This window comes from Salvelinus namaycush, chromosome 5 (assembly GCF_016432855.1).
Source record: "Salvelinus namaycush isolate Seneca chromosome 5, SaNama_1.0, whole genome shotgun sequence".
In the NCBI taxonomy this organism is placed as follows: domain Eukaryota; kingdom Metazoa; phylum Chordata; class Actinopteri; order Salmoniformes; family Salmonidae; genus Salvelinus; species Salvelinus namaycush.
In genome coordinates, this window is record NC_052311.1 from 49771661 (window position 1) to 49834164 (window position 62504).

The 62504-nt window shown below is 42.1% G+C and overlaps 6 protein-coding genes across 9 annotated transcripts in view; 4 read left to right on the forward strand and 2 right to left on the reverse strand.

Annotated features, from left to right (window-relative positions):
- LOC120048403 (transmembrane protein 176A-like) overlaps positions 1-1272 on the reverse strand; it is an 11378-nt gene extending 10106 nt beyond the window's left edge. Inside the window, exons 1-2 of one of the 4 annotated variants that reach the window (XM_038994354.1) lie at positions 1101-1270; positions 408-457 (exon numbers count right to left, since the gene is read on the reverse strand). The gene's annotated coding sequence lies outside the window, so the exon portion shown is untranslated. Of the gene's footprint in view, positions 1-407; positions 458-665; positions 910-1100 lie in introns of those variants that run through there. The other 3 variants (XM_038994352.1, XM_038994353.1, XM_038994356.1) reach the window with 3 other exon arrangements.
- Positions 1273-4348: 3076 nt separating this feature from the next.
- Positions 4349-9917, forward strand: LOC120048401 (ubiquilin-4-like). Its single transcript, XM_038994350.1, has 11 exons — positions 4349-4706; positions 5722-5873; positions 5979-6130; positions 6264-6526; positions 6836-6994; positions 7091-7316; positions 7481-7620; positions 7749-7832; positions 7978-8093; positions 8197-8377; positions 8607-9917. The coding sequence occupies exons 1-11, from the start codon at positions 4560-4562 to the stop codon at positions 8763-8765; spliced, it is 1779 nt and encodes a 592-aa protein (XP_038850278.1). The 5' UTR covers positions 4349-4559; the 3' UTR covers positions 8766-9917.
- Positions 9918-11125: 1208 nt separating this feature from the next.
- On the forward strand, positions 11126-14308 carry LOC120047624 (ragulator complex protein LAMTOR2). Its single transcript, XM_038993166.1, has 4 exons — positions 11126-11318; positions 11487-11649; positions 13517-13606; positions 13793-14308. Exons 1-4 carry the CDS (start codon positions 11251-11253, stop codon positions 13847-13849), a joined length of 378 nt encoding a protein of 125 aa, XP_038849094.1. The 5' UTR covers positions 11126-11250; the 3' UTR covers positions 13850-14308.
- A 151-nt stretch (positions 14309-14459) lies between these two features.
- LOC120047623 (ras-related protein Rab-25-like) lies at positions 14460-20499 on the forward strand. Its single transcript, XM_038993165.1, has 5 exons — positions 14460-15119; positions 18236-18431; positions 19149-19342; positions 19816-19896; positions 20177-20499. The coding sequence occupies exons 1-5, from the start codon at positions 15083-15085 to the stop codon at positions 20302-20304; spliced, it is 636 nt and encodes a 211-aa protein (XP_038849093.1). The 5' UTR covers positions 14460-15082; the 3' UTR covers positions 20305-20499.
- A 1651-nt stretch (positions 20500-22150) lies between these two features.
- LOC120048407 (ras-related protein Rab-11A-like) lies at positions 22151-31014 on the forward strand. Its single transcript, XM_038994359.1, has 5 exons — positions 22151-22491; positions 25633-25828; positions 26308-26501; positions 27477-27557; positions 29299-31014. Exons 1-5 carry the CDS (start codon positions 22452-22454, stop codon positions 29436-29438), a joined length of 651 nt encoding a protein of 216 aa, XP_038850287.1. The 5' UTR covers positions 22151-22451; the 3' UTR covers positions 29439-31014.
- Positions 31015-39002: 7988 nt separating this feature from the next.
- Positions 39003-44294, reverse strand: mex3a (mex-3 RNA binding family member A). The gene is made up of 2 exons (XM_038992694.1): positions 43871-44294; positions 39003-40178 (listed from the first exon to the last, which is right to left on the reverse strand). The coding sequence occupies exons 1-2, from the start codon at positions 44292-44294 to the stop codon at positions 39049-39051; spliced, it is 1554 nt and encodes a 517-aa protein (XP_038848622.1). The 3' UTR covers positions 39003-39048.
- Positions 44295-62504: the final 18210 nt, after the last annotated feature.

Consider the following 62504-nt stretch of genomic DNA (forward strand, 5'->3'; position numbering starts at 1 on the left):
AACTTTTTTTTTAAAGGACCAACTATCCTTTCCGTTAGAGAATGTATTGCATTGTACAGCACTCTGAATATGACCTAAATAAGGGCTCTCTTGTTGTCACTGCTACAGTGTGTATTGGGTCATAGTGACTAACAGGTTCCATCCCATGTGGACAACATTAAAGTGAATCTACCCATTATTTTGTTGCTTTGCTTTCCTTCATTGCGGTAATCTCTTGCCTCATTGAAAGATGATAGGAGATAGGGCATGTCATAAAGTGTGGTGATGAGTGGGTGTAGAGCCTATGCTACACATGAGCAGGAAGTGCACAACATAAAACCCCCTCTTCTGGAAAATTACTTGAAACAGGGGAAACTCACATAATCCACTTCAAATGTATAGCACCCATCTGGGTGATTTTATTTTACCTTTAACCAGGTAGGGTAGTTGAGAACAAGTTCTCATTTACAACTGCGACCTGACCAAGAAAAGGAGATATACACATACAACAACACAGAGTTACACATGGAATAAACAAACATACAGTCAATAATACAGTAGAAAAAAAACACCAATGGCAGCCATTTTGAATTAGAAAGCACTCCACCCATTTTGTACCAAATAGGCTACAGGTATTTACAAATAGTGTTTAATTATTTTTAGTTAGCAGCAGAAAGTACACATACCATATAATGTCCCAGTAAACCAGATTAAACAGTACTGTAAAATACAGTACTATCCAGGAGTTACACATCCGTCTGTCAGTGGTGGAGTTCGTTTTGCATGTCCCGGTGCCCCGGGTGTGTAGAGATTTCACTTAAGGACCAATGGAATGGTTTAAAATAAGCAAACTCTGCCCACCAGGCCATGCAAAACAAACTCAACCATTGGGTGTTCCAAAACACTCAAATCCCTCCCCCTGACTCACAAAAGAATGTAAACCACGACAAATGTTTGCATAGATTATAACTGCTGAACTTTGCAGTGTGAATTGTTTAATATCATCTATTTATTTACTATTGTAATTACATCATTTCTTTTTGAGAGCATGAAACAACTACACACAGATTTAAATTCACTCAAAACGTATTATTCAAAATATATTTTAGAGAAAAGCTCACCCGTTCCTGCAATTGAGATGGACACCTCTACAGGTCCTGTTCAATCACAGTGGCAGACCAGTCTGCTTGTTGCGCAGTTTGGTTTCCTTACAGGGAAGTAGCTGGTAGGGAGGGCTCAGCCAGTCTCAGCTAGTTCCCAACAGGCCCTCCTCCTCACTTTAAAGAGATCCTGAGAGGTTAACCCTTCCCTCACTGAAAAATAAACATATAATGGATTCCTGTCATTTCCTGCCCATACTGAGGAACCCCCCCCCTCCTCCCCTCCTCCTCCCCACAAAGACGTGTAGTGCCAATTCTTCATTATTGTTGTTTAAGAGCACATGCCAATACTAGTTACAATCACTAAATTCTTTACTTGGTCATAGTCTTCTTTCTCGCTCCCTTTCAATATGAGCACAATCAAGTATAGTATGTATTGTTGCTGGACTTAATCTAATGGTGTTAACTAACATTTCAGACAGCAATATAATTATGACTTCCATGGGTGAACACTTCACCAATCATTGATCTTAATGACTGTTTGAATGAGGTCGATACCAGGAAAGTCCATGGCAATCACCCCGAAACATGCACTGCTGTGGTCACTGGAGAACTGTCTCAGATACTGATCGAGCCATGGGTCAATCTTTTCAGCCACCTTCTTGGGAGTTAGAAACATGCCCAACAGTGTGCCAATGCCAGTGGAGTAGCTCAGAACGATATAATCCCCACCACAATCACCTGAAGCTTGTGTCAAGTGTTTCACAATTTTGTTCTCCTTGTCTGCAATATGAGTAACTTCATAGTCACTGGGTAGTCTGTTTCCAAGAGAGGAATGCCCAGCTTAAAGCTGGATTTCTGTACAAATATCATCTTTCCTCTTGCCTCAGCCATAGTTGGCATGTCAGACTTCACCCATACATCTGTATCATCAATAATCATTTTTCCAACCAGCTCCTCAACATTCTCTTTATCAAACAAATCAGGCTTTACTCTAATGAGAACCGCCTCACTTCTGAATTCGGGCAAAAATGCTCTGATCGTGTCAAGGACCTCATAGAACGACTTGTGTTGGTAGACAACCCAGTGCATGACAGAGTTTGTTTTCAAAGGTGAATATCGTGACGTCCAGATAGCGTATGCCGGCCCTCAGCTGATCCCCCAAATCCCAGGCCTGACACTCTGCCGCTGGGCCTCCATAGAAAGCCATGATGTCATGGTTACCAGGTATGGTGATATCAGAGATTATTTTGTCGTCATCAATGGCCTCCATCCAGCCAATCTTGTAGGATTCTGGGAGTAGGAGTCCTTTGTCATTGTCCTTGGCAAAAACCTCAAAGTAAATCATACAACAAAGGATTGACTCATCATTTGTTTGTAATCGAAATATTGGTGTTTGAGGGTTATGAATGGTGTATAAACTCACAGTCTAAAAAGACATTGGTGTCAGAGAAAGATAAGCAAACTTTTTTTTTTAAATCAAATAGTACATTCTCAGCCTTGACCTGCGATCACCAATGTGAGACGAGCCTCGTTAATAACGTCTATAGCTAGGTTTCCAGCCAATTGGCAACAGATTTTCATATGAATATTCTCAAATACACATAAAGAAAAATATACACATTTTCCCACCAGTGGTGTTTCCACCAAACATGCTTGTTGTGGATAAAAGTCCATGCGTGAGGATGTAGTGCACACAAAATGTACTTTTTCGCTTAAAGCTGCAATATGTAACTTGTTACTGTCATTCCCATTGAAAGCAAGTGTAAGATGTTTTACATGTTAGTCATTTCGCAAACGCTCTTATCCAGAGCCACTTACAGTAGTGAGTGAATTCTTTTTCCTACTAAGAAGCGGTAGAACAGTTTTATGTGGGCTATGGCTCCCAGTTTTAAGGTTAGTTTTGCGTCTTTTACTTTCGGTTTTGTAGGCTACACTAGCTTCAAACAGCTGAAAATTCTATATTTTTGCTTACGGAAAATGTATTTCACGGCAGTTTAGATCACGTGTCAAACTCATTCCACGGAGAGCCGAGCGTTCGCTCCACCCTTGTACTTGATTGACTAATTAAGGTTAGTAATTAGTATGAAACGCCCCTCACCTGGTTGTCTAGGTCTTCATTGAAAGGAAAAAACAAATATCCGCAGACACTCTGCCCTCCATGGAATGAGTTTGACACCCCTGGTTTAGATAGTATGCCTACAATCATTATCTACACCAGTGGATCCCAAAACGTTTTCACTCGGGACCCCCTTCCCCCTGCGCGCGCGCCACATCCAAATGTACTTTCATAAGATAATTATTATATCAAATCAATATTTGCGCATAAAGGCGTTTCCACCGCCATTTCTCGCGTAATTAATTTTACCGACACAAAAAGATCCCACCATGTCCAATGAACAAATTATCTGTTGGCATTTATAAAATTGAAGCCTACCGAAACTCCCTGTTTCCATCACAGCTTTCATAAATCATTTTTTTTTTTACAAGATATGACTTTAGGTCAAATGCATTAGGGTCGTGCAGTGCTCTGATTTAGTTATTAGGCCTAATAGGCTGTTATTCACCTTCTAAACCTAAAATGTATGTAGCAACTACAGATTGCCCCTTAAAATATAATATATAAAGTATTTGCCCACTTTTTTTCTCAGCATTACAATTTTAGATTTGACAGTATAGGACCAATGATTTACATCTGTGTTTATATACATAATTGAGTAGCACACATACATTTTGGTCAAATGCAATGACACCCCCACACCACTAGACTTCAACGTTGCAAAAACCTCAGGTAATACTGCTTTCATCTCAGCTTGAGAATCTTGTTAGCTAGTTTTGTGATGTAGCAAAGATTGTTTATTATATTGACAAGATAGTAAAGTGACCGCTATAACAATGGAAATACATGTCCTCAAAGATGGAAGGCGGGCGATTTGAGAGCAGGTGGGAACATTCTAGCCAATGAGAGGGCCGAAACGAGTGGCCCTAGAGATAGATAGAGGACTCATCTTTGTATGTGCGATTATAGTGTCTGTGACAGCGCCTTTGAGGCTATCTCCATTTTAAAGTTGTAAATTATCTTCTTCTTCATCGGCTAAGTGCTCCCAACTCATAGGAATCCCCACCTAGTTGACGGCTTTAATGGTAGAAGCCCTCAATGGCAATGTCCATGCTTGAACGTGTTATATGATGAGTCCTCTATCTATCTCTATGACAACAGGCACAACTCCGATATGAAGTCGTGTTTTTCAAAGTTGCCGAAATGCCACGTCCGTACACCATTACGAAACTTCTATTGATAAAATGATCCTCCACATAGCAAATAAAATATACAACATTTTGTCATTGAGTGTCGAACCAAATTCGACACTCAATGACCATACAAACAAATCGTATTTTCGTTGACAGATTTTGGGCTGAGTAAAACCTCTCGCTTCACCTCTTCCTCTCTGGATGTAGTGAATTTGAAGAGGAGTAAAGATGGCGGAGAACAGCGGCACAGATCCCACTGTGGATTCCAACGTTGTTGAAAATGCTGCCTCAGACGGGACTATGATCGTGGTCACGGTAAAAACTCCGAAAGATAAAGAGGAGATAGCGATCTCGGAGGATTCTTCTGTCGCACAGGTATTTGCATTTATTTACACAGTCAGTTATGCAAGTCATGCTGTGGCTAACAAGCATACATCGAAGTTAGCTAGCCAACTATTACCTAGCTAGTTTACGATGTTAAGTGGGAAGAATTATCCCAATTTCCCGACTAGTAATCTTTCTTTTCACCTTGTCCATTTCCTTAAATCGGTTCCTAATAGTAGTTTGATTGTGCAAAACACGAATCGGCACTGTATAAAGACATATATAGCAAGCATGAGCTAGCTAACTACGTAACTAGCTAACGTTAGCTTGTGAGCAAGCTAGCCAGCTACGTTTTGTCGCTGTCAGGCTCATCTAGCTAGCTAATTTGAGCTGCGATCAGGCTAGCTGATAACCGGCTAGCCAACGGAGGCTCCGGCCATTGCGAAAGCCAATTGGGAAACGGATTGGTATAATTGTGGAACGTTCCAACAGGAATCTGTTCAAAAAACTTAGTAAAGTACAACGTTGCCAACAAACAACGCATACAGTAGCATGATCCATTTAACTAGCTGCCGAATAGGCATCAACTCACCACGTAGCTTATTCTTAGTGTTTGTCCACCAGAGTGAGGACAGACCAGGAGTAAATCTGGTGAGTGAAAAATTTAGTAAAATAGCTCACACCCTACCCGGTATCTTATTCTGCCGATATACAACTTTATATGCGTTGTTTGTTGGCAACCTTGTTATGGAACATATTCATGTTGGAACGTTCCACAAATTATACCCACCCTCGGGAAACTGATCGTAATCTTACGCCTTGCGACATGGTTAATGCTGTATTTGGTGACTTCCTAAACCATTAACATTTGACCTCATGGTTCTTATAAAACTAAAAGCGACAGCTAGCAGATTCACATAGTTAGCTAGCTAACGTTAGATTTCGAGATAGCTAAGCCAATATAACTTTTCTTTTTTTTACCAACACTGAATGATTTTGGTGTGTACCTATCGTCTTTATTCCCATTTGTCTTCACCGGCCACTTCATTCTGTCTCTTGCATACAGTTTAAAGAGGAGATATCCAAAAGGTTTAATGCCAAGCAGGACCAGCTGGTGTTGATTTTTGCTGGCAAAATCTTAAAAGATGGAGACACACTGAACCAACACGGCATCAAGGACGGACTCACTGTTCACCTTGTCATCAAGACTGCTCCCAAGTAAGAATATTTTCTTGTCCACTATTCTAGTAACATCATTGTGTACATAATGGGTGATACATAATGGGAACATTTAGGTTGTTAATGACCTCGCATTTTCTCCAGGGCCACAGTTGGTGGCACATCCCAGTCCTCTGCATCCAGCTCTGGGACCCCCCAGGCCAACAGCAGCATCAACCCCAGCGCGGTGCCCAATACCAGCACAACACCAGGCACTGGGCCTACCCCAGCCTCCACACAGCCACCCAACTTACTGAGTTAGTGACCCAGTCCCCACTAAACCATCTCACAGAAAGACGACTATATCGCCTTACAACTACTCAACATCCACACAACTAGGCATTAACCTATATCCTTCCAGTAATCCACCGCCCCCTTGTGTCTGCATAGGTGGGTTTGGTGACCTATCTAGCCTGTCAGGCATGGGCATGGGCTCGGCCAACTTCATGGAGATGCAGCAGCAGATGCAGAGACAGCTGATGTCCAACCCGGAGATGCTGTCTCAGATCATGGACAACCCTCTGGTGCAGAACATGATGTCCAACCCAGACCTGATGAGGCAGATGATTGTGACCAACCCTCAGATGCAGCAGCTGATGGAGCGCAACCCTGAGATCTCCCACATGCTCAACAACCCTGAACTTATGAGACAGGTCAGGTCTGGTGCTCAGATGGGTCCTTTGCCCAAGGTGTCATAGACTTGATTTTGGGGAATCATTGTGTGTCTTGTCTTTATTTGAATCCCTCTAAAGAACCGACGCTTGAAGAGCATATTACTCAAACCATTTTGCTTGTTTATGTAGTTAGCTTGCAATGTAGTTTAAGTGTAAAAAGGTGTCTATGTAACATTGCAAATGTACATAGGCTTAAACTAGACTGCACCACTCTCAAAACGGTGGGAGGAATGGATGTGAGGTGGCTCATGCGCAGATGCATAATGTTAACTCCCTTCCTCTCTTCAGACCATGGAGTTGGCAAGGAACCCAGCCATGATGCAAGAGATGATGCGTAACCAGGACCGGGCGCTTAGCAACCTGGAGAGCATCCCTGGGGGATACAACGCCCTCCGGAGGATGTACACAGACATCCAGGAGCCTATGTTTAGTGCCGCTAGAGAGCAGGTAGCTATTATTCCTGTGAATACCATATGTAGACAATTGTCTTGAATCAAATCCGGTTGTGTGACTTAGTCCACTTTTCTTTTCTTTTTTTCATAGTTTGGAAACAATCCCTTCTCTGCTTTGGGAGGCAACTTAGACTCTGGCGTGCAGCCCTCCAGAACAGAGAACAGGGAACCCTTACCAAACCCCTGGGGACCCCCTGGAACGACCCCCTCAGAGAGCAGGGGGACTGGCGCCTCCACGACAACAACCTCCTCCACTGGCGGGACTGCACCCAGTGCCTCCAACCCCCTGGGCATCAACGCCTCTGGGCTGGGCAACGGTAAGACCACTACCTCAGAAGAAGCACTTTCACCTTTTAGTCAATCTGCAAAACTATATTTCCCCTTACACCTGTATTAACATACCACCCTTGAGTATAACCCATGTTTTGCTGCTTAGCTGATCCGTCTGTTTCTTACATTCCACTCCCTATAATCTGTCCAGGTGTGTTCGGTAGCCCTGGCATGCAGAGTCTGATGCAGCAGATCTCTGAGAACCCCCAGCTCATGCAGAACATGCTGTCTGCGCCCTACATGCGCAGTATGATGCAGTCGCTGGCGCAGAACCCTGACCTCGCCTCGCAGGTCTGCACAACTTTATCCCTCTCTGCAGTAGGATTCAGAAGTCCTGAATCCTACTGATAAGATGAATATTCTAGGCTATTTTGTGTGACAAGTAGAATCATTGCTTAATCCTATACTATTTTCCTCAGGCAATGCTGAACAACCCCCTCTTTGCCGGAAACCCCCAGTTACAGGAACAGTTGAGACATCAGATGCCGGTCTTTCTCCAACAGGTCAGATTTCTGTCTCCAGTTATGCACTTTAGTTCCACATAGTGACAAAAAGAAAGACGACAGAGTGTTATGGAAGGCATTGAGTTTCTAACTGTGACTAAATGGAACATCATTTGGATTGACCAAATGGATGGTTATTTTACAGATGCAGAATCCTGAGTCACTGTCCGTGATGACTAACCCCCGGGCCATGCAAGCTCTCATGCAGATCCAGCAGGGCCTGCAGACCCTACAGACGGAAGCCCCCGGGCTCATGCCCAGGTACTGTACCAACTGTTATCCAGTAGATGTTTACTGGAGAGACTCGTGCTTTATACATTTGATTTTCTTGATGATGCCACTTTAACTATGATTCTTCTCCTAGTTTGGCTCCTGGTGAGATCCCAGTGATTCCTCCAACCACAGGAGGCAGTGTGGCCCCAGAAACCCTTCCTCCCCCAACACAGGGCTCGAATCCCACCGCTGCCACTAACCCATCCCAGCAACAGCAGCAGCTCATGCAGCAGATGTTACAGATGTTTGCTGGGGGAGGAGGCGGCTCATCGGTATGTCATTGAGCTGTAAACACAATTTCTGACTTTCTACTTGGTAACTATACTTTGCTATTGTCCAGTGGGTTAGCATTAGCTTTGTGTTTCTACTGGCTTCATTGACCTAAAACCAATTAATACTGGCACTGAGACTTGTCTCCTAACAGTCACTCAAATAGGACCCCAGCACCATTTTCCACGCAGGCTCATATAAAAAGGACTTTGGCTATGCTCCCTTTCACAGACCCAGACCGGAACCCCGGAGGTGCGGTTTCAGCAGCAGCTGGACCAGCTCAGCGCCATGGGCTTCATCAACCGCGAGGCCAACTTGCAGGCCCTCATCGCTACTGGGGGAGACATCAATGCTGCCATTGAGAGACTGCTGGGTTCCCAGCCATCCTAACTCCCTTAGCCCCCTGAGATTACCGGGAGAGAAGGGTTAGGGGGGGGGGGGCTGGAGTGGGAGATTACAAATGAACACAATCCATCACAGTCTGACAAGCCCCTCAGATAGACTCAATTGAATTCCAATTACTATTCATCTCTTTGGCTGATCTGTGAATCGTAGGAAAGATATGGGGGCAGGAAGTGGGTGTTCAGATTCAAGTTTCTATTGGAGAGACCTCATATCAACCCTGTGGAATGATGACATCGCTGCAAAATGACGCCACCACTAACATGACTACTTCCTCTGTTGACTATGGGAGACTATTTCTGAAATGACTGTGCCCATTTGCTGGAAATGCATGAGGTTGCCAACTTAACCCATCTTAATGGATTGTGTTTAGCCGGTAACAAGTTGAAATTTGGAGGAATATGAGTGTTGAAATCATAGGTCAGAGGAATCCCTCATTCTTTCATTTTCATGAGAGCCTGCTTGTTTTTACTTAATTTCACTCTATCATGCCTGATTGGCTAGTATTTATTACAGGGGCTGTAGAAGTTACCTTCTCTTTTCTTTACCACTCACCTTCAGTTTACCTTCTGCTTTAAGAATTTCTTGACATTTTGATGTGTTCCTTCAAAACTGATACAGGCTGTTGGATTCTCTGTTTGAGCACTATAGCGCCCCTGGTTCAGCTGTTTGCTTACACTTTCAGCTTTTTTGGAAGGGATGATTTTCAGATTGGAAGGTCAAGCAAGGTAGCTTGGTGAGCTCTGTAGTTAATGCTACATTGAGTCAATGAATGCTATTGAGTGTAAATTCTTCAACAGTTTAGGCTCTGATTATGGGTTAAGTGATCAGACCTCAATGGTTTTAATCTGAGCAATGATAAAAATGCAGACACCATTTACGTTAACCATTTTGTCTATTTTCATACAAGCAGTGATGTAGTGCCTGATAAAAATGTATGTATTGTTTTCAGCAATATATTCCAAAATAATTTGAGTCTATAATGAAAAAGTGTACTAATGGCATAGAGAATTATTTTTCTTAAACCCATACATATTAGTTGCAGTACCTACATTTAAAGAAAATCTGTTCAGCTCTGCCTTTTTCTCCGAGTCCCTTCACTCTGTTATCTATTCTAATAATAACTTTCAAGAAATGTGATCAAGTGTGTGGTGGTGATTCATTTAGTTCAAAAGCATGGTCTACACCAGTAGTCTTCACTCCTGATCCTGGAGGGATGTACCCTATGTCCTATGCTGAATTCAGATTATCAATCCTTCTCAAAATGCACACTTGTTCATCACACCTCAGATTTAAAAGCACTGGACTGGACTGCAGTGAGAAATGTGGTGGAAACTCCATTTAGCCCAAGCTTACGCCAATCCGCACCCTTTTGGCAGAGTAAAATTGGAATTGAGTATAAGCCCAGCACAAGCACATCTGATTCAGCTTTTCATGATCTTGATGAGTAGGTAGTGTTGTAGACTTAGCCTGTTCACACTGACTGCAACCCTCTAGGACCAGGTGTGATTAACACTAGTCTACATTGTCTATGTTATGGAATTACATGAACTTGATATGGATGATTTGTTCAACTTGTACGGGAATTGTTGTGTGTAGTCTGAGGGGTGGGAAAGTTAGTGGTGACCATGCATATTTGGTAGCTCATTAAAGGACCAAGCTTGAAAATATAAATTGTGAACTGTAATAAACATTGAAGTATCTTAATGGCGATTAAGCTGTTTTAACATTCACCAGAGTGGAGCTTGGATTCGTTTATGTTCCTCCATGATGACCAAATGAATAATAAGCATGGATATCTTAGATCTTCAATTTATGATAATTTCATATAACTTTGAAGATCCTAGTCTAAAATGGTGGCTAAAGGAAAGCTGTGTAAATTATAAACAAATGACTAGGGCTAGTTCAGTCTCATCAATTATGCTTGGGCTGTGACGTTGAAAGCAATGCAAGTGTTAGACTCATCCGGCGTCTCTGCAAAGAGATTACTCGGGGTAGCTATTAAGATTTTTTAACTGATTGGAATCCCATGTCTGAAAATATGATGGGGATATATGCCATTTTGTGCCCTTGATATACCATCTTGTGCCTTTCAATAATGGCAATTAGCCACAGTCAGGATACTGCAGTTAACTATGTTCTTCTAATACAGATTCCCCCCCAGTCCCCTTACTCAGACAAGTGTTAAACATCTCAGGAGCAACATGAAAAGGATATCAATTCTATAATTGGGGCAGATCTGAGCTGAATAAGTGCACTTTGAATATATTATTCCAGTGACCGGTTTCAATCGTCTGGAACGCACCCAGTGCCATTCCCATAATGCATTACGATTTGTATCAGGAAGTTGAAGGAGTCAGCTGACTGGATTGTGTTTGCGTTGTTGTTGAAGTCACTGAACTGGATGATAAAATACACTTCATAATTTCGCCTAAATTAATTGAGTTGCTGCAAAGTATTGCTCACTCCAACCATGTTGCGGCCAAAAGCATTGACGCAAGTTCTCAGCCAGGCAAATACAAGCGGAGTACAAAGCACACTGTAAGTACTGAGTGGCAGAGGTGCGTGAATATAGCGTTATTTTCTTCTAACTAGCTAAATCGGTTAATTATTTGTTCTTAAGATGACTTGTAACGACAGCTACCTACATGTAGGTAAGTCTTAGCTAACACTCTCCATGGCTAACTTATTTACATGTTCTCCCCGCAGATTGTTAAATAATGAAGGGTCTCTTTTGGCTTACTCTGGCTATGGGGACACTGACGCTCGAGTGACCGCTGCCATCGCAAGTAACATCTGGTCGGCCTATGACAAGAATGGGCATCAAGCTTTTAACGAAGATAAACTGAAATTCATTCTGATGGATTGCATGGTTAGTTTGAACTAAATGGTCTAGTTATTATGCATGAACCAAATGTTTGTTACATAATTCTGCCTTGCGTTGGTTATCCATTGAGTATCAGAGTCAGAGGCTCCAGAGAAAGTATGCTGTATGCCCTATAACGTTAGTTAAATAGTGGTAGAAAAGGATGACCTAGGCTAGTTGGCAGCTTGGGAGGTAGTATCACCAAAGGTCAATTGAAATTCAATGTACAGTGGGCTCCAAAATTACTGGCACCCCTGACTGGCAATGCACAAACAATACTTTAAAAAATATAAACAATATAATTATAGAGATAAACTCAAAATACCAACATGTGAATAATACTGTGCTTTATTAATGTTTCAATGGAACCCACCAAAATAATTTATTGATTTAATTAAAAGTCAATGTCCTCCAAATCAAGGTTTCACAATTAATGGCACCCTTAAATATTATTGTAAATAACATCTACCAAAATTAAACCAGGAATTATATTCCACTTATTTAAGTTTATCTAAGTGTTAAGGAACTATATTGAGCCATTACATCACTTCCTTTTTCACTAGGGTATAAAAATGAGGTAACACACATGCAATATCCCTTTGTCATCCAACACCATGAAGAATAGAAAAGAACTGGCAGTTCAAAAGGGGCAGATGGTCGTAGACCTTCATAAATCTGGTAATGGCTACAAGAAGATCCACAAACGATTGAATATATGACTGAGCACTGTCAGGGCAATTACTAAAACATTCAAAAGATATGGAACAGTTGAAATCCTCACAGGTAGAGGACGCAAATGCATTTTGCCCCCCAGGATAGGGAGGAGGATCGTGAGAGAAGTAACAAAATTCCCAAGAATCACTGTGAAAGAATTCCAGGCCTTGGTGGCGTCTTGGGGTCACCAGGTTTTAAAAAGCACCATCAGACGCCACCTCCACAACCACAGGCTCTTTGGAAGGATTGCCAGAAGAAAGCCCTTAATGACCCCAAGACACAGACGCAAGCGCTTGGAGTTTGCCAAACGTCATTTAAATTATGATTGGAAGAAGGTGCTCTGGTCAGATGAGACCAAAATTGAACGTTTTGGTCACATACAGCATCGGCATGTTTGGCGTTGAAACAGAGATGCATACAAGGAGAGGCACCTCATACCCACGGTGAAATATGGTGGTGGGTCAGTGATGTTTTGGGGCTGTTTTAATTCCAGATGTCCAGAGGCACTAGTTAAGATTGATGGCATAATGAATTCCACCAAGTATCAGGCAATTCTGGCTGACAATCTGGTTGCCTCTGCCAGAAGTCTGGGACTTGGCCGTATGTGGACTTTGCAACAAGACAATGACCCAAAACAGACCTCAAGATCCACACAGAAATGGTTCTGTGACAACAAAATCAATGTTCTGCCATGGCCATCTCAGTCACCGGTCCTCAATCCAATCGAAAACCTGTGGGCTGAGTTGAAGAGGGCAGTTGATAAGCGCAAACCCAAGAATGTGAAGGATCTTGAAAGGATCTGCATAGAGGAATGGTCCAAAATCCCTCCAAATGTGTTCCTTAACCTTGTCAAACATTACAGGAAAAGACCATGCTGTTGTCCTTGCCAGAGGTGGTGGCACTAAGTACTAAATGAGGAGTTCCAATAATTATGAAACCTTGATTTTGGTGAAATGTATTTTGTATTAAATAATTGTATGATTTTGGTGGGTTCCATTGAAACATTAAAGTACTGTATTTCTCACATGTTGGTATTTTGAGTTTCTCTAGAATTATATTGTTTATTTTAAGTATTGTTTGTGCATTGCCAGTCAGGGGTGCCAGTAATTTTGGAGCCCACTGCATTTTTATCTATTCCTTTCTTATCTTATCTTTGCAGGAAGGCAGGGTGGCCATCACACGGGTAGCTAACCTACTGCTGTGCATGTATGCCAAAGAGACAGTGGGCTTTGGAATGCTTAAAGCCAAGGTGAGGAAGAATACTTTGAGTGTGGATGACATTGGTGTGCAAATTGTGTTGTATTTGAAAGGACAAAACACCAATGACTATTTCCTGAAGAGAACAAGTATGTATGTCATTTTAAAGAGCCATGAGCACAGACCATGTCTGCATACCATACTAAGCATATATCTCCTGTCTGTATGGTATTTTTAGGCTGAAGCGCTGGTACTGTACCTGGAGGAACCTTTAACCCAAGTTGCTGCATCATAGGGGAAGTCTGGCTGGAGCGTTGTCTTCAATTTTGTCTCCCGTGATAATACATGAACACTTGTTGCTTATGTGAATGCTTCACCTGGTCTTCATGAACCACCGCAGTCTGTGTATGAATGAACTGAGTATTTGTCTTCTGATTACTGTATTTATACTCCGTGTGCTCTAACTTAATGCTTGAGTTTAGTAATTTGGCCATTTGTGGCATGCAGTTCAAATGTCAAGTTCACACATTGTGTAAGGCTAGCTATGTAAATCTTCAATGAATTTCACTGCCTGCAAGAGGACTCCTTTCCCAGCTGCTGAAAATGCTGACACATTAACTTTAAGGCATTCACTGTTCACCCTAGTCAGAATATTACATTTGTCTGTTGTTGCCACGCAATACCATTTGTGATATCCTTTTGTAACAGGCTATCCATAAACTGTATTTTTTTTCAATTAAAAATCTATACTTTTTTTGTCTTCAAAGATATGAAATACATAAAACCATTTATTTGATTCATACATTAGATTTTTAGTTCTAGTGGTACCAAGGAGTTTTTTGCAGAACTGACATTACAGGTTTGCTGAACAGAACTAAGATTGCATTACCTTGTCAGTTGTTTGACAGTATTCTTCTTACTGATATATATTTGTGTTTGACAATTCAGACCTTTATCAACACTGTTTCTAGGTCCCTTTTACTGTTGCTTTGTGTTCCTGGTAACAGAACCAGGGGTTTATTCATTAGTTGCATACCGTAGCAAAACGTTTGCAATAAATTAGGTTCTATTTGACAGGTAGGTCCCTCCCTGTTTCGTTTGCTTCCGTTTGGTTCGTAGTGAATACACCTCAGAGGAAGCAATGATTGTCTCTCGCCATGTAAAAGGGCAAGGGAAACAGTAATTTCATGAAGACAATCATTTGGTTTGTCCAGCAGGTGGCATGTAGCTATTTTTTTTTCATACAGTTGCTCATGTAGTTGTCCTACCTGTTCAACCTGCCATAGACTTACACCAAGCCACTCCCCCAACCCCCATCATTCCTCAGCAGAACTACCTGATGACACAGTGGAGCAAGTTCCTTGTAAACAATCTAGGTTTCTATTAAACGTAGAGGGGGACAGGTGACTTGCAAAGTGTTTGTGCGGCTCTTTTAAATCTGAAGATTAGGGTGAGTGGCTTCTGGGGAAGTGTCATCTTTCCTTTCTCCCCTCACACTCTGAGAGCTGGACCACTGAAGGTGTACCTCATGGGTTCAGATGAGGCCTACAACTTTGTCTTTAAGGGTGAGTCCTTGTTCTTTCACATTTAACAGATTGATTTCTGAAATCTGTTAAATTCAGTAGTGATTGCATACATTTTCAGACTTTTTTGCTTACTGGTCTTTTATGGGAATTGAAATCACAACCTTGGTGTTGCAAGTGCCATGCTCTACTAACTGAGCCACCATTATGATATAGTGTATATGTCAACAGAGTGACTCTGAAACCTACTTTTTCTGTAGTTAGAGCTAGTGCAGTGTTGCTCAGTACAGACAACCATTGGATTCTCTCACTTGGTGTGTGTATGCTAAGGCTAGAAGCTAAGTGCCAGCACAGTATCAAAAGCACACAGTAGATTGTTAGTAACACATCTGCCACACAGATAGGATGCAGGTCACTCCCACCTGTGTTGAAATTACAGAAAAAGTCTAGGGTGTGTCCTGGAACAGGACACCCCCTGTTTCAGAAGCAAGTTGCCTTGCATAGTGCATACACTCAAGAAATATTGGCAATTATGTTTACGCCAGTCCTGTAGTACAGGGCGTCTCAGAGTAGGAGTACTGATCTAGGATCAGTTTAGCATGTTAGGTCATGATGAATATGACTGTATGAACAGATCCTGATCAGCACTCCCACTCTGAGATGCTTTGTGGATACGAGCCCAGGTCTAGGAGTTTTATCCAGTACTTTTAAGAATGCATCTAACCTTGAGGTTCATTAATAAGCTACTGTTGGTATTTTACAAGTCAAGACAGTGCTATTTCAAGAATGTTGCTATTTCTATGAACTTGAATGCAATTTCTCTGTAACTGAATACATTCTCGACCTCCAACTGTTATTGTGGTGAGTTTCACAAGCTTGTCAATATCATTCCATGAAAACACACATTCCTGAATATTTGATCCTATCACTCTTTCCATTATGTCTATAGTCACACCAGAGAAGCATGTGTGCTGTTTCACTACATGACTTACTAAGTCCTATATGCTACAGGCATGGAAGAGGAGGTGATGTTGTGCATGATGAGGTGAAGTGATTTGTCGATTAGGGAAACAAGAAAACCCGGTTAGTTGGACCAGGGGATGTTGATGAAGTCAAATTTTGTGTTTTCACTGAACCACATCGAAGTTTCTGCCATTCATTCTGGAACGAAGAACTAGGCTTAATTCTACTATAGCTTTATTTTTTAAACCATCCAGACATCATAAAGTAAAATCGAAATGATTCCCTGCTTTGATTGTCTAAAAGTAAATGCAGCTTTTATATGTAAATAAGTTGAGGGAACTGCTCAGTCATAAATCAATTCAAGTAAATCTGATGAGTTTTTCCCGCAACTTACAACTTATTACTTATACCCTTTTGCCTCAGAACAAAGTCAAACCAGGCCAGTAGAGTGCTTCAAGGCCTCTTATCCTATTTGCCATGGAAACCAGGGATATTGTTTGCATAAGAGGTTACTGAGTATGGGAGGGGAAATGGCAACATTTTCATCTCACCTAATAAAAACCAAAAGCAGAACAATGATCTGCCAATGGAGTGAACAATTACCCAAAACAAACCAAAGTAGAACATCTCATAAACATTCTTTCCTGCTGCCTGTTTTACACCTCAGGTTAAATCTTAACTGGGTTCGGAGACCAGAAACTGGATAGTTGCTTTAGAATGTAAGTCTGGGAACATGAACAGGCATGATCCCAACATTTTTGCTTTTGACAAATATCTTATCGCCTGTTAAAAGCTCTACAGCATAAATCAGCATGCAGGGAAGATAATCAATACTTGCATATCTTATCCCCACTAGTGTTTTGGAGGGCAATAAATAGAATATGTATTAGGTGACCATACTGAATAAACATGTCACTCTTTTTTTTTAACCTTCTGCACACTGCCGTTTATCACATTCTTGGTTTCCTGGGTACTTACTTCTTAGATCTTTCTTGCTGGTGTGCCATTGGAACTTGGATGCCTATCTTGGTTCAGCTCACATTCTCATGGTTGAGATTAAAGCAGAAATTGGTGTTTGGCTCAGCTCAGTCGGCTGTGTTGAAATCACGGTGTCATTGTGACATGTGGTCAAATTTTCCTATATGTTTGTCAAGTAGGCCAAGGCTGGCTTTCTGAGTCAGCTGCTCACACTAGAAGCAAACACATGAGTCACTGAAACATACAGGGGGGCTTCATTGTTCCTTGTACCTCATCTGTTTGGACTCAGTATTGCTCACAGCAAGATAGAGTATCAGTGTAAACTGTACCACCTGATTTTATTAGTTGCTTCCTCTTTTGAAGGCCTGTTTCATTACAGGAAATTCCCCAAGAGCAATGCAATAAATCCCCCCCCCCCCCCTCGCTGGTTCTCCTTTGGTTCTCTTCAACAACTGACCCCTCATCACTGTATATACTACATATCTCTTATCTCTTAACCTACACAGCATAATAATAACATATTAGCTCCCATTTCCTAGATGATAATTAACACGAACAAGCATGATAATTCATTTTAAAGACACCTGAGCCATGATTTTGATGCTACTTCTCAGATGGTTTGTGCTACATTCCTCACTTAACATAATTATCCCAGTAACTATTTGCACGGGTGTGGTGCTGTTTCTGTCATAGAACACCGTTGTGAAGAGAGTCCTAATGATATAATGGGAATAATGCACAGCAGACTAAGACTGAGGGTTTACTGAGGGTTTAGGGTAGGGTTAGTGATATTGAGTGGGCTGTTTGATGACACACCGAGGCCTCACCTAAGAGTTACGCTATGTGCAGGAAGTTCAGGGAGCAGCCTTATTGTAGTTATGAGTTGGTGTTAATCAATGGGATGACATGAGTGAGATTATTACAGTAAAGAAAGAGATACATTGAAGAATCATAGTTTTTGTGTGAAAAAAACATGGCTTACTCTCATTATTGTAATTCCATATGTGTTGTGGCCTGAAATGGCACCTTGAGGCTCTACACCTGATACTATTGTGCGTCTGCACTATGGCAATATAAAGTGTTCCCCGTCTAGGATGAAACACCTAGTCCCCTTCATTCACATTATAGAGACTCACTGGGGATGTAAAGCACATATTCAAACATCTTTCTGGTGCACTAGAACTCATGCCCTCCTCTCCCCCTTCTTTCTTCTCCAGTGGTTCTCATAGGTGAGTCCGGCGTTGGCAAGAGCAACCTGCTCTCCCGCTTCACCAAGAACGAGTTCAACCACGACAGCCGCACCACCATCGGGGTGGAGTTCAGCACACGCACAATTCAACTGAAAAGTCTCATCATCAAGGCTCAAATCTGGGACACGGCTGGGCTGGAGCGGTACAGGGCCATCACCTCTGCGTGAGTAATCTGGGTGAAACTGTGGACCCACATACACACACACACACACACAAAGGGACCATTTCTCACTATTGTGTGGGCATCTTGGGTGGCATTATAGGCCCAAACACTCCACGTAGAGAGGCACTGGTTTCACATTTTGCCCAGATAGTCTGGAGGAATAAACAGCAGGTTCACTGTTCCAGTCATTTACTACTTGTGCATTTTGGTCTAAATATCCATTATGGCCGGGCATATTCAATACACATCCAGACCCAAACATTTTTCTTCTCTGACTTAATAAGAAATTCCTGACTTGTTTTTTTGTAAAGACTCTGGAAGGGTTAATGGCATGGAAACACGTTTCAAAACAATAAAACTGTGTCCATTCAATTTAATGACATGGAAAATCTGAGAATATGCTATACCACAGCAGGATTAGTTCTTCTCTGTCCAGAGTTTAGTAAATACTTTACTGAATAATTCTCTCATGCACATTTACTTCCCTAGAAATGTCTTTCTGCAATCAAAAACCAAGTCTATTAGAATCTTATAATGCTTTTGTCGGTTCAATGTCTCGTACTATGGAGGCCTACAAGGCATTTCAAGAGAAAAATGGGATGTGGATATGGAGGCATCACCTTTCACATACTTTATAAATATGAATAAAAACATCAGGTTACAGGTAAGGTGTTGACTTATCTCACCACCTCTTTCGCTTTCATATTTTCTCCCTAGTTATTATAGAGGGGCTGTCGGAGCGCTACTGGTCTATGACATCACCAAGCATCTGACCTATGAGAGTGTGGAGCGCTGGCTTAAGGAGCTATATGACCATGCAGACCCTCACATCGTAGTCATGCTGGTGGGCAACAAAACTGATCTGGGGTCAGAGCGATCAGTGCCCACTGAGGATGCCAAGGACTTTGCAGGTACAGCTGCCAAGACTCTGGCACCATGAATATATCCTAGGATAATAACAATGACTCCATTGTAATAAACATAATAAATTGCATAAACTTCAAACTTCAAAATGTTCTTCCCTTATATAGTGAATTGTGGTTTGCCTAGCTAATATACTAATATTCACAACAGCCAATAGGCCAATAGCCTTTATTGGTCCAAACTTGTGGCTTGAGCAGTGCTTGACTTGGGAGCTGAGTACCGCCACCTCAAATGTTCTACTGCTTGAGCGCCTGTTCCTCTTATAGAATATTAGCTCAAAGGTATTGTTGAGCTCCTGCACCTACTGTAAATATAAACAGTATCGGCACCCAAAATGAGTACCAGAACCTATTTCAGTCCATGTCAAGCACTGGGCTTGAGTCACTAGTTCACCCCAAATTTGACAAACCTACATTTTGAGAAAATACTCAGTAAACACTACCTCTCTTGCTCTATGCAGAAAAGAATGGCCTATTGTTCTTAGAGACATCAGCCTTGGAGTCCACAAACGTTGAGACTGCATTCCAAAATGTCCTTGGAGGTAATTGACTTTTATATATTTACAGTACCAACCCTATTATTGATTTGTTTGTTTTTAGCTCTCTAGCTAACCTTGTTTTTTGGTGTAATAGTAGTGCAATTAATGCTCAGTAATTCATCAGTTAAACTGAGTGGAAAGTTGGCATTGCAGAACAAAATGCTTGTGCCACGTTTATTGTTTTGTGTAAGCAGTTGTGTCACTGGCAGTTTGTGGTCAATGTTTTTTTGTCACTGTTTGTTGCACCAGAATTCACACTGTATCCCTGTGCCTCTTCCATCAGAGATTCACAGGAAGGTGAGCAGTAAAGAGGTGACCCGGGGGTCCATTAGTGCCGTGTCTCTGGCCAGCCCCGTCCCCAGAGCTGCAGGCGACCCTGAAGAGAAGAAGCCCTGCTGTAGTTACCTCTGATGGGACAAACCACCCAGTGATGGGGGGGGGCAAAAAGGGGCTGCAAACCCCACCCACCCCCTCATGTGGAATAGAGCACTCCATCTTCCTCTAGTTAGTGTGCCCAAAGGGTGCAAGCCTGATTGAAAAGAATGATGCTGAGCAAGACCACTCTGATGTGACATAGTTAGTTACATGTTGGCAGACAGAATGAGTTTTCCATTCCTAAAGATGATGTAATGTTTATGTACATGGCTGAGGGTCCACCCCCCCCCAAAGAATCCAGCAATCATTTGAATATAAAAATATATCAAACAAAAATGTTGTGTAAACTTCTAAGATTCAACGTTGCTTAGAAGGATTATTTTATTTTATTTTTAAAGGTAGTCAACTGATGTACAGAATATTTTTCATTTTTAGTGACTGTGAGGTTTGACAACAGGTGCCAAAACCATGTTTATCACTTTACACAAAGCATGATTAATTCAATTTGCTGATTCTTATTGAGGTGATTTTACAACAATACAGGAATCTTTTTTTGCACTCAAATGCCAGGTTCATTATTACTTGCCTTATAATTATCACTTTTTACGTTAGATTTCCTTCACAATAATAGCCAATTCATCATAATAATACATCTAAAAATGCATATGCCAATAAGTATAATACACAAACAGCAACTGATAGACAAGAACATAATGGAATAGCCTACATTTTCCATCTGTGAGGATTACTTTTGAATATAATGAAGTTATCCCATTAATGATCAGACATTGACCATATTGATCTCATAAGTAGCCCTTAGCTAAACCTATAATAATAATGATTCGTTTAATTTGTAAAGTGCTTTTTTCAGACCCAAGGTGCAAAAAAATACAATAAATAGGCCGATAGGCCTACATCCAGACACAAAAGTATATATTAATTGCATTTATTTAGCTGCATAAGCATAGCCTGCAGTTCAAGTGCTGCAGTGCTGTGATGTCATTATGATACTGTGCTAAGGATCCATTAAACCTGAGGCTCATGGTGCTTTCAAGACAACTGGGAACTTTGAAAGAACGTGGTCAAATCCTGATGTCGGAGCTGTAGAAAGAGGTCCGAGTTCCCGACCTGGAATTCCGAGTTGGATGACCGTTCAAAAAGATTTTTCCCAGTCAGAATTATTTTTTTCAGAGCTTTGTATTTATTATGGATCCCCATTAGCTGCTGCCTACTACTGTGGTCCAGCAAAATTAAGATAGTTATACATTTAAAAACATTACAATACATTCATAACATATTGTGTGCCCTCAGGCCTCTACTCTACTACCACATATATATAACACAAAATCCATGTGTATATGTGTGTATAGTGCGTATGTTATCGTGTTTGTATGCATGTGTCTATGTTTGTGTTGCTTCACAGTCCCTGCTGTTCCATAAGGTGTATTTATCTGGTTTTTAAATCAAATTTTACTGCTGACCTGAGTTACTTGATGTGGAATAGAGTTCCATGTAGTCATGGCTCTATAGTACTTTGCGCCTCCCATAGTCTGTTCTAGACTTGGGGACTGTGAAGAGACCTCTGGTTGCATGTCTTGTGGGTATGCATGGGTGTCCGAGCTGTGTGCCAGTAGTTCCCAGTTGTCGTGAACGCACTGAAATCCGAAGTCGGAGATTCCCGAGATCCGAGTTCCCTTTTGTTTTGAACGCGGCATCAGCATACCTGGAAAGGCTTGAAACTGAAGACATCACCCAAGAGGCGATGAGTAGGATCAATGGAGGAAAATCATGAATGACAACAAAGTAGACCAATCACAGGAAAGCCAGTGACAGGTATCTGTCGTCGATTGGCCAGTCGAAACTGGGTAAAGGGCGGGGCTAGAAACTCGCTGTTACGTCGCTCACAAATGGCAAATTACAAGTGGTATGGAAGAGGAGTCGAAAGTTTGTGAAAGGTAGTTTCTTGTCTTTTAAAATTTCACAGTGAAATATGAGACCTATAGTCGAATAATATATTAGAGGCGTTGACAATAGTGAGAATTTACCTTTTTGACTCGGTTGTTTGTTCTACCGAAGCGGTCGGTTGCGAGATAAATGGTCAAGAAGTTTTGTCGAATTGAACAGAGAAACCACCACGGGAGGGTTTGAACATTTCACATTCCATAGGTAGAAACGTTGAAGAAATGACGAATAGAGAAGACGAATATGACTATCTTTTCAAAGGTGAGTGTGTTTACGATACTTTACTAGGACATTGCCATTTCGTGAGTGTAGTCATTTCGACCTAGAGTCGGTTCAGCACCACACCGATTTCAATATAATAAATTTCATTTGTCGCCGCTTCCGCCCTGTCAAAAGTAATCGGACTGTGTTGCTGCAACTACGTAACGAGCGCTGCCAAAATCAATTCTCGATAACATGAGGTAATGCGTAGCAGTACCAGTTACAACTTCACTCTGAATTTCTGCAACTATTGTTTCAATCCAGTAGAAATATGGATACAACTGTGTAGTAGGCTAGTTGATTGCAACAGCACTGCACACTGACATTTAATAAGCACCAAGTAGCTATCCAAAGTGATATCTGTTTAGTCATCTTGTGGTGGGCCTATGACGCAATCATCAGGAGAGGAAGTATTGGTCAACAGGAGTCATATAGCCCACTGATTATGGCAGGATGACACCTCAAAATACATTTACTCAAACCGATTGCCCCAAGGTGACCAGTGACCACATGGTTTAGCCTTTAAGCACCATTCTGTTTGTAGGGATTCCATTGACCTGGTGTAGTGGTGGGTCACTCTGGGTTTAGAGAAAGCGGTCATCTCCACGATCTGTTTACACATAAATGAAGTGGAGTAAAGATGACCTTGGCCAAATTAAATCTAATTCATCTAACAGATAGCATAGAATGAAAGCTTATTGGCCCCTTCTCAACATGATTTGTCAGGACCTTGTGTTCTATGTTGTCTAGTCGTACCTTTCCCAGACTTTTCTGTGCACATGCACTGTAGCCTATTGTTAGGCCTACACATGAGAATGTGTAGGCCTACATTTGTAAGAATACAGCAACAATTGGTATGTTACAATGATAGTGGATACTTACTGCTCCCCTGTACTCACTTACACAAACTACTTCCATTGTGGGTTGTTTTGTCCTGGACAAGGGAAATAAAGTGCACAGCATCCTTTGTTTGGGGTTCTACATTGGAACATGCATTGTCAAACTGGAAAGACCTGCATGAATCAAGTGAGTGTGTGTTTGTCTGTGTGTGTCCCTATACAGAAGGGCTCTGACAGTAAGGAAGATGAGCATAACTTCACTTTCAGATAAAATACCTTGGTGCTGGCCAAATAGCACAATTATCTGAATTTAGTGGTACACAGCTAGAACGCACTGCCCCATAGAGCCTAAAATGAGGACTGTCAGTAGGCCACATAACCAGTAGGTTCCTCTTCCTCCAGTTTCCTGTGTTTAGTTGCTTTCTTTACTGCACCCTCACTGTTTAGGCATGAGTCAGTCAGGTGAGTGGTTGAATCACTGCTCCCGACTAGGAGCCTGTAAATGTTGCACAGCAAGTTGACCAGCTTTCTTGTTTAAATGACTGTGTACTTTTTAAACTGAGTGCTCTCTTTACAGATAATGAAATGCTTTCTTGTTGATTCGACTTCTAGATAAGATAGACCTACTTAAAATAACTTCCTTATACTGTATTGGGAAATAGAATTTAGATATATATATATTTTTACCCTGTTATCTCCCTCATTTTGTGGTATCCAATTGGTAGTTAGTCTTGACTCATCGCTGCAACTCCCGTATGAACAAGGGAGAGGCGAAGGTCAAGAGCCGTGCATCCTCCGAAACACAACCCAACCAAGCTGCTGCTTCACACAATGCCCACTTAACCCGGAAGCCAGCCGCACCAATGTGTCGGGAAGAAACACCGTGCACCTGGTGACCGTGTCAGCGTGCACGGCGCCCGGCCCGCCACAGGAGTTGCTAGTGCGTGATGGGACAAGGACTTCCCTGCTGGCCAAACCCTCCCATAACCCGGACAACGCTGGGCCAATTGTGCGACGCCCCATGGGTCTCCCGGTTGCGGCTGGCTGCGACAGAGCCTGGACTCAAACCTAGAATCTCTAGTGGCACAGCTAGCACTGCGAAGCAGTGCCTTAGACCACTGTGCCACTCGGGAGGCCAGAATTGAAGGGGTGGGACTAGACTGTTTAGGCCTAAGTTATGTGATGATGGCGTCCAATAATGAAACAATGGTTGTAGCATTAGAACTCTGGAATGCAGCTTACACAATACCGTAGCCTAAATTGGTGATCTTATGTTTCTGGTGACAAGTCCACTGAAAGTTGCATGATGCTTTTGTTCCTTCCTCAGCCACCGTATTATCACGGTTACCAGATAGGCTAGTCTAATGGAATTGTAGTTCAGAGTTTTTCTTGACAAGGATATTCTTGGAACTACAAAGTCACAGTTCTCATGTTACTAACTTTTATATGGAGAGTTGCTGATGAATTGCCTGTGGAACACGGTAACTTTTGTTTGGTTCTCCTAGCTTCAGTCAGTCGGCGCAATCGTCAATTGGTAGGCAGGTTTCTACCTGTGTCTGTTGCACCACTGTAGTATTTTCATGTGATGAGCTTTGCCTACGTTCTGTGGGAGATGTGTCAATAAGGCCTCGTCAACACACAACCAGTTCCTATTTCCTAATAACAGGGTGGTGAGCTTATGAGTTAGGATTTTCCTCCTGACTCACCTGGATTTCAGTCATTGTAAAATCCTCTTTCCCAACACACCCCCATTTGTGTTTGGAAATGAATGGGTGTCAAAACGGGAACATGTGCCAAATGTTTCATTGCTCCATAATGGCAGGGTTCAGAGGTGGTGCCGCTAAGTGAATAGGCTAAACTTCACAAGGCATCATCTTCTTGGTCAATTAAATCAATCTTTGGTCATTCATGACAATACTTAGCCTAGGCGCTACCTCACAAAGTTTGAAACTTCGCCTCATGGGTCTTTTGTCTATAGCAAAAACAAGCCAGATGGCCTGTGTTTTGCACAAATATTGTTTATTGAACTACAGTCAAGTACAGTCAGGCCCTCTCAGTAGACCGTTAATCACTAACAGAGCAGCAGACACATGGCGCAATGCTCTTAGACCCAATCAGGAGCTGTCGTCTCTTCTACCATGATTTTCTTTGTCAGACCTGTTTTACCCCCACTGAGTGTTCCTGTTCCTACATCGTAGAAAACAAGTTGATTGTCGACCCCTGTACAGTGGGTAACATACTGTATTGTTATTCTGGTGGTGTCTGTCTGACTCATGCCCTCGCTCCGCTTTCTGTGCTCCAGTGGTGCTGATTGGGGACTCTGGAGTGGGGAAGAGTAACCTGCTGTCCCGCTTCACCCGTAACGAGTTCAACCTGGAGAGCAAGAGCACCATTGGGGTGGAGTTTGCCACGCGCAGCATCCATGTGGAGGGCAAGACCGTCAAGGCCCAGATCTGGGACACGGCAGGACAGGAGCGCTACAGAGCCATCACCTCCGCGTGAGTATTAACACAGCTAGAGATTTGTTTGTTTTGTGTCTGTCTGCCAGGCATCTTTTGACATATTTGCAGCATTTAGACAGGCAGCCCAATTCTGATCTTTATTTAACAAATTGGTCATTTGACCAATCCGTCAGATCCTTTCACAAATGAGCTCTGAATGATCTGATGTATAAAGATCTGATGGGATTGGTCAAATGACTGACTAATAGAAAAAATATCAGACTTGGGTTTCCTGTGTAAACCCAGCCATTGAGGATGTTTGTTCGTACAGAACATTCCAGCCTACTTCTGCAAATTTACTAATGTTCTCATCTTGTTGTCAACTTTGAGTCCTTTGCTTATGATGTATGCAATAGCATTTCATGTAGGGAACGACAAACTAAATCTACCACTCTATTGACTCAGCCAATGCTCAGGTGTTCTGTCCACCGCTGCTCCCAGTAACACTTAGTTCCCTCCTCCTGTCCTCTGTGTAGGTACTACCGTGGGGCAGTGGGGGCTCTGCTGGTGTACGACATCGCCAAGCACCTGACGTACGAAAACGCTGAACGCTGGCTGAAGGAGCTGCAGGACCACGCTGACAGCAACATCGTCATCATGCTGGTGGGCAACAAGAGTGACCTGCGCCACCTCAGGGCCGTGCCCATGGACGAGGCCAAGGCCTTGGCAGGTACCCTCACATCAACTAGTTTTTATAGTTACTTGATCTGTTTGTGTTGATTCTACTACAGTATTACAAGCCAAGGAGACAGTACAGGAGAGTTGTTTCTCCCTCAATAATTTTCACTTTTATTCGCAATAGCAGTGGACATAAAGCGATGCGGAAAGTTGAACAACACAATACAATTTTTTTGATAAGTATTACCATAATCTTGCTTTCAAAATTGGAACAAGGGCATTTCAAACACATTTCAAAAAGAATCTGGGCCTGGGCAAAGTGATGCACCTGAGCTTCGCATTGGACAAGGGAATGCTCTTCACTCTCTGTCACTGTCTACTTCCCCCTTAGGGCTGCTCTTTGATGTGGAGACAACAGAGCTCCTATCAGGCTGCCACTGTCAGTGATTAACAGCCCATGGTTCTGAATGCACATCCCCAGCAATTGGGGAAAAAAGCCAGTTGAGTTGGCTCCATTATGACTTGTGATTTTAGCTTCTCTACACACTCCAATGTGACATTTCCAGCTTATCACACTTCTCCTTTGTAGCTCTGCATAATGTTTCAAGTGTTTACTTATGACCTTGAGTCTTATTTCATGCATGGAATACACTTTGACTCGTAAATTGCTCTTGATAAGAGTGGCTATATATGAATGAATGGAATTGTTCTTGAATGGAATTGTTCTAGAAGACATCATTGTGTAGAGTAAACAAGCATGCCATGTGATACCACAGGCTCTCGTTAAATTTCTGCTATTGATTTGTCACCAGGGTTGGCTCATGCAGCACGACTACAAAAGGTCATCGACATCATGTCATTTTTATCAGTTAGCCTATTCTGTGGTGGCTGTTGCAAATAGCCTCATTGGTGACGTATAATGACTGGATGGCTGTTTTATGAAGTGCCTACTTGTACGGACACTGAATAATGCCTGTGAGTGTGTTTTTTTTGTTGTTTTTTTTATTTTTTTCTCCACTTTCCACAGAGAAGCATGGACTGTCTTTCCTGGAGACCTCGGCGTTAGACTCCTCTAATGTGGAGCTGGCTTTCCAGACCATTCTCACAGGTTAGTGTACACTGCCTACCATATACACTAGAACTGCTTGTGATTTTAACAAGGGGCGATTCCATCGTTACGGAATTACACTGTGACTCCGATTTTTCACTTTAAAATGGATGCCAAACTAAAACCATTGATTTAAAAATGTTGAAGTAAATTATTGGAAAAACTGCAGAATTACAGTAAAATCTCCCTCAGTTTTATTCTGTTACCAAACTTTGTATCTGCGCAGTTCTTCCTGTAAATGTGTTTTTGTAGAATTGCCGGTGGAAATTGTTACATTTAGTCTTTATGTATAGGGTTCTATGTTTTGTTCAACTTTGAAATCAATGGTTTTTGTTTGGTATACATTTTAAAGTGAAATTGCCCCAAAGCAACTTGTATTCACCCTGTAGTGCACACAGAATCATGCCATCTTGTGAAAGAGCTGGCCTACTCTCACTTAAAAGGCTTAAAGAGTCACTTGTCCACGTAAAGGCCTCCCCTTCACACATCTTATATTAACGGCCATACCAAACGTTCCTTTAGTGTATGTTTATTTATTTATTTGTACTCTTGAGAGCTTTGTAATCCATTTGTTCAGGTGACTCATCTTCCACCAATAGATGGCAGCAAAATCCAGGTTATTACGAGGCCTCTACTGTAAGATTACTCTGCAGTAAATTGAACAGTACCTGACATTTTTCTATTAAGGTCAAATGCATCTGTAATTGGCACGCTCAAAGGACACAGACAATCACACTTTGTGTGATTCTCAATCAGATCTGATGTTTGACAGGAAACCACCTAAAGCATTTATTTTGGGTCTGGCTGCAATATGTACATTGGAATGCAAATATGAGCTTTCCAGATGTCTCATCGTTTTAGGAAGACACAATTTAGTCCCTCATACCCAGAACAACTCACATTAAGTACCTCTACAAGAGCAACTTACTGACGTATTAGCCACACCTTAGAAAGGCCCTTGTTAATGCGTGGCCGCTATAAAATAGAAAATGAGCAACGGACAACTCAAAAACCCAAGAGTGTCTGAGGAACAAGCCTCTCACTGAGTGAGGCCTTCAAATCAGTTGATAAAGGGCTGTCAGCATGCTCCCTGCTATTTGTGTTCTGCTTTCCCCCTCCACATACAATTCCCACTGCCTGCATTTGTACAATTAGTAATTCTACTCTTCAACAAATTTTTCATTCATAGAAACTTGCGCTAATGATAGTTCTAATTAGCTAATTTAAGAGAGGAGAACAGAGTGCATAGCAGTGCTCAAACACAGCCATGTAGGAATTGAACTAGAGACTCCCTGACCCGGGAAGCATGCTGACTGTAGCTAGTCGTTGAAATACCAGATCAAGGGTTAGTTGAGGTCATCTTGTCTGCTTGTTTTCAAGCTCTTGCTAATTTAGAGGCAGGGAAGTGACTTGGGGATTCACCATCAGTCAGTGGCATGTATGAGTCAGTCTGAAGTTAGTTTTGCGTGCCAGACTCGAGTAATCCTAGGGAAGGTGCAGAACTTCAGGAGCCACAGGGTGCTGCTGGTTTCTATGACAACTTGTCTCCATTTTATGTTTGTTTTGATATTTATTTACACAACCCTGGAAAGTGAAATGCTGTTAGGTCCCCATTGCATTACCATCTTGTTCTGAGTTTTGTATCCACTGTAGTCTTTGACGAAACACGCTCCCTTTCTCATCACCTAACAACCCAACAGCGACTGTTGTGTTCTCACTTGCCTCTGTCCATCTCCTGCAGCCATCTACAACATCGTGTCCCAGAGGCAAATGACGGGCCGCAGCGACACCGACTTCTCGCCCAACTCCAATGTGGTGCCGATCACGGTGCAGCCCACGCAGAACGCTGCCAAGTCGAGTGCCTGCTGCCAGAACAACTGAGGCCTCACCACCGCCAGGGAGAGTCAGGGACAGACAGGTAGACGGGGAGGGAGGACTGGGAGATGAAGAGAAACCTAGAGACAAGGATACAGGCAGACAGAAACAAGGGGAGAGATACAAAGGGGGACAACCAAGTGTTTCTGTAGCCTCTTTGCATTGTTTCTTCTGTGAAGTCTGTCCCCATCTAATTCAATAAGCTTTATGGTTATGCCTTGGCTTGATCGGTTTTAAATATGAAAGAGGACATGATTTGAATTCATTTACATGAATTGAGAAATTGAGCATGTTAGGGTATGGTCCGCCATGTCTTTACACAGTTTTTGTCTCACTCATTGTGAACTGATCCCCCATTGTCAGCTCAATTTAATAAGCCTGTGAACACACCCAATTCCATAGCACAGAAAAAGGGCAATAAGATTCACTGAAGTGTAAACCCCCCCCCCCCCCCCCTCCCTCTCCATTGTCAGTCAGCTCCTCCCAAACGTATTTGAGTTTGTCCCAATGATATTTATTTAACACTATATTGAGGTCTTGTTTGACCAAAGGGTTTGTGCTAACATGCAACACTGGGTGGGTTTGATCTGAAGCTGCTTACTATATATGAAGGGTGTCTATCTTTTTGTTCTTGATTTCACTGGTAATCAAATCCTTTTATGATGGAGTTGTTAAATGTAACTACCCTTGGCTAATGGGGAACGAGGAGTTAAGCCATCTCATCCCAAATGTACCTGGTCGAATGTCAGGCCAATCTAAACTGCACAAAATGGGGGTCCGTGGAGAACTTTTCATGTCCATTTTATCAGTGCACTTGGACTTCCCTTTGTCTTTACACAGAATAAAGTTTGCTCTTCTGATGAAACCCATTACAAAGTACTTTGTGCACAGCAATTTTTCTCACATAGGCCTATGTCTTCTTTGCTAACAAACCAGTCTTGCTCCTTTACTGCCGTGAACCATCTTTTTTTCTGGTTTAACTGAATTGCTCTCGTTTTCCCCGTGGCTGTGGAGATATGGAAGGGTGATGAGGGGATATTGTTTGTAGTGGTGGTGGTCATATACCATGGTCTCAGTGGAGCCCTCCCTGCTGTCCTGGATGGGTGGACAGCTCATGTTGCAAGAGATGGGTAGTAAGGGCAATCAGCCTTGCCCGCTGCTGGGTCTCTGATGTACACAAGACGGCTTGTTTTACTGTAAATGAACTCCATTGTAACTGGAACAGTATCATGCCTTCTGGGATATCCCATAAGAGTATCCCAGGTCTCTTTGTATGGTTTTATTTTCTCTTTTTTCTGGGTGTGTTTAGTTCTGTCAGGTTGGTAAGAGTAAGCACTATGGAGGATGCTAGCCCTTATAGATCTGCTAGTTTGGCAAAAGAAGGGAGGTGTGGGGAAAGTTTCAGGGTGCCATTACCACGGCCAAACGGTCAAGTGTAAACAGTCATTATCCTGCTGAGTTTTTTTTTCTCCCTTGTGGCATTCCCAATAGTAAATTGGGTAGTAAAGGTTAGGTTTTTAAAATGTTAATTCTCATGTGTATATTTAGATTGCATATGTATAAATAAATGTAATTTCTTAAGTCTTGCTCCTTATTTTATGCCTTAACCATATGCCTTATTTGTGCCTACTTTTCATTGAAAAATGGCATACTGTGGAGTTACTGTATGGTACTTGTTTGCCATTTCACAACTGCAACTTTTTTTTAAACTCATGCGACAAAGCAGAGCATCCATCTGGAAATTATTTCATTTTTGTTTTATTAGAAACATTTACAATACATCTTGAATCTAAAAAAAAAAAAAAAAAAACTGAAACCAAAACTAATATGGCGCAGATACAATAATAAAATATCAAATTATTCACAAAAACATGTGCTAAGAAATAAACCTGCAATATCACATGCCTCTTGCGGGCATGACACACTGTAACAGTTCAAAAAAGACTTTTTATTTTATCAAAGTGACGGCCAGCCACATGGCAAACCCTCTCTCACTGATCACAGAGAAACCAGAAACTAAAGCCAGGAGATGCTGACCCAAAACTAATGCACTAAGACCACTATAAGACCGGTATGAAACACTTCTACGGTGCCGGGAGAATCTGAAGAAACACTACCAAAGACAAACTGTCAGACTGCGGTGGTCCCTTCAGAAGAGGACGACGTGAAGGCCGGAAGGTCATTTCAGTCCCCGTGCTTCAGTCAGTTGTGGCGGAAAATATACCGTCCTGACATGTTGAAATGTACGACAAATATTAACTTTTAACTACCTAGTTTTGAGATTAAATAAATGCATTATGTTCATCCATATGTGAAGGAATGACAATCAAGCTTTCCTTCCCTTTTTATAGAACTGGGATGAGAAAATGAAAAGGGTAAAATACTGAGTGTCACATGGGGACAGAAACGGCCTCTCTTTGCTTCACCTGAAACACTTGTCCTTTTCTGTTTTCTGAAGGGGCGCCAACTATGAAAATCTACAAGGAACAACCAGCCCCAGACCCCTTGTGTTAAAACCAAACACATAGGATCTGTGGTGTTTATCCAGTCTAGGTGACCATACAAGATACATGCAAACTAGTACGGTTATGAATGTGTTGGTGTGTGTGTGTGGCTGGTTACCATAGATCTACTACACAGTGTGCCTATGTGCTAAACTATTGATCACTCAGCTCAGTTCTCACCCTGTCATGTTTTCACAAAGAAACTTGAGCCCAATTTTCAGGTAATCATTCATTAAGGCTTTGATGATGTCCTCTCTTGCCTTACCAATCACAAAGGGTCCCAAGTAGTAGACATATGAATGTGTTTATCTGAATGTGTTTAACATGTGCCCCTGCGGGACACCTGAATCACTCGTTCTCAGCATTGCAATCACAACTGAAGCTGTGTTAGCATAAAAAGTTAGAGATTAATAAAAGCAAGTTAAGACCAGAGGAAATGTGTAATGGGGCCAGTCAGTATGGGGTTAGTCAAAGGGGAAAAGGTAAGCAAGCAGCATAGAGAGAGTGCTGATGCAAGAAATAAATGTGTAATTGAGGCACAATATTGATGCTCAGTGACTAAAATACCTCCAAATCCTAAAAATATTATATTATTTTCTGTCATAATTCCACTGTGAATGCACTGGTGTTCTTTGAAATAGTGCATATCGGAAGTTAAAATATAAGCTATGGGGAACCCACATCAGCTCTTATTTCATTTACAATGAAATACAGTGGAGGTGAGTCCATAACTTTCATAAATAAAACGTATTTTATTTTTTTAACTGTTAGTAGAAACCAACTTCCCTGTGTTTAGAAATATATTAACTTCTTGTATTTTTATTTAAAAACAAATTTCTTGAGGTTACTCATAAATATGTTTTCTTCATTTTAAGATTTTCATAAATAACATCCTGAAACTGACTTAATCCTCGTCTTTCTATGAAATAATAACCCATGTTAGCAAAATAGATTTAAGAAACTGTAATAATATTCATTTTTTAAAGTTGCTTTCTATAAATGTATGTGGAAGAACTCTATAGACTGCGGTGAAACCTTCTCACAAATTCTTTCCAGCTCACTTTAAAATGTATAAACCAAAAGGTAAAAAGAGTGCAATGGTAATTTATTTTACATTCAAATGCATTACTTGCTCATCTTGTGATTATGATAGGTCAGAATAATTGCTTAAGTGCATCAATATAAAGGATTTCCTATCACTCCTTGAAAGGGGTGCTATTATTGTTATACATAATGCATAAAGAGTTGTACATTTGTTAAAGAGAAGAAAACTGTTCAGAGTTTCTATGATTACTTTAATATATTATAAAGAACACTAACAATTGAAAAAAATTGTTAATGAAATAGACATCCCCCCTAAGAGTTCTCACCGCCATCTTTGTTTCACCACTAAAGGAAGTGGAGTACTTCATATACTGGGTGCATATATCAAGCTATACCTCATCTTATAAGACAGTCATTATTTGAATTTCTATATCAATTACACCTCAAGGTAAATATATGGAATGAAATATGTCCATCTTAATTTCTTTAAAGCTTTTTATACACCTTGTGGTTATGTTGATGAAATATGTTAATGCCATGGGATCTTAATTTTACTGTTACTCTTATGTACTGTACTAAACTTCAGCTATCATACTTCGACATGGAGAATAGAGTTAACTAGAAACAATATTAAATTAAAACCGCAGTATTATTTTTGAACTCTAACAAAGGTACTGCGGGGTATTTGTGTAATCTTAACAACTTTCTTATGCATTATTCAACTATTGTTCAGTCTGGGGTCTTTGAGACGAATCTAGCCCTTCAGCTGAAGTTCAACATGAATTTGAACAGAATTGTAAACAAAGACAAATCTCGAACCCTTATTTTTCTCATTTAGTATGTGTTCCTGCCCCATTCTGAAGAAACATAAACTTCCCAAGACAAGTCTAGCGTTTTCATATTAAGAGCTGTGATGAAGAAACAAAACTTATTGACATCATTATTCATAAATCTAAGTTGGCAATAATACCAATATAAATAAAACTTAAGAGGGTGATGCATTAGGACTGGTGTCTTTGGGCAGTGATTGGGTACTCGATCACTGAAGCTACTGTAGCATAAAAAAAAGACCAAACTGAAACAGGATGTCTTTATTGAGACAAGCTCCATTTCACAGATATTGACTGAAGCTTGTATGCTGTATGACTTTTGACAAAACTATCACTAGCGGGTTATTAAAAATGAAAGCTGATTATTATTGTATTGACCTCAGCCACCTTCATCAATAAATCCAAACTATGATAAGGTCGAAATGTGTTAACATTCGTAGAATTGTAAGCTTACGATTCGCAATATCATTCCTATAGATGTCCTCGAACCTCTTCCAAGGTTTTGTTCTTTGGCTACCTTTTGACCTTTTATTTTAAATCAGCTAAATGCTGGATAATGACAACTACTTATAACAGACAGCATAAAGAAATAATTAATTTGTGCCATCAAATCAGCTACAAAATATGTTTTGGAACCAATCTAAAAACTGAAATATATTCTCATGATATGCTTATGGTAACTATAAACGTTTCTCCCTAAACATGAATAAATACAGAGTAATACATGTTAAATAAATGCTACTTTCCCAAGTGATGAAAATGTTTGGCTCAATGCATTGGGCATCAGAATACGTTCATATGGAAGAGGTCTTCGACAGATCCTATGGAAATAATCCAACCTTCTGTCTTACCATTGTGTCTACTTTAGTGTGTCATTTAAGTTGTTATGAGTTCCTGCTTTCGACAGACAGGAAATGCCTCAATTGTTCATGTTATGTTTCTGAAAAGCATTGTATGTTTACACTGAAAAGCTTACTTGTACAATGCAATTGGTTTCTTCCAAATAATAGGTATTGTGATCTCAAAATTCCACATATACTAAGAGGAGGAAATCTTGAGGTTGCACTGGTGTTGGCACACCCTGTATTTGAGGTATACTTGCAGTCTTATTAATATTCAATGTGAAAAAGACGGGATTAAGCAGTCAAAAATTACTAAAAGCAAGACGTAGGAAAGCAACAAAAACATGCTATTGTGCCTAAAACTGTTACTAATTAATTACATTTCTCATCCTACATTAGCATAAATCCATATGCATTTTTAGAAGATATTAGACCAAAAATGGAATAATATTCAAATGAATCAAGGTTGCGTTATGGATAGTGCTGAATTCTATGAACTTACTAAACTGGCTCTTTTGTTTACTGTTGCAGTATTGACATTATTGCTTTTCATCCTAATGTACATAAAACCTGATTCATCCAAAAGGATCTAGGAATATTTTAGAACACATGTCTTTACATATTTGAGAGAATGTATCGGTATATGTCAGTGGAAACATCAATACAGCCCTGTATTCATCATTACAGTATGTGGTATTGTGGTATTCTTATCTATATATTTGACTTGATGAAATGCTTAAGTTTATTAGATCCATACATATAAGTAGCCTATCAATATATGTCTTTATGTTTAAGGATGAGGGGACATTATATATATATATATATATATATATATATATATATAAATCAAAGTGATCTTAAAAGTCCATAAACAAACAAATTCAAAAGGATATTTTCACCTTGTAAAAATAATCAAAATCCCACTTATATAGCAGGCATTTGACTGGATGTAAATTACTGATATATATATATACACACAGATGCGCAGAATCCTTTCTCATAAAGCACAATGCAAATTTCTCCCACAGCCTCTAAAACAGTGAGACTCTCTAAAAAGCCCTCTACATTAAACCAGTGCAAACTCAACCAAGTCATCAGTACTGACTGAATGGATGAGAGGTCTCCCATAATACCACTACTACAAGGAATAACAATAATTATATTATAAAAACATGATAGGGAAACCTTATGTGCATGTCTTTCAAAATCTATGAAGAAATATTCACCATCAGTGGTCGGTTTGGTATTAATTATATGTGTTTTCTTACAATAAGGTGCTTTACTCTATATTTTAATGTAAAGGGTTTAAGAGCCTAATTTCCCAATTCCATTTAATCCCACCCAACCCGGTTGATTCACATTCTTTTCTGACAAATAGTTACGTGAAAGTTTTTTTAAGGGGCAATACTATTGAAGGCCTACTGTATGTCACTAAACTTTCATGCCAAAGTGAAAGCAATATTTATCTTTTAATACAAAATATTAAGGCTTAAAACAAAATAAAAAAGAATAGAAAATACTATATTCAGTTAACAGCGTTATACTGCCTTGAAATTGTCATTGACAGTTCAGACCAAACCACTGTGCAGTTCTCCCCATTAATAAATAGTCAATTGATTTCTAAATATGTAATAAAATTTAGATACTCTGAAAGTACAGTTCTATTTCTTCACAGTCCATGGACAACAGGAGTGGTCTGCTGACAATAGAATGGGGGAAAGGGGGGCTCTGTTGCTGCCTAGACTAGGGACAACAGTCTATTGTAACTATTCATCATATTTTGATGGACAAAAGTTGAGCAAAAGAGTTCTCCTGAAAAAACAACTTAATAGAGCGATCTGATGCAGTGTTAGTGGGAGACCAGCTGAATCACCAGCATGTCCTTGTTCACCTGCCACCACCAGCAAACATGAGGCAGCAGCCTTCTAACTACCCCTCTCACAAAGACTAGATCTGCAGGTTCTCTTTTCTTTGGGAGCAGCCTTCTCTCTCCACCCCAAAAAGCCCCCCTCTTATCCTCCAACGGCTCTAATCCCCCCTCCCTCCCTCTGAAATCCCCAGGCTGGGGCTAAGGCAGAGGCAAAGGGTGTGTAATTTGATTCAGCATGAGTGGTGGCTAAATGGGGCGTTTCCTCCGCTTTCCTGTCAATTACAATCGTCTGATTTCATTCTGAAGGCCCAGTGCTAGCCTGCCATTGGCTAAGCCTGCGTGTCTGTGGTGAGTGGGCAGCTGCAGGATGTCCCATACAGACAGGAGATAAAGGGGGGCGGGGGGGCTCTCTATGGAAACTTCGATCTGCACTCGCTCTCTGTCACAAAGGCCTCCATCCAAATTGGGGGGGCGATGAACTCCAAGTGATCAGACTCCTCGTACTCTTAAATGATATATGTCTGCATGTTTTCATACCCTTATCTTATTGAGAACACATGGAGACATCTAGTTCAGTGGGGCATTTCAAAGAATTGGATCTGTGTGTCAGAATTGTACACTAGGTAATTACTGTATCTACTGACACTGTAGATATCCTTTCTTTCTCCAAAGTCCCCTCACTCTCATTTCAGAGCTGGCAGCCTGTTCAGTTGGTCTCTTTCTTTCATATGCTGCTTTTTTCCTGAGTGTTGGGACAAAGGAGGCCCCTCTCCCCAGTAGGGATAGCTCAGAGCAGCAGAGAAGGAAAGAGGGAGGGGGATATGGAAGGAGGGGTCCCATTCGCCCAGCTGCACCCAGACTGGACCTTCTGTGCCTGTGACAGAGGGGTGGGGCGGTCAGCAGCCCACGCCGGGACTCTGTCTCACCCCCCATTCAGCACCAGGGTCGCCACACGGTCCGCACCTGGACCGGACAATTTGCCTAATTATCAATGAGTCTCTCCGGGCCGTGTCCGAGCACTCCGGGCCCACGCCACCGCTGGGCCCAGACAATACGCCCCACTCAGGGAGGCAATGCATTGTGGGTCAGCTGCAGTCATTACTACCTTCAACAGCCAACGATCGAACAGTAAGCGAGGGAGGGTAAGCCACTCCCAAAGAAAATAGAAAAAGAGGGGGCTATTAAACACCTGCTTCTGCACAGCTCTGATAATTATAGGCCTCTGAGCTAAAATACAAAGCTGCTGGACGGGGGTGGCGAGGGAGCGTTGTGGATGGTGGTACTGTATTCTAGGAGCTTTTCGCCCATTTAGGCACACTCTATTACCAATTCAGAGAACAGCTCAGTGTTTTCCTCAGCTTCTGTCCACTCTAATGGCTGACGCTCTAACTGCGCAAACCTCAGAGAGATGCCTGTCAAAAGTGGCTCTCATTTTTGTCCTACATCGTTCAGATAACAGCTAAATTACCACATAAGACAATAAAGTGGGTATAAGTTGGCTTTGAAACTAGTCCGTCGGGGAGACGGATCTCCCAAATTAGCCAACTGGATGAATTCCAAGGCTTTTGGCCTCAAATTAAATCAGTGCTTAACACCGGCGAAAGAAACATGCTTTTCAAGTGCCACGAGGAACAGGCATCGCTGAAACTTTTCACCAAACTGCAGTGATATTTCAGCAATACAATGTGTTGCATTCATTCACCTCTTTGTGAAAAAGGAAATCTGTAAGACATATCTGCATAAAGAAAGGCGTTTGTCTGCTATTCTGTCCCATATTGTTACCATTCTAACAGGTGTTTAGGGAGGACTACCAGGTATAACAAAGAGCTTGTAAAGGGACACAAATGTCAGAAAGATGACAATGATGGAATAGTCTGTCCTTCGATTGGAACAAATTTAGACTTTCAATGACAATATCAAAGCTTGTTCCATTTTTTCGAGCCACATTGAGGGATTTACCTTTTCATCAGCTACGTTATTTTTCTGGATGATTGACAATCATTAATCTGACTATCCGAAACTAAGACGATTATAAGGTGCAATGAAAGATTCAATCTTTTTCCTTCTGTTTGATTTTGACTTCCCATATCATTCAGGTACAGATAAGATACCAGGGAGTTAAACTGAACCTCAATTATCACCTCCTTCCTTTTCTCCATATAAAACCACTTCATGGTAAAATAAATCTGAATCGTAAAATGTTCACGTTCCTACTACTCCGCCCATACTGTGATTCGTGAATGAAAAACAGCAGCAGTAAAAAAAACTGAAAAAATGCTAGGTACTATACTTTTCTTATAAACAAAACTTTTATAAAATATATATGTATATATATAAAAGAAAAAATTCAAAATATTTCTTATACTTTTTAGTAAAGCAAGCAGTGCCTTCTAAAATATCTGCTTGTTTGTTTTAACATTTTCTGAGAAAAGAAAAGTATAATAATAATCATAATAATAATAATAGTAAATAATTGTCGAACAAACACTGTGATAAAACGAATGATAAAAACTGACGTGGTGTTTTTTAGGAGAATATTCGGATAGCCTGAGAGACCAGGGTGTGGCACACCGGGCACTCTGGATGGTTGAGCTCACAGATGCGGATGGCACACTCCATGCAGAAGAGGTTGTGGCCGCAGGGCACCAGGGCGGCCGTCACTTTGCTCTCGAAGCAGGTCATGCAGTCCCGGAGGATGGCCGGTGGCGAGTCCGGTACAGGGAGGCGTCCAGGGAACCCCGCTCCCGAGGTTGGCTCGCTGTGGGCACGGCGGGCCTGGGCATGAGGAGAGCCAGACAGAATAGTGATGCTGGTGCCCGAGGAGTTGCCGTTGTTCCCTCCACAGGGGTCAGGAAGGCCTGGAGAGAGTCTGGTCAGGGGCAGGGGCAGGCCTCCAAAGCTCTTGGAGCGCTGCTGGGCATAGAAGGCCACCTGTTTTGGGTAGTCTGGGTCTCCCCAACTCTGGGTGCCCTCTGAGCCAAAGTAGGAGCAGGGCTTCTCTCCAGGGCTGTTGAAGTTGCCCTTGCTGTAGATTACCCCACCTCCTTCTCCTCCTCCAACCATGGCATCTGAGAAGTTCTGGCGGAAGCTGCTGGTCAACGGCTTGCGCTGGCCCCCCTGCAGACCCCACACCTGCTGCAGGCGGCTCTCCAGACCCCCGGAGCCTACTGGGCTGCCGCCATCCGGCCCCAAGCAGTCATTCTCGTTGTTGTGGTCATGCAGACCTCCCGTTCGGAATGCGATGTGCGCCTCGATCTCCTCACGGGCCCTCTCGGCGTTGCTAGGTGATCCCGTGATCTCGAAGACGGGGTCACGGTCTCGGCTAGGGGTGACGATGTAGGTGCAGGTTTGCTGTTGGATGCGTTTGATGGTGGAACCCTTGGGCCCCACCACCAGCCCCACCACGCGGTAGGGCACCCTCACCTGGATGGTGGTCTGGCCCGGCAGAGGCGCAGGCGGGGAACCGCTGAACGACACACCCAGCTTGTTGCGGGAAGCTCGGAGCATGGAGAAGTGCTCGGCGGCAGAGATGATCTCGCGCCGGGCCAGGGCCACATCCTCCTTTCGGCCCGTGATGAGAAACACCGGCTCCTCGCCCCTCACGGGAGTCTTGATGTAGGTGTTGGTCTTGGCCCGCAAGGCTTTGATCTTGCAACCTGCAGAAACAAAAGACAACGTTTTTAAAAAGCCAAGGACACCATTTTTATTCAATTTTCTGATACACTCATCAAAGATGAGGAATTTGGAATAGCTAAGAGTGTTACTACTACATGGTAATACAAAGCTATTTTTTATGTTTTTTTCTTCTATGGAAATAAAGACAGAATTGATAGTTGACCTTTGACATACCTTTTTAAAAGATGGCAAATTTTGGTCTAAAATGCTCACAACTTCAGAGTTTTTAGACAGTCCAGCAATGGTCACTAGTCTTTATCCCCTTTACAACATTTTACAGTATTACACTTTTTTTTCCATTTCTGCCAAGATTATCATTACTAAGTCACATGTTTTCACATGGCATCGAGTCTCAATCTGCTGTACAATCTGAAATAATTGAAGATACTGTAGACCTCAACATATTTTTAGAACACCCCATTATTTGATTTCCTATATCTAACATTGCTAAACAGATGAGTTATTGTACACATTTCCAAAGGACATCAGAACTATTCTGTGCTATGGCTACAGTTATGGATGCATTCAACAGTGTTGCCACGAACAACCAGCCCCTCTCCTTGAACTGACAAGTCTGGTACCTCCGGCCCACACATACATCATTTTTGGGTCATTTATTGCAGTGCATATGTTCTGTTTTTGATCAGTGTGTAAAAGCTGACAATATTAAGTGCTTTTAGCGAGAGTCTAGATTTGAGAGAGTACAGGCTAATGCTATATCATGTCAAATTACCTTAGTCTCTAATACTGAGATGAGATAATAATACAAGAGGGGAATAAAAAATGAGTAATTGTAGAGTAGGGTGGTTAAGAGCACTTGAGGTCAAGAGGGATATGGTAAACACAGCCGTACAGTGTATATTACACCCAACAGGAAACGGCATGCAACGCACCACTACGGCAGCCTGTGGTGACATATACGCAGGTGTGCAGCTACCGTTCTCATTCTGAAATGCAAGTTTATGTTCCACCCCTAAGAATCCCTGAGTGTCTCCCCTTAGCAGTGTATTTAAGAGGCTTATGTATGTCTGTGGTCTGGTAACAATAACTAGCAATTTATTCAATGGTCAGGTCTCAGCTCGTTTTTCTGAGTAGCACTACAAATCACAGCACACCATTACATCAGTAGCCTAAATACGCTTTACTTTACTTACTTTATTAAATGTCGTTTTACCAGGGACAGTGCACATTAATCAACATTACTATAAAAGTGCCAGTTTTAGCCAGCCTACTTATTTTCAACTGCAGTCCCTGGGCAGGGACTTTAGTGGTGTGGATCAAATGTCTGAACACCTCTAACCAAGGGAGATGTGCTTCCCTAATGCTACTAAATAGCCCCACTTACTAGGGCACAAACTTCAGAAGCCTAGATGGCACTGACTGAGTGACTCAGTGAGGCTCTGAGGGCTGAAGAGTTCAAACTACAATTATTATTTATTTATTGAGGATGATGGCGGTGATGATATTAGTTGGGGTTCAAGCATGATGGTGTTAGATGGAACACTCAAGCTTTATAATATGTATGATAGTTATTTAATATATATGTATAATAGTTATAACTCATGCAATAACCACAATGTTATTATATTAAACCATGTGTTAACTTAGGCTAGATGTAAGGTTTTGTGATCCTTTGTAGCAGGAAGGTGAATGGGTATTTAAGTTGAGACCAATAGGCGACATAAAACGTAAAACTATGAACAGAGGAGACAAAGAAAAGTACTCCACTGGAACCTTTACAATTTCCTTCGGGCAAATGACAAAGATCATTCTAAATCATTCCACAACTGTATGTAATTTCTTTCACTTGGAGAGCATGCTTTCCAGTACTGTGTGCATTGTTAGTGGCGCATGCACAGCAAACCCACCCTTGACCTAAAGTCGTAATAATATAGCCCTAGACGACACAAAAGCATCCTCCGGAATCAGTTCAAATGACTTTGACAAAGGAGAAAATGATAACATTCGCCTCTCCAGGGCGGGACATTAACTTGCCAGATTCACCAGGCAGTAGTCGTCCCTGGGAAGGAGGGCGTTGAATGTGAACTAACTAACGAGGCCCTGAATCAAAAAGAGCTCATCCCAAATCCCCCAAATCAGCACTTCTCAGTCAACACAAAGCCCTCTGCTGCACTTGTGCTCACTGGATCCACCCTCCGGCTGTCTTCAGTTACCCCATTAAAATGCGAAGCTTATACTTCAGAGTAATGAACAGGAGACGCACAGGAAGATGAGGGCACTTAACGGCACAACAAAAACCAGATCCCCACATCTGTAGAAAAAATGGAGTTGAAGCAAATGGTCTCTGCTGCCTTGGACCCAGTTGACATTGTGGGGACCTGTGGATTTGTGTAACCCCAAAAACATGAATTAGGATCCACTGGCTGAATTGGTTTCCCTTGCACCCCCCCCCCCCCCCATTAGGTAAGGGAGCGCTTGGTTTGGGTGTGACTCCCTTTTAATACCCAGTGCCTCTGACCCACCAACCATCCACCCACCCATTTATCCCTGCTTGTCTAACCAACCCCCCTGTATCGTTTGGACTCATCACAACAATAGGTGCAGTCAAACAAAACAACCATGTAGCACAAAGCAATAAGTTGCTGGTTCTGAGAGTCGTACAGGTTACAAGCAATCTGGAGAATCAATATATTACAGTCTGATAAATAGCCAATTTGAGTTGATCACAATAACAATATGGGCAATAGGTTTTAAAAAGGCAACATATTTTGTTATTATTTGTTCTTATTTTATATCAGAAAATAGAAGAACCACATAACATTCAACTCGACACGTTGGTCCAACTTCTGGCTGAGTCACGCTTCGATTCCTATGATCATCCCAAGTGTCTACTGGTAACACTGCCTAATAAGGTACCCCTCCCCTCACTTTCACACCTTTGTTTGACAGCTGCTGTCATTCAAGTTCATGTCGAGGTCTTCGATAATTACTCAATACACAGATATATCCATCTTAAATCTGTGAATTCACTTTTAAACTGCTCAAGAAAAGAGAATATAGAGAAACACACTTGCCATTGTCTAATTGTGTCACTGGGGCAGTCAGCAACAAAAACAATTAACATAATTAGAATTTACGAAACCGAAAACAACAGCTTGAAAACATCAATCGTCACTCAAATACAAGTTCTATTCACAATAAAGAGAATAAATAATTTGTAAACATTTCAGGGCGAACGAGATTCCTCCGTTACCAGCAGCACGTTGCGTTTTTTTTTAACAGTCTCGCGCGTTCAGACGACAAAGGAAGCAAGTGCTATCCCTGCCTGAAGTGTGCGTCTGTGAGCTGACATTGATGGCTGGATGTAGAATAATGCGCCCATGAGGTAACGGTTACAGTCCTGCTTTGTGTCTCCCCACGTTTGAAATCCACTAGACAGACAATAGAACAGAGCCTAGTTGCAACAATGTTGCAGTTTCTGCCACTGTATGTTAACTTGAAACAGATTTGTTACCATTGCCAAAGAGTGGTAAGGAAGCCTGTGTAGAAGAATACAACAAAAAATAACACCACTCCCTTTTCTATATCAATAACACCAGCTAACGTAACAGTTATAGAGCATTATCAAAACACCCTACAAACTACAGGGATACACATTAAGCTCAGTACTGCAACATAACTTTCAATAGGAACATTTGGTTGGAATCTTTACCTTGTCTCCCCACTATTTCGGCCACATGTTCTGAGCTGGGCACGGGGACGCATTCTGTTATGTTGCAGCCTCGTCCTTTCGTCTCACTTGAAGAACCCTCGTACAGGACACATAACTTGTTCTTCCCTTGCAAAAGCCCTGTGTCACCAATACCTCCGCCAATATTATTGGTATGGTTGTGATGGTTATTGTTATTGTTACTCCGATCCTGTACTCCCGTTCCAGGAGCCCCGCCACCGTCCTCGCCTTCACCAAGCCCCAGTAGAGACAGCTGGCCCAGCGCGACCCTCAGGGCACGGGAGTCGTCTTCTTCCTCGTCGGGTGGCACTAGGAGACCTTCGCTTCCGAACCCGGAGCCGGCTAGATCCCCGCCGTAGCCCCCATTTTTCTCCATGATCCCTGCTAGAACCAGCAGGCTAGGCATGGCTAACAAAAGAGTGTGAGACAAAGACAGGGGAAAGAGACTGGAGAAACAGCACCCGTGCCGCCTCCCCGCCCCCTCCTCCTTCCAATTTTCCCTCTGCGCTAGTCCCTCCCATAGACCTGTCCCTCCCATAGACCTGCCCCTCTCTCTGTCTGCTATAGGCCTACTTGCAATACAGTAGTCTCCCAGCTCTAGGCAAACGGGACACAAGGCCGTCTACACGGAGAGGGGCTAGGCGATGCATCACTCCACCCCGTCTGGTACACAGTCCCCTCCTTGCTGAGACAAACGAACCGCCCTCCCGTTATACCATTCCGTCTCAGGTTCCCAAGCCTGTGGCATCTCAGAAACCAACCCCCGCGTTTTTCCTCACGTATGGAAAAAAATAAAAAATATTCCCTCCACCTTTCCTTTGTCCATATCAGCCATGCGTTAGATCCAAGCAACGCTACTCATTCCCCATCCCTGCAATGCAAGACCGCAACGGTCTTTTTACTGTAGGCTACTTACACAAGGATGCATGGGCTATAGTTTAACAATTCCCCCTCAATAAAATGTCAAAAGTGGATGCATTTAGGATTGTTTCCCGATTCAAGTTACTATTTGGGCACCAGAGCGTACTGTTTTGGTATATTGCCAATGTTGTATTATCTATGGTGGGACGCAGTAGCCTACTGAGGGATAGATGAACTTTGGATGGAGTTTATTTGTGAAATCTTAACGACTTCGTTCACTGTCTTGGGGAGGATTTGCGTTATTCTGTCTATCGAGAATGAAGGAGTTAAGTGACATATTTCGGGGTTCCGCCCACCCCACTCGTCGTGGGTTGCGGCAGGTCACCGCGTTGTTGTCTCGGGCGCCGTTGCGCATGGGGGCTGTAACGTAGGAGGAGGGGTGAGGAGGAGAGGAGAAAGGGAGTTGTCAGACAGGCGTTGCAGACCCTGTGCAGCAGGGATCTTTAAAAAAAAATGTCCTTACATATTTCCCGTAAGCAGAGCTCTTGCTTGCAGCATTTCTTGCCTGGCGCGAACAAAGAACCGCGTTTGCCTCGCGAAATCTACATACCAAAATGTCCTCTAGAGAAGCCACGCCTGGCGGCATGGTTGTATAATAACACAAAGACACATGTGCTTAGTAGTAATAATAATAATACAAATAATAGTACAATTGAATAATACAATCTATCTCCAGTGTTTTAAGTTAAAAGGTCTCCAATGTCTCATTTCACAAGTGAACAATACAAACTCTCAATAGTGAATTGGAGCGGAGCAGTAGTCTATCTCTAATGTAGCCTATAGTGCCTGTCGCGGGCTCAGTGTGGGTGCGCATGGCAGTGTTGTGGCAAACTGTGGGGGGCATCACTGCTTGCTCTCTTACCAACGACGATACGGTTCATTTGATCGGTAATTTACCGTTTCCATTACTTCTTACTGTGCACTTCGCATAAGCAATTATGTTATCTTGCTGTTTCTGGTGTCCTCCGAACTAACTGTGGAAACCTTGACGTTTGTCACCAAAGCCACCCTCAAATGGGTGATATGTTCAGCACTGACACAACTATAGTTAGCCTAACCGATTATGAATATCATCGGATGATCTGATGCTTTCTTTGTATTTGATGCTCTCTTTGTATTATTATAAGGGGATATGGTTTGGATGGACTTGTTTAACCAGATTATCTGAGGACTTGAACCCCACTGAGTGAGTTCAATTAATCACTTGTCACCATATACTGTATGTGGCCTTGTCATGCATTACACTACTGATAACAACAACAACTCTCCTTCATTTTGGGATGTGACAGACTGGGTATGTGATCAGACAGTCTGCCACTCATTTCATGGGCACAAATCCCTATACAATAACTATACCTAATAATGTGGTAATACAGCAGTAATACATGTTCATAATGAATGCTTAGCCTAATATGTTGATAAAAACACTAATTTATAACCATGATGATGTTTACGCCATAATTGTTTTTACAACCATTACAATTTGAGTATGTATCAAACTGAGAAACAATTACTCAATAAATCATTATTTAATTAATGATATATTTAGTTGTATCCCATTTATTTTACAGGGATAGTTCACATGAGTCAGTAAACGTTCCAGTGTTCACATTAATGTACTGTAAATGTGCCAGAGTCTGCAGATGAGCACATTTTTTCATCCATAATCTCTGTAATTCATTTGTAAATAGTTAAATGAATCCTGTGTAAAGACATTTGATTGAAATCCCTCAACTTTCTCTTCTGGTCACATGAGACACTGACTGAGTCACTACAGATGAGTAGGCTATGTCATGTGTTGAAAGACACTGTCACAACAAAGGTCAGTTCAGGTGTACCTGTGCATAATCATAGTCTAGAGAGTCTAGACTCTGACACCTGCCCTGGGTGCTAATCAGAAAGGAGTGCTCTCCCAAGGCTGGCCCATGAGGAGAGGGGAACTAATATGTACAAAGGAATACAGGATTAAAAACCCTGTATTAGTCCACCTAACCCCAAGGCATCTATGACAACAACAGCACCAACAGCCTGATTGCTGGGGATGAATAAAGGACTGGGGGATGGGGTCTGTATCCCTCTAACTCAGCAGAGAGGCTTGAGGGCTGGGGAGAGTGTGAGGATGGGGAAGAGGCTTTGGGGCAGACGCTGGAGAAGGAACAGCTTCTCAGTGACACACAGAGCCAGTGTTGTCCAAGAGGTCATCTGCCTCCATTAATGGGGTCTGCAGGGAGCCCAAGGCCCAATCAATAAAGAGGACAGATCAGGGATAATCTTTCCCCCCCACCCCAGTCTGTCTGGGTGTCTGGGGCTCCGGGTTATGGGCCTGTTTGTGATGATACTGTATTCCTTACTTAATTTCTCTCTATAAACCTACATTTAGGGACCCGGATCTGACCCCACCCCAGTACAAGTTTCACACAGTATGCCGCTAAAAGTTCAGACACAGCAGGCCTGGTTTACATCCAGATGTTATTACCTAGTAGTTTGAGTGTACAAACTCATCAGCTGTGCGTGTATGGAGGATGCTTGATAAAACCCAGAGTGCTGAGGTCATGTTACATGCCCACATAAAAAACTCTCAATGATCTTGACCATCTGGCTGTTTGATTATGCCTGTCTCCCTTCTGCACCCTCTGAAAGGGAAGCTGCATCTGTGGGGAGGTGCTTTGGTTTACTGTGCCACAGAGACAGACAACAATCTCTTTGTCCAACAACTCATGCAAACACCGTATCCACCTATGGACAGTGTCTGTCTTTCAAAGTGGACTTAATGGAGTGTAAATACATCTTTAAGAAACCCCCAAGGGGCATCCCTTTGATTTTCATGTCCAGATGTCCTTTCATGACATGTTGGGTGCCCCGCTGTCGCCTGAATGATGCTATGAGCACAATGGAGATGTTGGCCTGGCGCCAAATGCTGATGTCATACAGTGAACCAGCACATGTGGATGACGTAACTCCTCCTGCATATGATGTCACCATGTCATATCTTGCACTAATATCTCATTCTAAGCCGAATATAGCCTAAAATGCCATGCATTGCATCAGCTTTGCGCAGACAAGACGGCAATAGAATCCTCTGTAAGAGGATCAGTTTAATATTGCAGATTATTTCACATAAACCATAATCAGTTAGCTTGACTTAGACAAACATGACACTTATCAATATGTTATTCACTTAAACCTGGTCCTTGCTGGTTTCATTTGCCTCTTTGACTTTATCCAATTGATTGTGTTTTTTCCCTGAACACTGTAGAAGTTGTCAATGAAACGGCAGCATTTTCTCAATGAACGGCAATCCATAAATACAGCCCCATAAAACTTCTTTGTGAGTGAGGCTGTTAATGTGTTTCTCTCACTACAAGGCAAGCTCCATTTACTGTATGTTAGGGAATGTGTTTGTAACAGGAGAGTGGTAGGATTGGTGTGACAAACATATCCACACCAAGGTTTATTCAACACCCTCTTTCGCTATTAAAGGCATGATCCTCCCCAACAACTCCCTGGACAGGCATACACTCACTCACTTTCTCTCTTGCATGCACTGACACACACACACACACACACACACACACACACACACACACACACACACACACACACACACACACACACACACACACACACACACACACCCACACACACACACACACACACACACACACACACACACACACACACACACACACACACACACACACAGGCTTATGGAGATTGGGAAAACTGGTCTCAGCTGGGAATATGAGTCAGGTGGCTATGACTTCATCGCTTTTCTTGGGTATTAGGTCATCCCCCCCTCTCTCTCTTAGCAAACTGATCACATCAATGCTCAGCAGGTAGTGACACACCTAGTGATGAGTACGGTTCAACTCACCTCATGTTTTCCGCTCTCTAATGATATCACCCATAAGAGACTGAAGTCAGAATTATATCAAATATGGCCTATAATTAATTACAATATGTGTAAAATTGTTTTCCTTTCAAAAAACAGTAATGAAGTATGTTAAAAAGCTTTTCTGTGTTTTTTGTATACATATTTTTTTCACTGGCTCTATGCACACTCACTAGACTCTACCGACACACTCACACATACTACACTGACACTCCAACACACACACACACACACACACACACACACACACACACACACACACACACACACACACACACACACACACACACACACACACACACACACACACACACACACACACACACACACACACACACACACACACACAGACAGTCTTTTATACCCTTTCACACTCTTCACATGCGCTGCTGCTACTCTGTTTATTATCTATCCTGATTGCCTATTCACTTTTCTCCCTACCTACATGTACATATTACCTCAATTAACTCAACTACCTCATACCCCTGCACATTGACTCGGTACCGGTACTCCTTGTATATAGCCTCGTTATTGTTATTTTATTGTGTTACTGTTTTCCTTGTTTTATTTAGCACATTTTTATTTTATTATTATTTATACATTTTTCTTACTTTTAACTCTGCATTGTTGGGAAAGGGCTCGTAAATAAGCATTTCACAGTAAAGTCTACACGTGTTGTATTTGGCTCTTGTGACAAATACAATTTGATTAGATTTGGAATGTTTCGGGAGTACCTCAACAACAGAATGGTGTGGGCATATACTGACCATAAAAAATATTAATGACAGTAGACCGCTGATTGGCCAGCTCATCCTCCTCAGGAGGATGACATCATCCTCTATGAGGAACTAGCAAGCATTTTTTGAAATGGTCTGTTTGAGATACAAGTGTTTTTTTCCCACTTTATGCTTTCATTATTTGGGGTATGAGTTAACAGAATATAAACTTTTAAAATGGAGACTTTCACTGGACAGTTACCAGTGGTGGAAAAAGTACCCAACTGTCATACTCGAGTAAAAGTTATAGATACCTTAATAGAAAATGAATCAAGTAAAAGTAAAAGTCACCCAGTAAAATTCTACTTGAGTAAAAGTCTAAAAGTATTTGGTTTCAAATATACTTAAGTATTGAAAGTAAAAGTATAAACAATTTCAAATTCCTTATATTAAGCAAACCAGATGGCATGTGGGCCACACCAATACTCAGACATCATTTACAAACAAAGCATGTTGGTTTATTGAGTCCGCCAGATCAGAGGCAGTAGGGATGACATAGGATGTTCGGTTGATAAGGGCGTGAATTTGACTTTTTCCTGTCCTGCTAAGCACTCAAAATGTAAAGAGTACTTTTGGCTGTCAAGGAAAATGTATGGAGTAAAAAGTACAATATTTTCTTCAGGAATGTAGTGAAGTAAAAGTAGTCAAAATATAAATAGTAAAGTACAGATACCCCCAAAAAACTGCTTAAGTATTACTTTAAAGTTTTTGTACTTAAGTACTTTACACCACTGACAGTTACTTTAATCTCTTGTACTTTTTCTGGTCTTTTTGTGTGTTTATTCTAGGTGAACAAAGTCATAATGCCTAACAAAGCAGTGTACATACATAGAACGTTGGGTTACAGATGTAACCTTGGTTCTCTGAGTAGAATAAGGAGCCGCCAAATGACCTATGGGAACTCCTTCCCCTTCACGGGATGTGATTTAGATGCTTAATATCAAATATGTATACATCTACAGTCACACCACACCCTTACTCTACCTACGTGACCTGTCACTATAAAAGGCGGTGTGACATACTGTCTATCACATCACTTGAACTCCACGGAGGTGGAGGAACGACATGAAAGCTTGGTGACCCATTACTCTACTCAGAGAACCAAGGTTACATCCATAATCCACCGTTCTCTTTCATTTTCGTAACCGGTCACCAACCGACCTATGGGAAAGGCTGTACCAAAGAGATCTTTCGAACAACAGAGAGGGATGACTCACCATTTAACTTATTCCAGATGAGTCCCTGGGATGTCCTTATATCCCCCACAGGATGCAACATAATATAATTACTCAACAGGGTAACACAAAATTTCAACTGTGGTATACAACCGTATACACACGCAAGCTGAAAGCTAGAACTTACAACATGAGGCTTCAATTGGGTGCAACAGCACCAAGACTAGACGACCTCTGTATAGAACATCCATCTCACTGATGGTTGATAAGTACAAGGTTCACGGTATGCTCACTTATCTGTGTTGAAAGAGCGTGCAGTGTCCAGAACCACAGACGCCACTGATGGTGTGGACATAACATTGAGTCTTTAGTTCCTCATGAAAGTCATGGTTGTTGCCCAACTTGCAGCAGCACAGATAGAGTCCAGTGAGGCCCCTCTGAACAGGGCCCATGAAGTGTCCATACCCCTGGTGGATTGTGCTACCACGCTGTCTGGAGTTGGTCTACTTGCTGCAGCGTATGATTTTGACACTGCATTGGTAATCCAATGTGCCAGTCTCTGCTTCCCCTTTGGGAAGCTGTTCTGTTTGACGAACAGTTCTTGTTGCAGCAAGATAGGCACTCAATGCCCTAACCGGGCAAAGTGAATGCAACTCACAAGTCTCCTGTGAGAAGTGGGGAGGCGGGTGAAATGCTGCTATGATTAAGGGCTGGTTAGCATGTGATGATGAAAGCACCTTAGGTAATAATACTGGCTTTGGCCAAAGGATTGCCTTAGATCCATCTTCTGCTAAAGTGAGGCATGAAGGATGGGTAGAAAGCTCATGTAATTCTCCAACACGCTTTGCTGAAACAATAGCCAATAGAAAGGCAGTCTTGACTGAGAGCTCACATAGCTCAAGTGAAGAGTGGCTCAAATGGTTGGCTCATAAGTGACAGTAGGACAACATCTGACTCCCATGAGGGTACTGAAGGAGCCTTGGGGGGCCGTAGCCTGTGGGCACCTTTCATGAATTGCGATACTAGAGGGTGTGCCCATGATGATGCAACCGCAATCTGGTCATGACCCATAGAGATGGCTTCCATATACACCTTCAATATAGATGGGGACTTCCCTGCAGTTATAAGCTCCTGGAGGAAAGTCAAAATGACAGAAATTGGGCAGGAAGATGGCGATTCTGTATGGTCGACACACCACCTCCTGAACACGTTCCACTTTTAGGAATACAGGGTTCGCGTAGAGCAGGCCTGGGCAATTCCAGTCCTTCGGGGGCCTGATTGGTGTTACATTTTTCCCCCATCCCTAGCAAACACAGCTGATTTAAACTAATTGCATTTTTAACTGAAGATCATGATTAGTTGATTATTGGAGTCAGGTGTGTTAGCTGGGGCTAGGGTAAAAGTGTGACACCAATCAGGACCCCAAGGACTGAAGTTGCCCAGGCTTGGCGTAGAGGATGCTCTGGCTGCCTGAATTGTATCAATTACCAAGGAGGGCAACACTGCAGCTACAAGGCGGTCACGTTTGGAGGCCACACCCACAACTTCAGTATGCTGGGTTTGGGGTGCCATAGCTTGCCGTTCGCTTGTGACAGGAGGTCCGCTCGAAGAGGGAGTTCCCATGGTTGGGAGGTTGTCAGCTATACAAGGTCTGAAAACCAGTGCTGCTGTGGCCAATGTGGAGCAACAAGTAGAACTGACTCGCTCATGAGACTGATCTTTCTCAAGACCTGAGGGAGCAAGAGAATTGGTGGAAACGCATACAGCAACCCCCTTGGCCATCTGTGTGGCCGAGGTGGCCTGATTGACCCTTTATTGAGAACCAAATAGGACAATAGGTTGAGTCTTGCGATGCGAGCAGATCGACGATGGCCCTTCTGAATCGCACCCAGATCTTCTCCACTACTGTGGGATGTATCTTCTAGTCTGAAGGAAGAGGGCCTCTTCTGGAGAGAAGGTCTGCTGCCTGATTCACCGTTGCTGCCTGATTCACCTTTCATCACCTTTGTTATCTGGTGCAGTGCCATTGACCTCAGTCTGCCCTGGTGGTTGATGTGTGCAACCACGGATGTGTTGTCTGTCCGTATCAGTACATGTTGTCCTCTCAGTACTGGGAGGAAGTGCCAGAGTGCAAGGTGAACCGCATTGAGCTCCAGTATGTTGATGTGAGGCATTGTCCATGGTGCTGACCATACATCATGGACCACTGACTGGTTCAAGACTGCTCCCCATCCCTGTAGGGAGGCATCTGTGGTCATAGTCACCCGGTGTCATGTCTACTCCGGTGCTCGACATTGCCGGTCTACTAACTACCGGTCCTGGCAACTCATCATTACGCACACCTGTGCCCCTTCATTAGGCACACCTGGACTTCATCACTACCCTGATTACTTCCCCTTTATCTAGCACTTCGTTGTATCACCCATCAGGCAGTATTGTTTCTGTTTTCATGTTCAGACGCTACTCCTGTTTTTGTATTCTCTCTATGTTCATTCTGGTTAAACTCACCGACTGCACCTGCTTCCTGACTCCCTGCGTCTTTGTCACATCTGGTTGTGAACTGCGCCTAGGAGAACTCCACTGGGAGTTTGAAGTGCTAGGGGCCACCATTGTATTGCTCTCCAGCAACTCATTGAAATTGTCAGCTTTTTGTGTTTGTCCCTTCTGTTATACCAACGCTGTATTGGCCGCATGTGGAGCAAGCCTAATGGTACAAAATGGACTGCAGCAGCTAGGCGTTCTAGGAGCCTCTGACTCTCTAGCGCTGTCACCTGTTTTCTCAGTTTGAATGTTGAAAAACAATTTGTCAAAGATACCACTCTTTCTGGAGAGTGTTTCTCGCATGATTTGATTGTCCAATGTCAAGCCCAGAAAGTGCACACATTGAGTGGGGACTAGATAACTATTTTCCAAGTGAATTGTTAATCCCAACTCAGAGAGGTGATGTGAGACCATGGATGTGTGTGCCAAGGCTTTGTGATCCTGCACATATTACACATCGTGTGGAGTTCCCATAGGTTGTTTGGCGACCCGTTACGAAAACAAAAGAAAACCACAGATAAATGTAGGTAATAAAATAATCAATATAGCCTACAGTATCAATATTAATGCAGATTCTGTATTCATACATTTTTTTCTTTCAATTCTATGAGCATGGTCATTATTTTCTGGCAATTAGATTAGGTATATTAAATAATCCAGACCCTTGGTTCAAACAACATTATGGATAGATTTCAGTTATTGCATTTTATGGAAATCTGATGACACCAAATGCTGTTATATGCAAATTGATCAGTGCCATGGGAAAAAGTGAAAATGTCATCTCACCTCCTCTGTGTGGCCTTGCCCTTGACCCATGGTAGATATGGGCCCGGTTTCCAAAAAGCATCTTAAGGCTAAATTAATCTTAGAATCATAGGATCTTATGGTTCTAACGATGAACTTAGCCTTAAGATGCTCTTTGGAAACCGTGCCCAGATCTATCATGGGATTTCGGGCCCAGATCAGAAACCGAACCCAGATCCCGTAGCCTACTACGTTGGCTGATCATTTAAGAAAAGTGTCAACTTAAACTAAGAAACACATAGAGCTTGCCTACAGATAATTTGCCTCATATTTAGCCCCATTTTCTATTAACAACAAACTGTTCTACTGTGACATTATCGACAATTCAGTCAGGGTGCTCGCCTCTTGAATTGGAATTTGAAATAGTTACAAAGTATTTTTACATAACCTACTACCTGCCACTTCAGGGACCAGTGGGAGGAAAGTTTTTGGAGAAAGTGGATCCCTGCCTTTTGGCTGATCCATATGTAGCCTTAGGCTGGGTAGAAAATAAGTTGGATACTTTTAAATAGAGTCCAGGTGAGTCCCATGAAGCGCTGATGCGCGTAACGATGGTGACAGGTGTGCGTAATGATGGGCGGCATGGCGCCCTTGAGCGCCAGAGAGGAGAACAGGAGCAGGAGCAGGAGCAGGCGTGACAGTACCTGGCGTCCAACCTGGGCGAGCCTGATGGGCTGGCTCGCAGCGTGGAAGCCCGACAAGCCAGCTGAAGCGCGGAAGCCCGACGAACCGGCTGAGGCGTGGGAGCCCGATGAGCCGGCTGAGGCGTGGTAGCCCGACGAGCCTGCTGAGGCGTGGGAGCCCGACGAGCCGGCTGTGGCATTCGGTGGGATAGGAGTCTGATGAGCCGGCTGAGGCATGACATGGGATGGTAGCCTGCCGAGCCAACCGAGGCAAGAAAACCTCTAGAGCCAGCTAAGGCATGGAAGCCTGACGAGCCAGCTGAGGCACCCCTGGTTCCTTCGGCAGCGGCACCCGGACCCGACGTCACCACCCCCCCCCCCCCCCCCCCCCCCCCCAAAAAAAAACTCCCTGATGCTTGCAATATTGGTTTCTGCATTCTGTGTGGACAGACGCTGGGAGACGAGAAGCAAGTACAGGCAGTGAATATTTTATGGATAAACGGACATAGAACAAAATAAGAACAGCGTCTGGACAGGGGGAACAAAACAACATTAATGCAGAGACGGGGAAGAAACTGAGGAAGTGACAGATATAGGGGAGGCAATCAATAAAGTAATAGAGTCCAGGTGAGTCCCATGAAGTGCTGATGCACGTAACGATGGTGACAGGTGTGTGTAATGATGGGCCGCCTGACACCCTCGAGCGCCAGAGAGGGGAGCGGGAGTAGACGTGACACAAGGTTGCTCGAAGTGGACGTGATGATTTTCTGTGTTTCTTCCGTCCAGAGGAAGCAGACGCTTCACGTCACGTGACTAGGGACAAGACCCGTGACTTGCTTTGCTCTCCGGAGCAGTACACCTTTGAAAGGAGTGATTACTGGGGTGGCATTAATTGTTGAGATTAGGCAACTGAATTTGAAAATTCCCTGTTTCTGTGACGCCCACCGTTTTTGTGAGATCCAGTCCTTGTGGTGAAACTGAGAAGACATTACATTGTCTGTCCTTTTTAGTTTTGAAGCAGACCTGATAAAGTAATGTAAAGATATGTAGTTATCCAGTGAGAGCTTTTGTGCCGAACACATTAAGGTGTTAGAGATGCCAAGCTTATGATCATGTTGCAGCAGTGTGTAGGAGGGAGATTCCAAGATGTGAGAAGTGTGTAGGAGGGCATGGGACAAAGGAATGTGTATTATCGGTGTAAAAAACTTTGTGTGTCAATTGTCGGGGTGCCCATGTTGCTGGGGATCAGAAGTGCCCGGTGCGAGAGAGACAGGTTGAGGTTGCCAGGGTTAGAGTAGAACAGAAAGTGTTGTATGCTGAGACAGTGAAAAGAGTAGAGGATGATGGGTCAAGTGTGAGTAGTAGGCCTAGGGTCAATACAGAGTGATATGAATTTGTGCTTCAGTAAGGTTGGCTTCTTAGTGTTCATTGTCATGGTTATCAACTGTACTGCAGAAATGGAACGTAAATCACAGAAAATAGATGTTGTGGTGGCACCTGCAGAGAAGTACTTGGGTGTCGAGGTTTTACTGCAGAAGAGTTACAAGGTTTGTTGAACGTAAGAGTCCCGTCCTACCTGGCCATTGGCCTGGTGTAGGATCAGTTAGATGATAATCCTTCACGTTTTACTGGTGAAACTGCATCTGCACGTCAATCATTTGATTGATCTCAACCAGTTTCATGGGAATAGCCTATGCCTTTCGATCTTCTTGAATTACTGTTTCGTGAGTGAATTAGAGTGGATGGTGTCATCAAACTATTAGCCTTTCTTGTATTTTGTTTCAATGAAAGCATATATCCTTCCTAGTGGCTCTGTTGAGTTTTGGCTTAGGAGATTTTTTGTTGTTGTACTATTCAGCTTCAGCTAACCATCCTAAAATCTATTTTGAAATAAGGAGGTGTTTTTGGTGTAACAGTAACGTTGTAGACATGCTATGCTATTATATTCGGTTCTGTTTTGTGATCTTGCGAGACATTGATTCAGCTTTGATCTAATTTTACTCAACGAGCACCATTGTGAAAAGTGATAATCTTCTATTCGTAATAATATAACAAGTGATGAGTAGGACTATCAGGTATAGCCAACAGATAATGATGATTGTTATTTTAAATGATTGGAGCGCCCTTGGTAGTTCTAAAAGGACAGCGCTAAATTAACTTTGATTTAATTAGCTTGAACACATGGTTACAATATACCCTATTACAGAATAAAAGAAAACAGAGGTGAATTATCAATTCATAGAATGTATTTGCATAGATTTAATCATCAAATAAATTGACCAAGTATTGAACATCATTTGCAGGCAATTCATTTTAAAACGGCCATAGAATCAAGCTTTTGGTGTGGTGTAGCTTATTCATGCATCTCAATGAACTATAATCTAAATCCATTATTACCTCCAACTTGGCCCGATTCACATTTCCAATTTCCCACCCTGACATACCAAGCTAGAACAGGCCCTTCACAAGAGGGGGTCGTGGAGTTTTATGAACATCAAGCTGAATTTAGATTTTTTTTCCACGGGCCTTCGCAGTACACACATGTAGCCTACAGTTTTTCATCATTCTCACCACCGAGAGAAGATAGGGAAGAAACCATAATTTACACTACCTACTTCTAGCCTGCTGTAGCCTACATATTTACAGTGCATTCAAAAATTATTCAGACCCCTTCCCTTTTTCCACCTTTTGTTACGTTACAGCCTTATTCTAAATAGGCTGTAAATGTCCTCGTTAATCTACACACAATATACCATAATGACAAAGCGTAAACGTTTTTCTTTTTTTCTTTTAGCAAATGTATTAAAAATAACAAACAGAAATACCTGATTTACATAAGTATTTAGACCCTTTGCTATAAGACTCGAAATTGAGCTCAGGTACATCCTGTTTCCATTGATCTTCTTTGAGATGTTTCTACAACTTGATTGGAGTACACCTGTGGTAAATTCAATTAATTTCACATGATTTGGAAAGGCACACACCTGTCTATATAAGGTTCCACAGTTGACAGTGCATGTCAGAGCAAAAAACCAAGCCATGAGGTTGAAGGAATTGTCCGTAGAGCTCCGAGACAGAATTGTGTCGAGGCACAGATCTGGGGAAGGGTACCAAAAAATGTCTGCAGCATTGAAGGTCCCAAAGAACCCAGTGGCCTCCATCAGTCTTAAATGGAAGAAGTTTGGAACCACCAAGATTCTTCCTAGAGCTGGCTGCCCGACCAAACTGAGCAATCGGTGGAGAAGGGCCTTGGTCAGGGAGCTCCACAATTCCTCTGTGGAGAACCTTCCAGAAGGACAACCATCTCTGCAGCACTCCACCAATCAGGCCTTTTGGTAGAGTGGCCAGACGGAAGCCACTAATCAGTAAAAGGCACATAACAGCCCGCTTGGAGTTTGCCAAAAGGAACCTAAAGAACTCTCAGACCATGAGAAACAAGATTCTTTGGCCTGAATGCCAAGCATCATGTGTGAAGGGAACCTGGCACCATCCCTACGGTGAAGCATGGTGGTGGCAGCATCATGCAGTGGGGATGTTTTTCAGCGGTTTTGATAACCGTGTAAATATTTGTTGTCTTGCATGATGTATACTTTGATGCTAATTAACATTTTTGAATCTGACAGTAAATAGAGCTGAAAATATTGGTAAACATCACCTTGTCTGAGAGAGATTTACATGGTTATCAAAAATTCACGCCAGGGTAAGACTACATGAAATAAAGCCCTTTTTTAAGTGTTTCTAAAATTCCCTATGGGAAAAATTAACACTGAAAAAACTATTGGAACTATTTCCCTGTTTGAAACCAAGATTTTATGGGTATTATGACACCTCCACTGTGGATCTCTATTTGGTTTGTCATTCTATTATTTTTGTGGTAATTAAATATAATTGATTCAGAATTTATAAGAATTAATTTCCTGTCTATTCTCAAAATGAAAAAGCTTCCTCAGCACTACACACATGTATATAGGTGTAGGGTTAGTGGTGCCATTTTTTTCCTTTCCCCCCTTCCTTTTGTATTTTTGTGTCACAAAATGAATATAACGTGATTGACCACACGCTACCGCACAGCAGGTGGCGGCATGCACAAACAAAATGAGCGAACGCCATGATACCAAAGAAGAAGAAGACGTTAGCGGGCGCAGCAATGTAATTAATCAAATTTGCAGATGGCTGTGACACCGTATGCCAGGTAGTTTACAATTAGGCTACATCAGTATTTCAAACAAATTGTAGGCTACTTAAATTTCACTTACGGGTGACAAATGCGTATGTTTTTGAAGTGACTTTCTTTCATCAGTCAACAAACCAAAAAGTCCCCAACTGGTTGTGGTAAGTTTTATCAAAGAAGCCAATACGGCCATATTCTGTTGAGGTGAAATGGTTTGCTGTTTTCAATCAGCATTTTTCCGTCACAATTTTTCCTTCTATAATATGTTTCCTAAAATGTAATTCCTGCACTTCACGTCAGTCAGAGTTCTCATCAACAGTTGGCCGGTGGGTGGCGCCTATGCCTTTGTTTCTGCCTGTGTTTACTGAAGGAGGAATAATTGTCTTGACTGGATGGATAACAGAAGGCAGGGGGCGCGGCCACGTGTCTCTCAAACGTCAAGTACTACCTACCAAAATGTCCATTCCAAACGAATGGAATGATGAGATGAATTACTTTTTGGGGAATTATGAGAGATGAATTACATTAAATTCCCAACCTATATTTTGGGCCTGCCCATCAGCCTCAGTAGTCACTCACTAGATATTCAGCCAGCCGTATAAACAAGTGATTAGGAAGAGGCACATTGGAGCTCTTTTCCATTTTGAGCCCTATACCCTCTTTATCTGTTCCTATGGGACACTTCATAATCACATCATGTTCCTAATTATGCTAAATGGGACCTTGGGCTTGATCCTTCGTCCCTTGTGGTCCTGTATCTTTTGGACCCACCCAAAGGGAGGATGCCTGTACAAAACAAAGTTAGTACATCGTCTGCCAATGTAGTCCTACTGTACTCTGCTGATACATTTTGTAAATCAGGAGCAGAAGAGTAGAGCATATGAAGTGAAGCCTGCCATTCTTCCCCTGAGGGTAAAGCATTTACAGTTAATACCAGTTGGACAATGCATCAAAAGCCATTCATACAACATAGAGTATAAACCATCTTAGCATACACTGAAACTTTAATACAAAGTAGGCTAATGTATCTTTACATTTATTTTTGTTGAACTTTGTAGAGATTGATCCTGGTCACACAAATTCACACTCAATAAACTGAGACAGATAGATGGGCACGCTAGGTACACCAAAGCAAACAGCCTATAGCAACCTGTCTCAACTGCATGTCAAAAAAAAAATTCTGTAGCTATTTATTCATTTTTCAAGCTAACACAAAATAAACCAAGGTGGAATTATGAAATAAATTATGATATCCCTTGCAGTGAGAAATGTAACAAGTGATACTACTGTTAAGGGTAACATCAAATGGTACTGTAATTATGATTCGGGTGAATATTCCATACTTTGACTACTATTTGCAGTTTTACTGTGGCCTTAGATGATATGTGACTCACCACCTGGATTCGGTCTTATGTAGCAAAATTTGAAATTGTGTTTTTTACTTTGGATAAAAGTAGATACTCGGAGCTACAAAATTATATATCATACACAGCATTTTTGAGGAACAATGGGAAAGTAATTCTGCTTTGAATGTTATATGCTTGTAAAATCACTTTTGAGAAAAGGGCCTTTGAATGTTTTGGTACCTACTGGAGAGCTTTCCTTTGTCTACACCCATTCAGTATTGTTCACACCCTCTTAAGCCAGAACCACCCATCTCTTTAAGGATTCACATGAGGTCATGTGCTAAAGTGAGTAGTGTAGTAAAGATTAAGACTAAAAGTGGTAGTAGCCTACAATAAGGAAAAGTTCCAGGTCAGCAAAGTGTCCAGATAAAAATATTTTATAAATATTAGATGAAGCTTACCCAGACACACTTGTCTAAATTGATGGGTCATGTGAAAGAAATGATATAACCCCAGCCACATCCTGTACGTAGTGCATCAGCATTCAATAGAGTATCTCATTTGTAAAAAAAGAAAACATTTAGATTGCTCAACAGAGTGCCTTGTTTTTTGCTGCCCTCTTGGAATGCTATAGGGGAATGAAAAAGAAAGGGCTGACTGCAGAGTTAACATGCCCTTTGTTGCCTGTCATGTCTCGTAAGTTGCATCACAGGCTGTCATTCCTGCTCCTGCCTGTTGCCTGGATGAGTGCCTCAGAGAGTTAGAGCATTCACTCCTGACCCTGGATTTCAGCAGACCCACTTTGTGTGTTGGTTTTACATCAAGCAACAGCCTTCATCCAAAAGTCCCATCTCTCTGTTTAGGGCTGTGAGGATACCAGTATCATATTTTTTTACATGGCAAAAATGAGAACATGAAGCAGACCAAAGTCTTTGGTTCTTTAAAACCTGATATACAGTTGAAGTCGGAAGTTTACATACACCTTAGCCAAGTACATTTAAACTCAGTTTTTCACAATTCCTGACATTTAATCCTAGTAAAAATTCCCCGTCTTAGGTCAGTTTTACGAATGTGAAATGTCAGAATAATAGTAGAGAATTATTTATTTCAGCTTGTATTTCTTTCATCACATTCCCAGTGGTTCAGGAGTTTACACACACTCAATTAGTATTTGGTAGCATTGCCTTTAAATTGTTTAACTTGGGTCAAACGTTTCGGGTAGCCTTCCACAAGCTTCCCACAGTAAGTTGAGTGAAATTTGGCCCATTCCTTCTGACAGAGCTGGTTTAACTGAGTCAGGTTTGTAGGCCTCCTTGCTCGCACACACCTTTTCAGTTCTGCCCACAAATTTTCTATAGGATTGAGGTCAGGGCTTTGTGATGGCCACTCCAATACCTTGACTTTGTTGTCCTTAAGCCAACCGACTTGCCAAAACTATAGTTTGTTAACAAGACATTTGCGTAGTGGTTGAAAAACTAATTTTAATGACTCCAACCTAAGTGTATGTTAACTTCCGACTTCAACTGTATGTAAAATATTGTGTGCTATAGTTTGGAAAATAAGTAAATGTTACTCTGGATGACATAATGTTTGTTTCCAAAATTAGGGCTGTTTTCCTAAAGACGTAAAATCCACTTTGTTTGGTTTCCTTGCCACGATACTAATGAGTATTGTGATTCTGGTATCGTCCCGGTCATACTATTGTTAACCCAAAGGGTTTTATGGTTATGTTATTTGTGCAGGTACCAAAATGAAGTGAATTTTTATATAACCTTTTATTTGACTAGGCAAGTCACTTAAGAACAAATTCTTATTTACAATGACGGCCTAGGAACAGGCCGTCAGTTGCTCAGGGGCAGAATGACAGATTTTTACCTTGTCAGTTCGGGGATTCGATCTAGCAACCTTTTGGTTACTGGCCCAACGCTCAAACCACTAGGCTACCTGCCGCCCCAATTTGAAGCAAACCCAGTAGTGGCTTCTTAGTACTAGGTTTTTTGAGTCCTTTATGGTTCAGGCACAGATGCAGTCCACCCAAAGAGTTGGCTATTTGCTGCTTTTTAGTATAGTCCAATGTCCAGTATAAGAGGTTGGGGTAAATACTTCATTTGGAACAAGCTTGTTGTTTGTTAGGGGCAGTGGTGTAAAGTACTTAAGTAGTACTTAAAAGTATTTTTACTTAAGTAGTTTTTTGGGGTGTCTTTACATTACTTTACTATTTATATAGTACTCAAGTATGACAATTAGGTACTTTTTCCACCACTTGTTAGGGGGAATGCCTAAGGAGCAAGAACAGTGAGCGGGAGGGAGGGAGAGAAATGGGAGAGAGGGAGGGGTAAAAAAAGGGGGCACCGCTGAACACAGTGA

Coding starts and splice junctions, on each gene's coding strand:
- mex3a (XM_038992694.1), bottom strand. CDS start 44,294: ATGCCTAGCCTGCTGGTTCTAGCAGGGATCATGGAGAAAAATGGGGGC. Junction 40,179..43,870: donor CGAAATAGTGGGGAGACAAG/GTAAAGATTCCA, acceptor TTGTTTCTGCAG/GTTGCAAGATCAAAGCCTTG.
- LOC120048401 (XM_038994350.1), top strand. CDS start 4,560: ATGGCGGAGAACAGCGGCACAGATCCCACTGTGGATTCCAACGTTGTT. Junction 4,707..5,721: donor AGGATTCTTCTGTCGCACAG/GTATTTGCATTT, acceptor TCTTGCATACAG/TTTAAAGAGGAGATATCCAA. Junction 7,317..7,480: donor CGCCTCTGGGCTGGGCAACG/GTAAGACCACTA, acceptor TAATCTGTCCAG/GTGTGTTCGGTAGCCCTGGC.
- LOC120047624 (XM_038993166.1), top strand. CDS start 11,251: ATGTTGCGGCCAAAAGCATTGACGCAAGTTCTCAGCCAGGCAAATACA. Junction 11,650..13,516: donor TCATTCTGATGGATTGCATG/GTTAGTTTGAAC, acceptor TTATCTTTGCAG/GAAGGCAGGGTGGCCATCAC. Junction 13,607..13,792: donor TTGGAATGCTTAAAGCCAAG/GTGAGGAAGAAT, acceptor TGGTATTTTTAG/GCTGAAGCGCTGGTACTGTA.
- LOC120048407 (XM_038994359.1), top strand. CDS start 22,452: ATGACGAATAGAGAAGACGAATATGACTATCTTTTCAAAG. Junction 25,829..26,307: donor TACAGAGCCATCACCTCCGC/GTGAGTATTAAC, acceptor TCCTCTGTGTAG/GTACTACCGTGGGGCAGTGG. Junction 27,558..29,298: donor TTTCCAGACCATTCTCACAG/GTTAGTGTACAC, acceptor CATCTCCTGCAG/CCATCTACAACATCGTGTCC.
- LOC120047623 (XM_038993165.1), top strand. CDS start 15,083: ATGGGTTCAGATGAGGCCTACAACTTTGTCTTTAAGG. Junction 19,343..19,815: donor GGATGCCAAGGACTTTGCAG/GTACAGCTGCCA, acceptor TGCTCTATGCAG/AAAAGAATGGCCTATTGTTC. Junction 19,897..20,176: donor ATTCCAAAATGTCCTTGGAG/GTAATTGACTTT, acceptor CTCTTCCATCAG/AGATTCACAGGAAGGTGAGC.